Source organism: Sphaerodactylus townsendi, linkage group LG08 (assembly GCF_021028975.2).
Source record: "Sphaerodactylus townsendi isolate TG3544 linkage group LG08, MPM_Stown_v2.3, whole genome shotgun sequence".
In the NCBI taxonomy this organism is placed as follows: Eukaryota; Metazoa; Chordata; class Lepidosauria; order Squamata; family Sphaerodactylidae; genus Sphaerodactylus; species Sphaerodactylus townsendi.
The window spans coordinates 71966863-72037347 of record NC_059432.1 but is presented as its reverse complement, the minus strand read 5'-3'; the positions used below and the strand labels follow the sequence as shown (position 1 = coordinate 72037347).

Here is a 70485-nt window from a genome sequence, read left to right as displayed (position 1 = left end):
ATTTCTACATTAGCACCTTCCTCCCCTTTAACGTACCCACTGGATGTTACTTCTCTCCAGGGATTTTTAAAAAATCTCTCTCTTCCCACTTCCTGAGTGATGGTAGCAACCAAAGCTGAAGAGAAAGAAGCAACAGGGTCTTCTCCTCCGTCAGCCTTCATGGGGCTGGGCTGCTGCCTGTTGATGCAGGAGGCGACTGGGACAAAAGTAAAGAACTGCCGACCCCCTGCAACAAATGGTTCTCTTTTTTTTGGGGGGGGGGAAGGTTCAAAGTGGGGAGGGAATCCACATCCGCCAGTAGCTTCTGCTGGCAATTCATCAGATCAACCTAATAAAATGTGTAAATACTTTACGAAGTCAAAGAAAGTACTACGTGAGTGAAAAGCAACTCCGCAGTTAGTTTAGTGTTAGTGATTCAGATGAATAGTATTTGACATAGTATGTGCCACACCATATAGTCACTGTATTAACATTCTAAGTTAATAGCTCCCATTAACAAAAACTTGTTCGCCATTTTACTTTTCCAATAAATAGCTCTTGCTACATATTCTTGAAAGATAGGAGTTGTTGCATCAATGAAATATGTATGGAAGGTACTTATGAGAGGCATGTAATTATAAATTATGCTTTTCCAGTTTTCCATGTGGGTAGCAAAGGAAAGACAGTTGCTTCCCGCATATTTCATGCAATAATTCTACTGACTCCTTTCACCCAAGTGGGAGTTAATACTGACAGCTACCTTTTCTTTGAGAAGGTATTTTATTGTTCTAACCTCTACCCCGGTGGTTCTCAACCTGGGGGTCGGGACCCCTTTGGGGGTTGAACGACCCTTTCACAGGGGTCGTCTAAGACTCTCTGCATCAGTGTTCTCCATCTGTAAAATGGATAAATATTAGGGTTGAGGGTCACCACAACATGAGGAACTGTATTAAAGGGTCACGGCATTAGGAAGGTTGAGAACCACTGCTCTACCCCATGTTTCATTCCACTCCGCCACCAATGGCTTACAACAACAGAAGCATGCATCATACATTGCAGAACCAAAACATCTGAAAATCAATTTCTAAAACAGAACCCCATCTCCTGTAACTAACATCACAGCATGAAGGGAGGAACCAGAGGCTAGCATTTTCTTCACAATTAGCTACAGAGTGACAGCAAGTCCAACTATATTCCTTTAGACATAACAAGAGTAGATACCGGAATAACACACACGTATGATAGAGTTCTTTCTCATATCCCTGAAAAAAGGCAAAATCCTCTTCTCCTAACAGGTTTCTCTACCTTGGCACTGACTAATACTTTCCATCTGCGAGAAATCTATAGTTGTGCCAAAAATGACCCATGCTGCTCCTTTGCTCTGGGCAAAATTAAGAGATGACTAATTTTCTAATTGTCAAAAGTAAGACTGGCACCTTTTCGCTCTTTGCTTTCTTTCCTCCCCAATTGAGGCAGGGTGTCTCTGCCCTACTGGCAGAAATCCAACCTAACCTTTCCCTCATTGCTGCATTTCCATGCTAGGAAGAACTTATTGGTTGAATTTCTGACTATTATGTAGGTGTTTAAAGGTACAGTCTCTAAATAGACGTTAATTACATGATAGAAACTGGATGTTTAGGATGCAGGGTTCTGTAGTGTGTGCAAACTGGTCACTTTTTAAAAAAATGGACCTCATGTCTTCAGTTAAGCAGGCAAAGCTTACTCCCACTATTTACCATTGTATTCAAAGTCCCATCTACTTAATTTCTGTGAGTTAGGTTGTTGTTAAAAGGCCCAGGAGAAAGGTTGGTTGTGTGTGTGTGTGTGTGTGTGTGTGTGTGTGTGTGTGTGTGGAGAGAGAGAGAGAGAGAGAGCCTCAGCAAGTGTGCTATATCTGGGTCCAGCAGAGTCTTGCAGACTTTTAAAAATTGGCCCTGCTACTGCTCCTTTAACCTACAGAGATGGCACATGTTTCTTGACATATTCTTTTCCAGCTGGAATTTGGGAAATGTTTTCCTTGCATAATTCCTGTTTGCCAGGCTTGGCACATGAACAGGAACTTTTAACAGTGCTGGACCCTTGACACTGGAAGTGTGATGGCTGCATTCAGAATCAGTGGTGGTATCAGATTCTCTAAGGTACATTGACTAATGCAGAGCACCCTTGGTTTAAGCAGCCCATCTGATAAAGCTCCGGCCAGTTCTTCTGTGGAAGTGGACTTTTTGGAAAAGATCCATCAGCAAGAGTTGACAGGAATCTGGTATCCTCCTTGCAGTTCTTTCCTGGCAAACCATTATGGAATTACAATTTTGACATAACAGTTTCTTTATATCTTCTGCAGTGGAATAATTCCCAAACCACTGACTGGAATAACCACAGATGCAGCAGAGGGCAGGGCTTCCCTCCCTGAAGAAAGGCATAAAGATGGAGTTTTGGCAGATGCCGATTGCTGTGCTATTAAAGGCAATGGAGAGCTGCCCTCCTTGGCATCTGGTAACCCTCAGCAGGCCATGGATTGCCTTAATGAAACGGTTGCTTCATCTGGTGTTAAAGCAGTTAGGTCGAAAACCTGATAGCGCTCCTGTATTTTTGAAAGCTGTATCCAAGAGAAGTTTCCAACAGATCCGAGTCTCCCATTGCTTTAGCACTTTGCTGAGACAAGTTGCACATGGTGAAATTCTCCTTTGTCTGCAGCTCTTAGCGATATAGGTGCCTTCCCAGGGTCTGGACCTGGCAGCTGTAGAGCAAGAGGTGGAACACTCTCTGGGAACAGCATTCATGACTTCTGACTCATACAGCTTGCAGTGTCTTGCATATGCTTGCCCGTCGTGCAGGGCTGGGAAGCAACAGAAGCTTCCACAGAGAATAAACCAGGGCTGCCTGCCTGCTGCATCTCTGTGAGATCCCCAAAGAGGCCTACCTACACACATTACATTTTCCTCACGCTCTCTTCAGTCTTCCTTGAGCCGGTGCGATCAGATGTTTGTTGTAAGTTTGCAATAGGAACTCATTTCCTAGGCACACACCAGCCTGATTTTGATCTGGACTGTGGTGGGTGGGGAGATGACGCTTAAATATTTCACTTGTGTCATTTTCCAGACCAGGTTGAAGACATTCTTTGGTGCACTGGAGAAACTTGGCTATATTTCATCAGTGCGTGTGAAGCCCCCAATAAGGCAAATACTGCCCCAGGCTTGCAGTCACTAACATTTCCCTCACTGCTGTCATTTGCTTGTGTAGCTCACTGTTGTCTCCTGATACTGGTAGCAGCTAGGCAGAGAAAGATCATGTCTCACACCTATGATCCTTCAAAGGAGAAGGCTGAATGAGGGATCTTCTGCATGCAAACCCTCTACTCAGTGACAGGGCCACAGACCTTGAAATAGGGTTGCTAGTTCTGGGGCCTGGAGATCTGGTCATGGAGGCTGAGAAAGGTGACGTTTGGGAAGGGAAAGTTGTTCTGCAGGGAAGTGATGTTACAGTTTCTGCCCTCTGACACTTGCATTTGCTGCAGGGGAACTTATATCTGTAGTCTGGAGAACAGCTGTAATTCTTGAGAAGAAGAAGAAGAAGAAGTAGAAGAGTTTGGATTTATATCCCCCCTTTCTCTCCTGTAGGAGACTCAAAGGGGCTTGCAATCACCTTGCCCTTCCCCCCTCACAACAAACACCCTGTGAGGTGGGTGGGGCTGAGAGAGCTCCGAAAAGCTGTGACTAGCCCAAGGTCACCCAGCTGGCATGTGTGAGAGTGCCCAGGCTAATCTGAATTGTCCAGATAAGCCTCCACAACTCAAGCGGCAGAGCTGGGAATCAAACCCGGTTCCTTCAGATCAGAGTGCACCTGCTCTTAGCCGCTGCTCTTAGCCACTATGCCACTGCTGCTCCACTGAGCAACTCCAGAACCACGTGGAGGTAGCAAACTCTACCATGGAAAGACGCTTTCAGTTTTATTTTTAAAGCACCATATGGTTGGTGTTTTCAGAGTTATGTGGCACCATCTTCATCCTACAATACAGGTTTTTCAAAATGCCATGCTTCTTGTGTTTCTGTGCATCACTAGACATTTTTTGATAGTGTAGGATGATGGGTTAAAACCTATTATTAGTTGGAAAATCTCAGGTAGGAGGTCTTTTGCATGCCTCTAACACTGCCTTACATTACTGGGAAATTGTAGGAATTACTGAAATATTATACATGGTGCCCTTTGAATATTAAAATACGTCTGTAAATACTCATTGTCATTAGCAGCAGTCTGGCATGCAAAAATTAAGCTGGTAAAGTTTTCTTCTGATAGAGAAGAATTGATAGGAAACCTGCTTAGCTGACCTTTAAAATTTAAAAACAGCGAAAAGGGTTCTTTGCAATCAATCTGCCCCATTTTAAACTAATTTTCAGCAGGTTTGCATTGTGGTGTGATCAGACGTTGTCTGAGGATGTGGTGATCCGGTGACTGTTTTGCGGCAGAATTAAGTACATCTCATTGTACGCAGAAACCATTATATGAAATGAACTCAGACTGCTTGCAAAGATCACCCACACCTCAGCAGGTCACAGCAAATACAGTAAATGGAGCCAAATGAATGAATGTATAACTTGATTTTATATTTTGATTATTAAGTATGTGTAGTTTTATGTCCTCCTCAATCAATCAAGTTATAAATTCATTCATTTGGCTGTATTTGCTGTGACCTGCTGAGGAGTGGGTGATCTTTTCAGCCTTGTGCGAGTTGTCCTGGTCAAGGAATGCTTATGCATAGCTTTCAAAAGAAACCTACCATTATTTTTATTGCATGTGGAGCTTAATTCATTGACCACTTGTATCTGCACTGCACTGTTTAAAACAGGTTGCAGGATTAAACAGTTCCTCCTTCCAATTAGTGTGAGTGCTTTTGGTGGGAATATTTGTGTGCAATTGTGGTTTTGTGTGGAATTTAAATTCTAGGAATAATTGGGCTTAAGAAATGTTGCTCCCTATTGCAAACCCAAACTAGAAATTGCACAACTGGCAAAGAAGGACAAACACCTTCCCCTCTTGAAAAAGAAAGGTGACTGATTTCAGCGTGACTTGCCCTGCCTTCTTAAGCTTGTAGGCTTGCATGGGAATTGCTAACATGGCTTGGAGGTGGCTCATACTTGCTCGCTTTGCACATTGTCCAACCAGTTAGACCAGACAGAGCATCTCAGAAATATTCATCACTGTCTCCTGTTGGCATAGCAGAGCTAAATTGGGTTGGTGGAGCCCCTTCCCCCACCAAAGAGCCAATTCCCTAGTAAAATTTTAAGTAGTCTAATTGACTCCAGTGTATGCTGACATCAGGTTTTCTGAACTGGCAAATTGGATGACACCGTAGTGGAGTATTTGAAGACTGTCACTTTAACAGTGTAACAGTGACCCAATTTTCATATGCCTTGGGATACTTCTGAGCCTCTTTAGATGCATGGATATCAGGTTTTTGAACTGATAGATGGCCATGAGGGCAGATGGATGTACAATCCCATTTCAAACTCCCTGTTGGACCTGAGAACAGATGCATTTCTGTGTGCAACTTGCATTAGTCAGCCACCTACCTTTTTCCATAGAGTTGTACATATTTGTGAATAGCCTTTTAAACAAAACATTTCAACCTTTTCTCCCTAAGCAGAAATATGTTTGGTTACTATTTGGTTCCTCATCCAGTTCTTCCTCCTTTTCTGTGGGCATTTGCCAATAAACAATAAATAGATCTCAATTACAACACAATATTTTGGCAAACTTGACTGTTTCAAAGTTGTAATTAATATTTATTAAAGATAGTTAACACTAGGAATTATGTGAGACTGTAGATGTATGTTTTATTGACTGAGGGGGACATAAAACTTCACATACTTAATAATCAAAATATAAAATCAAGTTATAAATTCCTTCGTTTGGCTGGCTGTATTATGACTTACTCCTGTTTTAATAATTTTTCTCATACACCAAGCCTCAGTATCTCTGTTGAGACTCATAACTTGTTATGATGATTCCATTGCCACTAATTATGAGGGATCCCTTATTTTCTATAAAAGGTCAAAATATATAGCACTCAAGAGGCTTTTTGAAGTACAACTTAAAATAGTTTTACTTGTCTCTTTGGAGGAATTTAAAAGTCAGGTTAGCAAATCTTCATTAACAGGAATGTTGTATGTAACACAATAAAAGATCTGAGGAACTTGAGATGGTTATGTTTAAGAGATATATGGTCGTTCCAAATATCAAGATAGTTCACATATTTTCTGTGGAGAGTGATTTCTCTTGGCAATTACTGGTTTGTTTCTTAAGCTTGGAATCACTCCTTTCACCAGAGCTATATCCTGTTAATCTCATCAGGGATCCCTCTATCAACCTTAGAGATATTTCCTTAGATAACTGGTTATCAGTCCCATTCAGAATAGAGGGCGAGGCCAGAGGGTGAGGCCCAGGGAGCCTCCCTCCTGGTCTTTGCCAGTGTTATGCCAGCGGACTGTAGTCCACATTTAAATCAACCTTTCGGCTGGTACAAGGCCATTGCAGCCCATTTAAGCTTTTTGGTGGTAGGGAGGTTTTCTGACTTCCCTGCTGCTGGGGCACCTCTTTGGGGGAGACTGCCAGGTGCAGCTACAGTGCTACAGTCAGGCACCCGGCTCGTGGATGGGGCTGCCTGTATCCTTCCTGATCCAAAACCCAAATGTGTTCCTTTTCAATCCAGAGGAGAATCCTCCACCAGATAGCTTGAAGCTCACATTGCTGTCTCCAAGCTTTGTTTAACTCAACTCTCAGTCAACTGTCAGCTCTCAACTGTCAGAACTCTCCAATGGCCATTCTCAGAATTCTATTTGAACTCCTTGTTCCCAGAAACGATTCAGCAACGAACGATTCCCCACTGAGGCAGATTGAACATGCAATCCGCTCAGGGGTTATCCTGATTGGCTGCTGTGTTGTGTTGGGGTGGGAATTTTTTAAATTTTTAACCTTGTGGATCTACATCTGTGCGAGCATGCACAGAACGACTCTACGCGGAGATGAAGAAACTGGTGATTAAAGCAAAGCCTTGTTTCTGTGCACCTCCATTTAGTTGGATCCATGTGAATACGACATGTAGACTGCTTTGTATTGCCTGCTACTCAGTCATTCAGTCAAAACTGGCCCCATGTTGCTTCGTATCCACGTGGATTTCTGGTCCGCAAAATGATATTTTTAAAAAAGGCTGTGAGCAATGTGTTCTCATTGGATGGGAGGCTCCACGTCACTACCAGCGGCGGGAAAAACGAATCCAGATTCACCCCCACAACTTCCCCACCGCTCCAGATTGCCCACACATTTTTTTGAAAAGATCCACTTTATTCCAGCTTCTAAAATAATACGTGCTGGGGGAGGGGCACCAGAAACATATGTGATGAAAAGCATGTTCAGAGAGCTGAGATTAGCAGGTGGGGAGTTCTTCTTGCTGGGAAACCCTGGATATTTTATTAGCCAGACGGCAGCTCACGCATCTAATCCTCAGTGGGGAATTGACCACAGTTTCAGAGCCTGCAAGATGGAGCTGCATAGTACCGGGCCTGCAAGATGGAGCTGTTCCACTAGGTGTATGGTTGAGGCAGCTACAGTGTTGCCATCAAGACCTCCCCCTCCTGCTTTCCATTCCTTTCTCTTTTTTCTATCATTTCCCTTCCCTTCCCTTCCCTTCCCTTCCCTTCCCTTCCCTTCCCTTCCTTTTCTTTTCTTTTCTTTTCTTTTTCCTTTGCCTTCCTTATTCCCTTTCGTTTTCCTACAGTCTTCAGGTAGTTACTTCCAGTAGTGAGATTCAGTAGGTTCACACCACTTCAACAGAACCGGTTGTTAAAATTATTTGCTTGTAAACAACCAGTTGTTAACTTATTTGAATCCCACCACTGGTGGGGTGAGAGTTTTAGCATCATCTATAGAGGAGGGAGGGCGGTATATAAGCTTAATAATAATAAAAAAAATCTGTGAGGTTTTAATTATAAATTATTGATTATTGAATTTTAATTGTATTTGTATTTTAAATTATTACATGGTGACTGTATTGGAAAGGTTGGAAACCGCCCTGAGTCTATACAGGGAGAGGCTTTATATAAATTTAATAAATCTAATTTAATCAATTGAGGAGCAAAAGGTGGATAGTAGAAGTTGTCCTTCTTCAATGAGGAATTTGAAACAGCAGATATTCTCTCTGGATAGCAGTTTGCCAGCTCAAAAGCTTTCCCACCATAGTTTATTATTCCACTGAAATTACTCCGTTGACCTTCATGTTAGGAAACACAGGGATGTGCAACAGATCCTTCATAGAGATTTTTCCTTTTGCCTTTATAGGATTCAGGGTAGATCCTTCAGTTAAAATCTCAATCAGACCTGCTTCACATGTTGCAAAATGATTACATGGAAAATATGGCATATGTTTTGGCAATGTGCAGATGGTGTTCCAACACATGTGTGAATGGTTGCATGCTGAAACACACAAATGTAATGGTCTGCCCATGTTGCAGAGGAAAACATTAATTTCTGCTCAGGAATTTTGTGACATGTGAAGCAGCCCTCAGGAGCATTTAGGTAAAAGCAGCAATGCAATGAATGTGGAGAAATGGGGAGGAGCAGGCCTGTGGTGGCTCTCTTGCCTGTTTCTCAAGGTCGAGGTGGTGGGAAAGAACGAGTCAGGGCGCCTTTTAAAACATTTTTTTAATGCTTTTAAAACATTTTTTTAAAAGAGCTTTTTTGAATTCTGGGAAGAGAAAAAATAGCCACAGTTATTCCAAGTATGTCAGGATAATAAGAGCCTGTTTACTGTTTATATGCAAGGAATGTCAGGCAGGCAGTACAGTTCAGGCAAGAGGGAGGGGGAATTTGGCAGGCTTGTTCAGACACACAAAATCTTCTGCTTATTCAGGCAAATGGAGAGGATTGGAGGAGCCTGGAATTGTTCTATCTGGAACACACCTCAGCGCTACATTCCCTTTGGGAGGGTTCTCCACCTAGGCCCTGACTCACACATCCACCAGATTCAGTAGGAAGGGCTACCTGAAAGCAAGAGCTGTCAAATTCGACTCAGAACAGAGTCCCACAAGCCTCTTTATAGGGCTCTGGGAGGACATGATCCTGTCTTCCTTTTAGGATTGCCAGCCCCAAGGTGATGACTGGAGATTGCCCACTGTTGCAGCTAATCTCCAGGGGGCAGGGACCTGAAGAAAATGACCACTTTGAAAAGTAAATTCTGTGGCTTTATACTCCAACGAAGTTCCTCCTCTTTCCAAATCCCATCCTCCTCAGGTTCCATCCCCAAAATCTCCAGATATTTCCCAGCCTGGAGTTGGCAACCCTAATTTCATTGTCAGCACCACAATCTATTGCTAGCCTGTGACATCTCATGTCCCCGAGGAGCCCCTCGGGGACAGGGCAGTATAAAAATCGAAATAATAAATAAATAAAATAAATAAATTTTCCTCTGTAGTTGCAAACAGTTTTCCCTTTACCGTTTCCTCTTGAGCCATCACATTACAATGGCCAAAGTATTTTTCTCACATTTCCTCATACCTCAGGTGTCTTTTTTTTTTTTGCCAATTGTCACTATGAGTGTGCTGACATTAAAAGGAAATATCCACGGCCAGGGGTGGGGCAAGGGGAAGGGAGGCTGAAACGGGAAGCACGGACATGTAGTCCACAACCATCACTTTCAATCTAAATGCACTGCCTTCTACTTCTGTCTCCACTACTATTGCCAGGCTTTGTATTCTGGTACCCTCATCTGAGTTCCCTTGAACATGTGCAGAGTGCATTTCTGCATGAAGGTAACTAGCATTTGATTATTTTCAGTGGAACTAAGTAAGTTATACCTCTGAATGTGTGCGGAATACCTCCCTGTTTTGGCAGTAGGTTCTTCTTTTTTCTTTTAAAAAAAAAATAAAGATCAGTTATAGCCATGATGGCGAACCTTTGGCACTCCAGATGTTATGGACTACAATTCCCATCAGCCCCTGCCAGCATGGTCAATTGGCCATGCTGGCAGAGGCTGATGGGAATTGTAGTCCATAGCATCTGGAGTGCCAAAGGTTTGCCACCACTGAGTTATAGCCTCTGAGCATAAATAAAACCTGCTTTTTAATGCTCTCCATTTTTCTGACCAGGCATTTGGACAGAATAAAATTTGGGCCAGGTAAAAAAGAAAAGAAAAATCCTGGCCATCCAAAAGCCCTGTTCCTCTCACTCCCATCCACACTGCAAATGGCAAAGTCTGGATGTTTAGCATAGATGGCACAACTGACATAACAAATAGCTGTGCTTTCTGTCTGTAAAAAATGCTATCATTTCAAATGTAACTACTGCCTTTAGCCCACATACCTAAGATTTGGTGATGATTAGTGTAGAAGACTGAATTTTGACAGACAAGATTTGTCATGCAGGAGAGAGAAAATTTGATACCACAATTTTACTTAGGTCTTTGTGTGGAACAGGGTATATCTGAGATGCCATGCCCTGTTGTTCTTTGCATCTAGTCACTTTACATTTCCTACATTTTTCAGTCAGTAATTTAGTACCTGGCCGAGACTGTGGGAAGCTGCCACTGGGATACACACCCTAAGGCAACCACCATATGTTTGGGTCAGAGGCCAGACTACACTTCGACTTGAAGTCTCTCCACCTGTGTGGATGGCTGAAACTCAGATCTCATCCTGTTAGAAATCAGGGCACATCCCAATGACACTTTCCAATGCTCCCAGGGCGGGTGCTACAGGACCCAGCTGGGAATTCAGGAAGTGTCCCAAGAAAGGCAGAAAGTTTTCCTCTGAAGATGAGTCAAAGCTATGAGCAAAGCCACCTTAGTTTTCCTAAGATAATTATCTTTTCAGGTCAGAAGAGTACCTTGCTAAAGTATATGCAGCAATATAAATCCATGACTCAATTGATATGGGAAACATAGATGTGTACCCAAAATGTACCCTGTAATAAATACATTTTGTAGCCCAAGAATGGCCAGCAAACACATGATGCTGCTTCAGTGTTAAAACTAAGCTGGCCTCAGGCAAGATGATGTGACCATCATTAACTGCTGCAGAGTAGGAGCAGACAGATCAGTCCCAGCAGTAAGTTATTCTATACAAACTCATCTGCAGTAAGGGGTGCAATGCAGCTCAGTAGTTTGTTTGTTTTTTGCATAGTTAACCTTCGCTTGCGTGGAAAAATTTCCTGTGAATCATTTCTCATGTAAATGATGGGGTGCCCCTGCAAGAAAGAACATGGATGGAATAAGCATAATACATAAAATGATAAACAAAGCTAATAACCTGTAACTCTTGTTCTTAGAGTACAGGATTTGTTCTTCTCAGGCTTGAATTCAAGATGAGATGGTAGAAAATAGCTCTGTTTACTTGGGAAAGGGTTTTGTTTGGATTGAAACAAGAGCAGCCAACTCAGCATCTATACCCTGTTATGAGCAATATGGTGGACTGGTGGACTGGATGGAACACTGGTCTGATCCTGCAGTGATACATGGAGGGATAAGCAGTTGGGTCCAGCCCATTATGTACGCTCCTGAATTTAAAGATAATACTTTTATTTATATAGAGAGAGCTAAAACATATCGCGACAGTTTTCACAAAGCAGTGTACAATCAAACCAAGTCCCAGAAGTTTAAAAAATAACAATCATAACCACAGTAAAATATTTACAAAATATATAAAATAACACGAGCTGCTATAGAACAATTTAAAAATACAAACAATCAAAATATTAAAAGCATTAATTGAGAGGCCACAGTGCATGAGAATATTTTCATATTTTTTTGACATCTTTGGATAGAAATAACTAGGTTGATATCCTAGGAAAAAAGTATTCCAAAAATATGGGGACAATACTAAAAAGGCCCTTCCACTGCCCATTGCATCATGGGATCTAAAATTAGGCTTCACTTGCTGATCTCAAAGCAGTGCAGGATGGGAAGGCGGAATTTTCATAAAGGAGTGGTTACTGTTTAAGTTACCCCATATGCCACTGTAAAAGTTTTTAAGGCTAGCACCTTAAACCCTTGAACGTGGCACCTTGGAACTGTTCAACATTAAGGAGGCCTTCAGAGCCTTACTCACAACTTTAAATCACTAATGGTTAATAAAGGAAGAATTAATCAAACTCAAAGAAGTAACATGATAACTAGATAAAACTATCTGTCCAAAAGATGGATGGTAAATGTTTAGAGGGGGTGGGGGAATAGGCAGGAGAAGGAGCAATAGAAGGCAGGGCAGAGAGACTCAGGAAGATGTTGCAGTTATTATTAATATTATGGCTCTTGTAAATTATTAATGTATTTTATGCTGCGATATGCCCTGAACCCTGCTCTGGCAGGAGAAGGGCAGAATATAAATGAAATTATTATTAGTATTTATGAAATCACAGCTGCCAGATCTTCAGCTGGTGTTGGCCTTCAGACACATTGGGTTCTTCCCAAGAACCTAAGATGGTGTAATGTATCAGTATTGTTATAGTATATGAATGGATCTAAGTAGTGTGGCATTTTGTAACTGATAGATGAAAATTATATCAATACGTAGATGGTGCAAGTGCCGTCCAAGGTTTTTGGTATGGCACCTAGTGTGCTGATAATCATGGGGACCACAACTGCTGGTTTGTGCCATAATCTCAACTTCCATTTTCAGATCTTGTTTTTTTGTCATCTTTTCCAGTTCTTTTTCTTTGACCCTTCTGTCACCATACATTGCTATGTCAATTGTCGACATTTCTTTCTTTTCAACCACTGTGATGTCTGGTATGTACCACTGGGACGACCTCAGCTGGTTTGTGCCATAGACGCTGAGGCTCGATTTTCAAATCATGGTATTTAGTTACCTTCTCATGTTCTTTTTCAATGACTCTACTATTACTATCATTAATAGTAGTAGTCGTAGTAGTAGTAGCTTCCCATTTTTGTTTCTTCATCCCAGTATTCCAGAGACACTATCTCACACCATTACCTGTACCCTGTGACCACACTTAAGCACCCTACCGGCACCCTACAGGATGCAGACACACAGCCTGAATGATGTTCTTTTCTCTCCTTTTTTGTTTTCAATCTGATGAATAATCCTGGAGAACTGGAAACCTTGCACATTTTTCACTGTTTTTTGTCATTTGGGTTGGTCTTGTATTGCATGGCCTTTGTTTCAAGAAGAAAGAGACATGTTTTCTTTCCAGTCAGTTCTTTGTTTTACAGACCTATAAAATAACCAGAAGTGGGTTTTTTTTAATACTACGCAGTTGTGTCATGACTCCTTGATGGCAGCCAGCATTTTACAGCACATGAAAAAAGAAATGACCCAGAAGTCTGGCAGAGCTGTCTCTTACATTTCATAAGGACTGGAGCAACAGGGAAGCAGATAAAACATGTCCTCACAGAGAGTCTAGCTGGTGGCTTAGATAGAGATGGGGGGGGGGGGGAGATAGTGATTGGGGGTGTAGAAGCCAAGATCAAAAGAAGTAACAGTTTCTCCATAATTTGTCTCCTTCCATTAGCACATCCTCCCTAATGTATGGGGAAATTTAATGGGCTGTTGTGTAAATCTCTTCTGCATTCTGTTCATACCACTGGCTCCCGACCATTTGGGAGTTCAAACAATCAGTCTGTACAAGAGGCTGAACATTCCAAACCTTATATAAGAGATAATGAACCCCCATCTGTAACACAGCAAGGCTCTAATTGAAACAGGGATTGTGGGGTCACTGTCTTACTGCTTGGGCTCTTCTATATTTCTCCTCTCATGTGCAACACTTGATTACAGAATCAGAGGACTAAAGGGTCTCAGATTTTTAAGTCAGGTTACCCTGCCCTAGGGAAAGCTTCTCCAGTCCTGAAAAATGTGGATGGCTAATATTCTTGCTTTTGGGTGTCCACTGATGTCTGGCATGAAAACTTCAGGAAAAAGATTATTGTGTGAGTCAATAAGGGTCAGACCTTCAAAATGGTTTTGCAAGGCAACTGGCACTTAGATTCTCATGCATGTGTCCAAGATGTTCTGAAGGTACCCATAGCTACCTGAGAGTAAATCCCATTCCAAGTAAACAGGCATCGAATCAGACTGCACACTGGATATAGACTCTTGAAATCCTCAACCACTGGAAATCCAGATCTCATCTTGTTTTAGAACTCTTGAGACACATTGCCATTGGATTTCTAAGACTTTGCATTAAGGAAAAGGGAAATGATGATTATATGTGAAATCTTAGCTGTGTTACACCTGATGACCATGTGTGACTTCTAGTACATGGAGAGTGCATAAGGAAAAAGTGGATCCAACTCTGTAGCAACCAGACTACCACATGCACATGCTTGCCAAACAACTTACTAATGTCTTGCCTTTCCTTCATTAAGGAATCCAAGATCAAAGGAATCCAAGAGCATTATGGAATCCAAGACCCAAGAATCCAAGACCAAAGTGTCCAAAGGGTTCCCAGGAGGCCTTCCATCCAGACAGCGGCCAGTCCCAGACCTACTTAGGTTCAACAAGGTAAGAGCATAATTTGCACATCAGGCACACCCTGCACAATGGAATGGCTTTCCGCATTTCAGAATTTCCTGGGGGGCAATATCTCTAGCACTACCTTTAGTTGTAATACTAATGACTCGCTGCCTACAGTATGACTGGCTTCTTCCGTGCAGCTGCAGTCCTTAGAAAAGAAGCTCTGCTCCACCCTATAATACACCCTTGGCCTTAGAAAGCCATCATTTTGGGCCTCAGTTATGCTTGGAATTCAGTTTAGTCAATGAAGTGAGTGTGCTAGCAAGAATTTCCAAACAATCTGATACAGTGAAATGAATAGAGTCTAGTACAGGACCTCGGCAAGGACCTCAGATCTCAATGTCTTGGTATCAAAGGCATCTTCTGCTGAAAAGTTACCCAAGGCCTCTTGCTCAAGAAAGCTGATTTCCAAACAACTTGGCAGAGCATTTGCTCTGTATCTATTGATGTGTGTTTGCATGTGGGTGTGGGAGGCAGTTGGTGTGTCCTCTTAGGAAGCAGGGAAGTTTTCTGAATCACCTTTTCTTTCTCCTTCCAGCATACTCTTGGAGGGATTCAGGCATTCAGCAAAACCCACACTGAACTCACCGCCCTTTGCTAGAGAGGACGCTCTCCAGAGCCACTTTTGTGTTCAACGATGAGAAGAAATAGATCTGAGGAATGAGGAGAAGAATGCAGTGTGTGAAATAAACAGCCCTCTGGTCTCTGAGCATGGGGCATAGAAAGACAAATTCCTGTCAGCCTTGGAAGCATGCTGGGTCATGCAGGCCGGCACTCCAGACTGAATGTCACAAAGATGACTGTTTTTTTCCTGGTTGATGTGGTAAGAGCTGTGCTACTCTGACAGCCATAAAACAGCACTGTTTAAGTTGAGGGCTGTCATTGGTCACTGTCTGCCCTAGTGTCCAAGTGCCCTAGTATCCCTACTGAGCTCACAAAGGACACAGACATCCTGTACCTCATGATATCTTCCATGCACAATCCAAGCAGCACCCCAGTGACTGCTTTTGGATGGAGAATTTCCCCCATTTCAGTCAGCCAACTCCTGTGTGGGGGTTTTGTTTTCTTTCAACATGATGTCCTGCCTTCATGCTCCAGCTGCAGGCAGCCCATTTTTTTTCCTCTAAAAGGAACACTTGAGGAAAAATCTGGTGAGGGCAGGGTGAAAATTTTTCCCTGCATGGCATTGCTGGGGCATTTTTATAATGTGTCTGGAATGGAAAGCATTTCTTTGGTCTCAATGAAAAATAATGCCTCCTCCCCCCTTTGTCCACCTATTCATTATTTTTTTTAACTTAAAAGAATCTCCCTCGGCTTCATTGTTGAGTCACAACCACAGGGGAAGGGGTGGCTGCGTTTAGGCTTTTCTAAATATGCTTTCTTAAAAAGTAATGTGGAGCAATGCAATGGCCCTGTATCTGTTACATGGTATGGATTTTGGTGTTAAGAATAAAGAGGGGTGGGGAATTGCAATGAAAGGTACACCTTTAGTTTCAATGTAAAAGGAGCACCGTCCTTCATCTTTCTATCCAATAGATTTTTTAAAATCTATTTTTTATATCTGTAAATCCCCTGATCTGGATAGCCCAGACTAACCTGATTTCATCCGATCTCAGAAACTAAGCAGAGTTGACCATGGCAAGTAATTGGATGCGAGACCTCCAAGGAATACCAGGGTCGTGACTTGGAGGCAGGCAATGGCAAAACACTTCTAAATGACTCTTGCCTTGAAAACCCCACGGGGGTCATCATAAGCCAAATGTGATTTGATGGGGGGGGAAAAGTCATTACTCAGCTACAGAAATTCAAAATAATAGTTTTTGTGTGTTTCCCAGGGATGTACTTAACTCAGAAAGGCACAGAAATGTATCACGTTTGGGAGAGGTGAACTTGTTCATAAGGGGATGTGGAAGAGTTGTGCTTTAAATAGGTAGGCAAATACAAGGGGATGAAGGCTTCAAGTTTTCCATAATTTCTGAACAGTGCTATGTAAATATGGGAAGACTGTTGTAAAAGGCTTGTGTTAATGAGCAATTCCTCTTCAGTGTTACATATGCATCTGAAAATATCAAAGAGAGAAAAGAGTGTGAGCAAGAACCCCCGATGGAGGTGTTTTATAATAGTTAATTGATTTGTGTAGACAATTTTAAAAAAATCTTCCAGTAAACAATGAATACAATCTTAAACAAAGTCTATGGCGATTGAAATGAATATACTTAGAAGGGGGTAGTTTTATTTAGAGTGGCATTGTTTGTCTGGGAAATTATCAGGGTGGTATAAAGATAGGGATGGTAGGAAAAGGGTAAAGGGACCCTCTGTATGTTTTCCCTTTGCCGTCTCATTGGGAAACTTCCTGGACATGGGGCCAACATCCTATAAGTGAGTGGACCAACTCACCAAGCCTAAAATCAAGGGTGGCCACCAGAAACTTACTTCGGCCCTCCTTTCCCTGGTGGAAAGAAGGGCTGAATCCATCATTGACGACATTACCATCAGACTGTCTTGCTTTCAAGACTGAGTCAACGTGGTGGTAAGATTAAAAACACAGAAACAAAGCCTTCGACAATACACAGAAACTTGAGTTTAGATCTTCACTGAAATTGACCTTGGACCAAGCAGTCTTTCAACCTGACCTACCTCACTTAATTGTTCTGAGGATACCATGTATCAAGGGTCCCCAACATGATGCCCGTGGGTGCCTTGGTGCCTGTGGACACCCTTTTGTGGTGCCCACCAAGTGTTTTTAGAGCATGGGAAGGCCCAGGTTGGAATCCTGCCCAGCAGCGCTTCTGATTGGCCACTGTGCGCTTCTGATTGGCTGTGCAGAACAAATAACATTTTTGCAACAGCTGCCATCACAGTGTTGGTTTTACTCTCTCTCTCTGATGTCTTTCACTCATTCCTCTTTCCCAATGTACCCTGCATTTGGGAGGGAAGGCAGCATGATATAGCCTGATCTCGTCAGATCTCAGAAGGTTAGCAGAGCCAGCATGTAGCTGGGAGACCACCTAAGAAGACACTGCAGAGGAAGGGGTTGCCATCAGTCTGTTTCAACTTGATGGCACTTATGTATGTGTGTATGCTGCCTTTGGCCTCCCTCTCTGTGTTTGTGTGGCTCTACTTCCCATGGTGGCTGTTTTACACCCACTGCCCTGTTTCAACATTGCAAAGGGGCCCATGGACTCAAAATATTTGGGGACCCTTGCCATATATGCTGCTCTGTTGTCTTTGGAAGAAGGATTGACAATGAAATCATAAAAACACAGCTAGAGGAAATCAGGATTGCAGAAAAGACTGACAGAAAACATGCAAACAGTTGCCCCAGATTTTAGTCAGCCTTGTCAGCGTCTTTATTTTCTCACGTCTTTGTGATTTATCTTGTCTGATCGGCACCCATCAGATTTATAACAGGAGGCAGAATGTAGCAAAGAGTAGCAGAGCCTGTTGGGGTAGGCAAGAGAGCAGCGACTGGGACTAAAAGTAAATACGCTGCCACTCTGCAAGATGTCAGCTATCCCTGGAATGCAATAAAGCCTTTTCTGGCAACTGTCTTGGAGTTTACAACAAGGAGTGCACAATGTGCGGTTCATTTCTAGGAATGTGCAAGGCTTTGTGTGCACATATGGCCTACTTACAGCGCTCTGTTGCTGTGTCTTCACAATATTTACTATAGTTCTCACCACTGGCCTGGATCAAGCCCCTGAAGATTCATAGTTTTCTTTTTTATAAACCCCAGTTTAGTGAAGAGCCTCTTAGTTCTTAGAATTCTGCATTTCCCTTTGGGGATGGGCTGCTGACATGCAGTATATTCAAGGACAAGATTAGGCTGGGTTCTCCTGATTAGAGTTGCCAACTTCCAGGCGGTGACTGGAGACCTCCTCTGTTTGCAACTGATCTCCAGGTGACAGAACACCTGGAGACAGTGGCCAATTTAGAGGGTGGACATTACAGCATTATACTCCATTGATATTCCTCTCCTCCCCAAATCTTGCACTCCTCAGGCTCCACCCCCCCAAATCTTTCAGTATTTCCCAACCCAGAGCTGGCAACACTGCTCCTGATACTTGCCATGGAACATAAGAAGTAACAGGAAAGAAAAAAGAGTTTCTGATCTCGTGCAGAGAGGGCACTTGCTTCAGAGTCTGACCTTGCTAGCCTGGGATCGGGGATAAGGGCTTTCAAGAAAGAAGGTGAAGTTTTCAGACTGACCTGAACTCCAGACATCTACCACTGTCTGGATCCGTGCACAGTCATCTCTGTGTCTGGCTGTGGTTCCTCTTCCTTTCCAAGACTGTGTGATAATCTTTCCATCATGGGTGGATTCCCTTCCTTGGCTGAGACATTTCTTAATGTCTGTGGGGTTATTTTTAACAGGGGAGGTTATGCATGGAAGTCAGGAGTGCTTTTTAGAGAAAATGGCCATGGATCTCAGGGCACATCTGCCTCGTTCTGGAAACAGGGCAAATTTCTTGACTCTCTGAAGCATGATGATTAGTGCTTTAAATACATGTCTCGTTACTATAACTGAGTTCACTAGCACGTACATACAGAGCCTGCTTTCTATTTTCTACAGGATCTTCTACACTCCTTGACTCAGGCCTGTTTATGACCCCACCTTATAGGGACATGGAATTGCACATATCTTATGGAGGGAGAGCTGAAGCCAAGGGGGAAAAGAATGAACAAGTACCATGAAGGAATTAATTGGCAGAGAGCTTGACCCTTTCCCTTTCCTCCCTGAGCCTTTTTTGTGATAGAGAATGGTTTTTTCCTACTGTAGGATATCTAATTGCTTAGTTTCCCCCCGCCCCTAGTTCCCCTCTCCCCAGTTCTTTCATGACCACTTTTATCTCAGTCTTTTTCTGGAAGCCAATCTTGAGTCTCCTCCTTCCTTATACAGAATGTCTATGTCATTTTTCTTTGTCTCACCCACTTCTACCCATCTCCATCCTCCTCATGATTAAGCTATTATCACATCACTTTTATTCCTCCCCACCCCCCCGCGCCCTAAAGGTGAGAGGTTTTGTTTTCAATTGTTTTTTTTGAAAATACAACCAGTATATTGATCCAAGCATGCAAAGAAAAAAAAATTGATCAGGTTCTCTGAATTCCCAGGTTTTTTTTAAAAAGGTAATGGGTTAGAGACTTACTTTTTAAATGAAAGCTGGGGATTCAGAGAACATGCTAAACCTATCATTGCAATGGTATATCAGCACAATTATTTATTTATTTATTTATTTATTTATTTATTTATTTATTTATTTATTTGAATTTGTATACCACCCTCCCCCTGAGGGCTCAGGGCGGTGGCCAACAGTCAAATACAGACATTTAAAATCCATTAAAAGCAATCAACCCCACTGAAAAATAAGGAACCATAAAACATAATTAATATAATTTCAGATGGCATTAAACCCCCCCCCCCTTCCTTGCGCTCATGGGAGGCCAGATGTTCATTATAGCAGATTTTCAATGTTATCCCAGCTGGCCAAATGCCTGGCAGAACAGGTCCGTTTTACAGGCCCTGCGGAAACTCTGTATGTTCGTCAGGGCCCTGATCTCACCTGGAAGCCTGTTCCACCAGGTAGGGGCCAGGGCTGTAAAAGCCCTGGCCCTTGTAGAGGCCAGCTGGATTGCTTTGGGGCCAGGGATCACCAGGAGGTCAGCCTGTGATGAGTGGAGGGGCCTAGTGGGGTGATATGGAGAGAAACGGTCTCGTAGATATGCTGTAGATTTTAATGCCATTTTTTTTAATGCAAAAGCTGGATGTTGCGGGGGAAGAGTGGGGGGAGAGAATGGTCACTTCTGATGTCAGAAAAAAGCATCACAGTTTGAAAGGGACACAGCACTTCACACATGGTTCACAAAAAGATGGGTGGCAGAGCTTTAGGCTTCCTTGTGCAAAGACAGACAAACAGGCAGGCAGGCTGGGGTGGGGGTGGGGCACTGACCTCTCCAATAGCCAGCTGCAGCCCCTGTCCCAGGGATGCTCACCTTCCCCTCCCAGCAACCCTGCATGTGTCAGTGGACCCTCCCCCCCCCCACTGTGGGGCCTGGGAATGTTGGGTTTGAAGGCAGGAGAGACCTCATCAAAGATTGCCAAGTCTCCCCTAGTCCCTGTCAAGGGATGGGGGGATGGGGTTACCAGATCCAGGTTGGGAAACTCCTGGAGATTTGGGGATGGAACCTGGGGGTGACAGGGACCTCAGTGGGGTACCATATCACAGAGTCATCCCTTCAAATCATCCATTTTCTCCAGGAGAACGGTAGTCTGGAGATGAGCTGTAGTTCCAGGGGACCCCAGTTCCACCTGGAGGCTGGCATCCTTAATGCAATGCTGTGGGGTCCCCCCTCCAAAGCAGCCATTCTAAAGAACTCTGTATTCTGGAGAATGGCTGTAATGGCAGTAGACCTCCAGGCCCTGCCTGGAGTGTGGCAACCCCAGCAGGACTGATATGTGGAAGAATTTTGCCCAAACTGCTAAGGAAATCAGGAGTATGTTGGGAGTGTGGGAAAGACCTGATATAACTTTTCTCCTGCCCCACTCAGTTGCTGATGCTGGACCAGGTTAGGAACAGGGTTGGAATGACTGCAGCTGGGCTGCCTAGTCAGGCAGATCTCCAATCTACAGAGATCAGTTAGTTACCCTGAAGAAAAGGGCTCTTTGGAGGGTGGAATCTGTTGCATGATATCCTGCTGAGGTCCCTCCTTCCCAAAGCCCTGCCCTCCCTCTACGGTTGCCGCCTCCAGATGGGAAACACCTGGAGATGGGGGAAGGTGGATTTTGAGGAGAACAGGGTTTGGAGAGGGGAGGGACTTCTGTGGGGTATAATGCCATAGAGTCCACCTTCCAAAGAAGCAATTTTCTCTGACTGAACGGATCTCTGTCACCTGGAGATCTGTTGTAATAGATATGTTCCGCACAACACAAATAAAACGTCTTCAGGCTGTAAATAAAAGTGTTTTGGGGAGGAGTTCTGCACAGCTTCCCCCCCCCCCCCAATGTTTTCAATTGGTCTTTTTCAGCCCAAAACAGTTTTATTTGAAAGTGCTAAACTAGCAGTCTTTTTTTCTGAAACATTTTCAAAACATTTCCTGCTTGCTGTGCGAAGATCAAGAAGCCTTTTATTTCTTCCACCCAATTTTTAAAGCTCTCACTTTCGTTTCTCCGCCAGTTACCGCCTGCCATTTTCTGCTTCTTCGGTTTGATTCCCCATGCTGTCTGCCATTTGGTGAAGTGTCCTATGGATGTTTTGTCAGCTAGTATCTCACCTGCCTGCCATTCCCGTCATTGCTGTGCACGGTACACCAATGCACTCAGTATTACCTGCTGATTATGCGAATGTGTCATTTATTCTTTTTGTTTTCTTTAAGAAATCTTCGAAGCTGCAGAGACATGATATAAGAATCAGCAACAGGCACAGATTTCAAGTCTCCATATCTTTGAAGATACCTCCCAGAAAATTAAAAAACTAGAAAGAACCCTTGTTGCTGGGAACATTTTATTTTCTTTTACTATGGGGACAAAAAAGCTCAAAGGGTTCCATGTAAAACGTTTGCAAAACGTTTTAAATGTTTTGTGCTGAAAAAAAGTCATGATGGGAAATCTCTAGCCACCATGTGGAAATTGGCAACCACAATCTCCAGCACTTTCCCAATTTGGAGTTGACAGCCCCAACTTATACCCTTTTTCCTGCTCTTGCTCCGTGCCTCTGAAGGTTTGTTTGAGGTTACAAAATTTGCATTCAAAACTAAGTTTTGGAAACAGCCATCACTAAGATAATGCTGATAAGAATTGGTATTCAGATAAGAAAGTGAGGAAGGCATGAATGTACGTCCTGAGTCACCCAGTCAGTATGGGTGGCGCAGAAGAGCTACTAAGCCTGGCCTGGGGAGCCCTTGGGTTTAATTCTGCTCAGACTTTTAAATCGGGGTGGGTGGGTGTTTTTCATCAATGCAGGTCTCAGCCTCTTCCTGTTTAGCTGTCTGCCCACGACACAGGCGATGAGGGCAAAGATGTAGAAAGAAAGTATAAGAAAGAAAGAATGACTACAGGAGCTTGTAAAAGTGTGGTTGCAGTGCAATCTGTATATACAATTAAGGTCACGTCGCGACCTACTTATGGCAACACCAGCAAGGCATTGCCTTCTTCCGCAGAGTCTTCTTGGTGGTCTCCCATCCAAATACCGACTTTGCCTAGCTTCTGGCATCTGACAAAATTAGGGCTACACCGTACCATTCTAAATCTCTATTGTCTTTAACCACAATGAAATGACTGCTTTGTCATTCATTGATGCTACTCAAGAAGGAGGAAATTCTTTTGCGCACTAGTAAAAATGATGCCAAGTTTTGCACCAAGAAAAACAGCATATAATACAGTCTCCAGCATCACTGACATCTCACTGCCTATTTACCTTTTTAGGGGTACTGCTGTATTCCTTGTTGGATCCAGTTCTAGTTGTCCATGAAAATATATATTTATGTGTACCCAGTTGGACCACAATATGGGGGGAAATGTATGACCAATTTTGTATGACCAACACTGTTGGGAATAAAAAGCATGTCTCATTTTCATGTCTAAAAGCCTGTTGAATATCATTTAGGAAAATGGTTAAAATCTTTCCAAACTAGGTGGATTTTGTAAACTACGATTAATTCAGTTGGGAACGTTTAGGATTTATTGTTGGGTATGATCTGGTTGTCTGTTACTACCACTACATTAGGACACATAAATGAAGCTGTTTTATACTGAATCAGACCAGGACAGCTCAATCCAGATTGGGGAGGCGGGTGGGGGAGAGGCTGAATGCTCACAGGAGTGGTGGAGGGCTGTGCTGACACATTTGCCCCCTCCACTGGCACAAGGGGCACTCCCACAAGAGGATAGGGCAAATGCACCGGTGCCCAACTTTTCCTCAGCTCCATGGCAGCAAAACCCAGAAGTCTGGGCCACTGATGAACAACGTGGGGAGAGGCAGGCTGGGGCATTCCCAGGGATTTAGTTAACTTCCACCCAGGATTTAGGACAGCAATGTCTGGGGCTTAGAGTTACACTATCCTGTGGAGAGCTTCTGGGCAGCAGGGCTTTCCCCCCTGTCTAGCTGCCTCCCCACACCACCTGGAAGCCTTCTGGTGGCAGTACAGCACCATTCCCAGCCACCCCCAGGGAACCAGATTGGACTGTAGGTTTCTCAAGGCTAGTATTATCTACTCAGACTGGCAGTGACTTTCCAGGATTTTAGGCAGAGTCTTTCAGTTCACCTATACTCTGGTCATACTCTGGTCATTCTTAACTGGAGATACCAGAGATTGAACCTGGGACCTTTGGCGTTCAAAGCATAAACTCTTCCACTGAGCCACAGCCACTCCACCTGAATTTTCCCTAATGTGCTGCTCTTTGTATAGAAGATTCCCACCACCAACATGTCCGCACTGTGGCATCCTTCCAACATAAGGAGCGATAAAACCTGAAGTGTCTGGCTAACAAAAAACTTAATAGTGCACTTTGAAGACTGACTGATCAGCTTCTGTTTTAGTTATTTGACTGAATGCAGTGGAATACTACAAACATGTATTGTTACCTGCTCTGAGCCTTTGGTGTTGGGTGGTCTGTCTATATGACTAAAACAATACTTGGAGTTAAAGCATATGCCTGACTTGAAGGACAGTGGACTGAAGCTAAGCAGTATCTATATCTTCTCAGTGGATAGGTGTGGATTTAACCTTTCACCCCTCACAGGGAATGTAAATATGGGGATGAGAAGTAGGAACATTCCTGGATTACATAGGAGAAACGCAGAGAGGTCCACAAGGTTCTTATTAATCTCCTGGCAATGTTATTAATTAAAGATCTGAAGGAGTGCCCTGACTTGCCTGAGGTGTTTCTATGACCAGGCCGGCAGTGCTGTCCTACTGTCTATCTGAAATGGAAAATATTCTTCCTTGCTTTAATTACACTGATATTCAAAGGCAGACAGGATGATACTTTAGAAGATGGATGGGCACCTTCTGTAGTCTATGAGGACACTCAGTTCTCCAGTGAGGGAGCCAGGAGCTGGAAGCTCTACAGGGCAGCCCGCTCAGGGGTAGCTGGGTTCTGTAATCATGTCAGCAGCACCTAGCCATGAGGCATGAGCACATGCACTTGGGTGATGTGAGGTCATGGGTTGGGAGGGTGAGCTAAGTAACAAATGTACTACCCAAAACATTCTCCCAAGAGGCATATTGGCAATGGTCCTGGAATGTGTGTACGATAGCAATACAAACATATGTGAAATTCTCTGGGTGATTCATTGAAGAAAAAGAAGTAAGATTAAATTATGATATTCCTGTGTCCTTCGTATTTTTGCAAAAAAAAAACATTATAGGAAAAAAGCAGGGAATTTTTTGTTATCCCTTGATTAAAACTGTGTAGGGACACCAATTAACTTTATGGAGGAGAAGTCGATTTATGGCTACCAATCTTGATCCTCTTTGATCTGAGATTGCAAATGCCTTAACAGACCAGGTGATCGGGAGCAACAGCCGCAGAAGGCCATTGCGTTCACATCCTACATGTGAGCTCCCAAAGGCACCTGGTGGGCCACTGCGAGTAGCAGAGAGCTGGACTAGATGGACTTTGGTCTGAACCAGCTGGCTTGTTCTTATGTTCTTATGTTCTTATCCGTTTATTAACTTTAGTAGGGTCGCTAATTAGTCACCTCTGCTTCATCTTCTTAAGTGGTTGAGGAACACACACTGGTAGCATCCAACCCAGGTTCTTTGGTCAAGTGTTTACACTCTACCTGTTTATTAGCAGCAAAGATGAGTCAGGGCTCAAGAGATAGTAATAGGATGCCTGCTTCTTTTCATTCATAGGACTTAGGTTCTGTCTTTGGCACTCCCAGCTAAAGGTTCAGTGTTGGCAAAGTGAGTGAGGATCCCTGTCTGGGACCCCTGATAGCCACTGACAATTGGAGTAAACAAAACTGGGCTAGACTGATCAACGGTCTGACTTTGTATCTTCATATCCACTTTCAATAGTACTTCTTTCCAGATAAGTGTGCATGGCATATTTCTCAGACAGCAATAACCTATTTCTAGGCATGTTCACTGCAGTGTCTCTTTTTCATCTAACTTTGGCTAGAATTGTATCACACATCTCACTGAACTCTCTGTAGGACTAGCTTCTCAAGCATGAAGTGTACATGATGGCAGCAGCCCCATCTGTTTAAACTTTGGTGTCCCCCCTCCATCCTGCAAGTTTGCCAACTCTGAGTTGGAAAATTCCTAGGGATTTGGAAATGGAACCTGGTGAGGTGGGATTTGGGAAGGGGAGGTACCTAACCAGGGTATAATAATGCAAAAGACTCCACCCTTCAAGGCAGTTATTTTCTCCAGGAGTAAGTGATCTCTATAGCCTGGAGAACAGCTGTAATTCTGAGAGGTCTCCAGGCTCTACCTGGAGGTTGGCAAGCCCCGTTTCTCCAAGGGTGGAGGTAATTTTAAGAGCAAATGGGGTGTATGGGTAAGGAGAGCCAGCATTGTGTAGTGGTTAGGAGCAGGTGGACTCTAATCTGGAGAACTGGGCTTGATTCCCAACTCTTCCACGTGAGCGGCAAACTCTTATCTGGTGAACCAGATTTGTTTCCCCACTCCTACACATGAAGCCTGCTGGGTGACCTTGGACTAGTTAATTTGTGTTGTGGCAAACACTTCTCCAAATATTGTGTCAGGGACTAGAGCCCTAAAAGCAGGGGACAACTTAATTAACATGTAATCTACCTATAGCAAGTGCCATGAAAAGACAAACACCTGCTTCCAGAAATGTTCAGAACTCTCTCAGTCCCACCTACCTCACAAGGTGTCTGTAGTGGGAAGAGGAAGAGAAAGAAGCTTGTAAGCTACCTTGAGTCTCCTTACTGGAAAGAAAGGTGGGGTATAAATCCTCCTCCTCCTCCTCCTCTTCTCCTTCTCCTTCTCCTTCTTCTTCACAATCCTCAGCCCAGACAATTTAGCTTCCTTCCTTCAGAAGCAACCCCTCTGCATGCTTTTGTCCCTGCCAGTTATCTGCCAATTGAGTCTCAGTTTGTAGCTCAGTGTGAAATATCTTGCCATCAAGTATTTGGCTGTACTTGGTGCTTATTTATTCTGCTAATTTGCTTGGGGGCTATGAGAGAAATCCGCGATATCGTTGTTGATCTGTGTTCACTTGAGGAAAGATAGGCTAATTGTATCAAAATCACTTTGCTCGTGTCTTAAAATAGCATATTTATTTCATTGTAAAAAGCTGGGCATCCTGTCTGTCATTGTTCATTTCTGAGAAGAAAAGCACAGAAAGGTTGTTTGAAGCATTGCTCTCCTCGCTGTAATAACCTTGGCTCCTAACTCAGATTCTTCAGGTTTAATTACAGCACATACCAGGACCAAATGCACTGTTAATAGTTACAGATTAACCATCAAGGTCAGTGTTCATAGCATACAAGCCGGGTTGTGGTAAAGCTGAAAATGTGAATGGACCTGAACAATTGGACCTTTTGGAATTAGGACATTCACTAAAGTGGAATGTAACTGAAATCTGCGCATGTGTGTATCTTGCTCTGAGCACAAAGGTTGCTATCTCTCCCTGTTCAGTGGAATCTACCTCACCCTAATTTAGAGCTGCCACGTGCACACCAAAGGTTTCCTAATTTCATTTATTGTGTTAGCACTTGGGAGCCCCATCAGAAATCAGGCCCTCTGGGCACAACAGAGCAAAGCGGGCTGTATCCTAATTAGCTTACAGTCAAAAGACCAGCTGAGTTCACGGCACAATGAGATTTTTGAAGGACAGAAGAGCAGACAAAGATTGGAGCCTGCCAGCTGCTCAGCTAACCCTTGCAGCATTGAGACATTCTGTCTTTTAGAATAGACTTGCTTGGAATCACTTCTCACATCCCCCCCTTCTTTGTTTTTACACCACAAAAGGGGGGGGGGCGTTGCCTCAGTTTCACTGTAGTGCAGTGGCTTGTGCGCATACGCATGCCTTTCTGACACAAGTTGTCTAATCCACTTTCCATCTGTGCATTTTCAGTCCCACACCCCCCCCCCCCTTTTCCAAATCACCTTTTATGCCTTCCATGGAATATTGCTTAACTTCCCAGACTATTCCTGTATATGGCATGGCATTGCAAACCTGAGTTCTTTTTGCAGATCTCATCATCTAGTAAAGAATTAGTGGTGTGAAGAGGCTGCTTTGCCTCTGCAGGCTAAGCTGGGACTTTTGCAGTTAATTCCTTTAAAGGGCTAACTCCCTCTTTCCCTCTGTTTTAAAAAAAACTATGTGCCTTTCCACTTGCATTCAGAGAAAGAAGCAGCAGCAAGGAGAAATTCAGGGTAGGGTAATGTAGTAGCATGAAAGTGTCCTGTAAACGTCCTTAAACACCTTGCTCTGGCAGTTCTCTGTTGCTGTGTTTGGCCAGCAAGAGGATATTACTATGCCAGTGAAAATCATTTGCTGCTGGTGGGGTGGGGGAGGGGCAGAGGCATTGTGCATTGTGGGTAAGATCAAACTAAATAAACTGAGTTCTCACAACCCATGGCTACCCTGTTTCCCCAAAAACAAGACCTATCCCCAAAATAAGCCCTAGCATAATTTTTTGGGATTTTTGGAGGATGCTTGAAATATAAGCCCTAGGGCCTACTCCAAAAATTAGCCCTACTTGCAGATTCCCCGGCGCAGCTGATCTTGTCACGTGGTGGGCGCAAAATCATGGGAAAAAATAAGACATCCCCTGAAATTGAGCCCTAACGCATCTTTTGGAGCAAAAATTAATATAAGACCTTGTCTTATTTTCGGGGAAACACAGTAATATCCCATCCTTTCTCCAAGGTGCTCAGGGAAGTGTATATGAATCTTCCCTCCTTCCCTGCTTAATCATCTCAACAGCCTTGTGAAGTAGGTTAGGTTGAAAGAGACTAATTGTCTAGGAGTCACCCAATGAGCTGTAGTGTATGACAAAAGGAGAATTTGAACCCAGGCCTCCCCAATTTTAATTTGACTTTCCAACCATTAGACCATACTGATTCTGAAATCAAAACAAAAGAAACCCTTTTCAGCACATTCTTCAGTCACCTTAAACAAGCCACTATCTCTCAGCTTCGTATCCTACAGTATGAGGTTCCTAAAAGGAATGGTGAAAAAAAGTATGAAAAGCTTCGACTGCTTCCGAAAAATATTATGCAAACACTGTTGTTTTCCAAGCTCCTTATAAGAAGTGATGAGTAAGCAAGAGACAAATCCAGATTGCTTGTGGCAAAGGTGTCGGTTGGCCATTGCCCTGCCTTCCTGGAAGTAATGGGAGTGAGGTGGGCAGCCTGCAGATTGGAAAGGAAGGCTTTGAACTGTGGGTTGCACAGATGTAGCACCAGTAGTGCAAAGGAGTTCTCTTGCATTGCCAAGTTTATAGTGTACCCCATCAGTCATTGCTGGGTCTCTAGCTCCATACTGGACCTCCTATTACTGGTAGCAGGACCGGCCCCATTATGCAGACAGATCAGGCACAGATTAATTGGCTACCCAAACCAAATGAGAAATGGTGGTACCTTCTCAGCATTCATCCAGTTGGGCTGGTGCTGGCTCTTGACGCTTGGTCAGGAAGCTGCCACAAGAGCAGGAAACAAACCATCTCCTATACTGCCTACAAGGCCATCATGGTTGGGGAAATTGGGGGCTGGGTAGGTCTGGGAAAAGTGTCCTCCCTGCTTCCACCCCAACGTCCTATTCTTCATCCCCACACAGGCAATGGCTCCCACACACACACACACCCCGACATGGGGCCCATTTGGCCACCTCCATATGCCTCAGCTGTCCTCTTTCCTACCTTGTTCGTCTGAGTCACAGTCCACTGGGAACAGAGGCAGCATGCACACTGGTACAGGGAGAGGATCAGCACCCTTCAATTCTTGGACAGCACCTGCATGGACTAGTTCTCCCTGGACAGGGCTGCCATACAGGGGACTTATGGGGAGCTCAGGGCCCATTTCCAGGGCCAGGTGTCAGCCTTCCCAAGCCATTCCTCTGTTGCCAAGGCTCCTCCTGTCTCTATGTTTTCTTTCAGCAGGAACATTGCAAGGGATTGTGACTGAGGTCCTGGAGGTCTTCCAGTCCTTTGCCTGCTGCTGCCTCCAGGAGTTTCTGAATGTGATGCTGGCCTACTTCCACTACTATGTGCACTTCCCAACAGAGGAGGCAGACTTTCAGAAGCGGAGCAAAGGGAAACTGCGCCTGCAGCACACGCATGCCCTGTGCCCCTGTCGTGGCACCGCCTGCCACCCCATGCCCCGGAATGCCCCCGATGGCCTGGCCACGGCTCCGCAGCTGCTCCACCTGGGGTGTCGCGCCCTCCCCTCCCCATGGGCACTACACCACTGCAGACATTGCCCCAATATGCGCTGGATTTGAGGTCATCAGTAGTCATCAATAACTCTAAAGATTCCTCTGATGACAGGTTTATTGGAACCACCACCATTTCTACAGCATTAATGTCCAAACTTCCTGTAACCACCATGGCATCTTTGCAGACATTTTGGCCAAATTTTCCAGGAGTGTCCACGATGCCTAGATCTTTGCTACCTCTGGCCTCAAACAGCTCCTGAAGCAGTGGGTGGAAGGCAAAGGGTTGCTGCAGGTGAATAGTGGAATGTAGTGGAGCCTACATTCCACTATTCACCTGCAGCAACCCTTTGCCTAAGGTGACCAGGGCCTTTGTAATTTAGTGTCTCACACACACACTCTCCAGCAACCCTCAGGTGGCATCTCCGCAGACACCATTGGCAGGAATGGTTAATATTCTGTGCAAATATATATTTCAAGATATGTTGCACCAGCTTAGCACAAATCTTATTGCCTAGTGCATTTTTTCATACTTAATGGTTTCTTCTACCTACCAGGAGGGAAGGGGAGGAGCTGTGCAGGACACTCAATTTCTTCTTCCTTTGACATCCTTTAATTAATCACCTTTCAGCCTTTGAGGTGTCACTAGAGTACCCACATATTGCTATTATTATAGCATTACTACTGCTATGAGGACAACAGATGCTATGACTAGAATGGGGAAAGGGGCATGCAATTAAGGAGATGGGCAATAGATTCGTGATAGACAAAAATAAACACTTCTTTAATCAACTGGTAATAAATTGTAGAATGTATGCCAATACATGTAATATTTATTTAGAGCATGGTTATCCCACTCGCCCTTCAAGGAGCTCAGAGCAACAACCATTGGTCTCCCCTCTCTCCTTCACATCAATTCTTTGAGGTAAGTTACACTGAGGGAAAATAACCAATCCCCCAGAAATGCCTGGGGGTTGGTGGAACTGCTCCTGCATGGGCGGGGTAAGGCAGAAAGAAGTGGGAAAGCCGAAGGAAGCAGAATGCAAGCAGGGAAAACACTGAACTTTGCCTGCTCTCAGAAACCATGTGACTTCTCTGGTCTTTGGTGTGCTGAGTTCTGAAGAGGGGGAATAAGTGCGCAACTGAGAATCTGACCTGAAGGTAATGTCTGCTTGAGCTGCACAGCCCAAACATATGCAAATGTCCAGTGTGATCAGAAGCATGTCCCACTGAGTTCAATGTCATTTACTGCAGTAATTTTGTGAGGCATTCCAGCCACATTCTTAGTCTTCTTCCAAATGTGTCAGGTAAGAACAGATAGACCAGGTAACTATTTCACCTATTTTCAGTGAAGAAGTTGCTGTTGCTGAGGCAGTGACATAGCATGTTGTATCATCCTTGGAATCAGTTCAAATCCTGTTTCAATTGCATTTCTTTCCTCTAAATAATGCAGAACAGCTGAAATAATGCACCAGCTGTAATCATCACCCACTTCATTAACCCGGTTTTCAGTAGTGCACAATTACCTAAAATGATAAAGAAAATGCTATGCATGATGCTTTACCATCCAGTCTAAATTCAGACTTAAGATGAACACACATGGAACTGCCTTATACTGAATCACCATCAGTCCATTTAGGTCTCTGCCCCATCTCACAGTGGCTCTTCAGGGCAGTGGTGTAGTGCCCAGGGGGCAGCGTCTTACACCAGGCACATGCCAGTGAGGAGTGCGGCAAGAGCATTCTGCAGACAGGGGCGTGGCAGGGGTCCAGGGCACACACGTACCCTGGGCGCAGTTCCCCCTTGCTTCAGCTCTGCTTCAAAGGTAAAGATCTTTCACATCACTTATTACTTAATCCTTTTAACTGTAGATGCCGGGAATTGAATTGGGTCCTTCTGCACACAAAGCAGATGCTCTACCACTGAGCCACAGCCCTTCTCCAAAGACCTTGACCAAGAATTCATACTGAATGAATCTTGAGATTCAATTTATGAGAAGTTCTTCTCCTTCGGTCTCCAAAATATTTCCTGAAACTTATTAACTCAAGCCTGCTCTAAATAAACAAATGGAGCCATAAACAACAACACTGCAAGAAGCTCCTCAAGGCAAGCACACTTATTGGCAAATCTCCAAGGGAAAGGAAGTTCTGCACGGTCCATCACAGTTTCCTTCACGCTTTGTATGAGTAGTATTATTAAGGTTAGTCTCTCAGACAGCATGATGGAGAAACAGTCCGCACTTTCTTGAGTAAAGTGGGACTGCAAAGCCATTTATGAGGCAAACTACTGATGATGCTTGGACTACAACAGGGAACTCAATGCAAGAGCTCCAGCTGTGGCAAAAGTTGAGCTTATTTTCCCATTTTATGATTTGCCAGATATTTTTTTCTGGCAGGGCTCTTATGCGTTTAAGATGAAAACTTAAATTTGGCCCAGAACACTTTTCCTGGTATAAACATGAAGCAGCCTTCCGTTTACCACACAACATTTAAGGCACAGGAAATACCCATTCCTTACAACCTGTGTGGGGGTTTGGTCTCCCTAACACCACAAGTCATTGGCATGTAATATAATAGAAGAACACATTAGGCTTGTTAGACAATATTTATTTTTTTATTAAAATATTGTTATACCAAGTGGAATGCTACAGCAATCTCGGTATAAGGCGGCATAATAAAACAGCCAGGTTTACATTTAAATACTTAAGATAACTTAAAACGCACCAAAAAACACCCCTCATTGTCTTTGGCAGAAAAAAAAAGTTCACAGCACAAAAATAGTTTAAAAGGAATACCAATATTAATACGAAATATATTAAGATGCGCTTCTTTCTCTCTTTCATAACTTTTTTGCTTTGTTTTTCACTTTGTAAACAATGCACAACTGAACACCTTTTTTTTTTACAGATCTGTGGAGGACTTTTTTTTTTAAAAAATGCAGTTGTCCAGCAAATGCAGATGCTTAACAGAGACAGGGAGTGAGAGGGGGAGGGGGAGTAGAAAAAAGTGTGAAAGCAGAAGCACCCGGATTTGGTGTAAAGAGAAATGCATTCACATCCAAGTTGGCTACTGTCAGAAGCCGGCTGCCAGTAGACAGGAGTGTAGAAGGCTCTGGTATGATCAAGACTTGTACATTCTGGAGAAGATCCAGAGAAAGAAAAAGAGGTGTTTGTGTGCAATCAATACTTTTCCAGAAATAAAAAAGACAACAGTTGGGGGTAGTCGTTTTTTGCATTTTCGTATTCACTCACATCATTCCCATAAATGCCCTTTATTTATTTACCAAAATACGAGCTGCAGACCACATACCCTACTTAACAAACATCTCAACTCAACACAAACCCCCGCACACATACTGCGCCATTCTTCTCCCACTCACTTGGAGCAAGTTTCGAGTCAAAAGCACTGCTTCTCTGAATAATTGCTATTCCCATCTGTAAGAGGCCCAACCATGACCCTGCCTTGGACCAGATGGTATTTTCTGCTGAAGGAACTTCCTCAGGTTTATGCCAGCTGGGGATCAGAGCCACGCATCCCAATACAACTGTGCTGAACTAAGCCACATAGGGAGATATTCCACTTAAAGAACTCAGCTTGGAAACGGCAATGCACCAAACAGAAACACTTGGCTTGTGGCTGCTATTCAAACAAAGAGCAGGGAAATTCCAGTCTGAAGCATCATGGGAAACTGCTTCAAAGGAAATGGAATCTGAAGGACTCTGAAGGCGGATATTTAACTCTGGATAAACAGGATATGAAATGGAGGAGAAGAAAAAAAAGAAATACTAAAAGAAATATAAAAACAGGACAATGGAGAAAAGAGCTTGGTGGGAAGCAAAGAGAGAAACGAGGCAGGCCGCACTGCAAACGACAGGAAGAAACAAGGAAAGTCAAAACGAAGAGACTGTGGCAGAATGAAATGTTGATTACTGTTGGGCTTGTTGTGACAGAAGAAAAGATATTTACAAAAAAAAGGACTCATCACTGATCCTCTACCTCAGTACCTATGAGAGGTCAGGTGCTGCCCTCCAGCCAAAAGTAGCCACTTGCTCGCAGTCCCCTGTATCCACAGCAGGTGAGAGGTGGACCGGGGTGAGAACAGGGTGCAGGGAATATATTCTAGGTACACCAGCACCAGACAAATACTCTTTGCTTAAGACAGCCTACACTTCAGGTCCAGGTACCTGCCAGGAGCCCAGTGAATCAGGCATACTGCCTCTTTTGGTGCCAAACCCCAGCTTGCAATCCTCTACGGGGCTACACCCAGGCAGCACAAGAGCCCTGCTCAGCTTCCCACTTCTCCTTCCCAGACCTTGGGAAAGCCAATGGCAAAGAAAACGTGGAACAGCGGTTTCTGTGCAAGCACCAGCTCCAAAAAACTGAACGCCTGCTGTAGCTCAGTCCACTGGAAGAAGAGAGAAACCTTTCTGGATGACTCAAAACACATATGGAAGCCTTCTGCTGTTGTCGCTCTGCAGCCCAAAATGCAACAGTCCATCTGATTGGTATTCTCTTCCAGCTCCCCTTGCAAAGTCTTTGTCTATCCACTCCAGGCCATCTTAATCGCCAAAGGGCTCTCTAGCCTGCTTTCCATCAGTCACTGTCCTTGGACAAGGCAGAAAGGAGTGGCCAGGTCTGCTCATGTGTGCGGAGGAGTCTTCCATTCCTCAGATGAGAATCTCCACCATGTCAGACAGGTCCAGGGTTTTAGAAGCTGGCAAAGTCTCTGCAGAGAAAACAGTTGATGGTTACTGTAAATGTTCAAAGAATGAGTTCTAAGCTACCTCTTGGCACAAGGATGGCACAAATGATCAGTGATCCCCGTGGTCTTTGCAGCAGAACATTTATCTTAATATTAAGCACTAAAATTAAACCAGGAAGGAATCTTCCAGCCACGTATTAGAAAATATCTTTTCAATTAACCAGAACGTAAGTCCACCTTTACCATTACATCTGTACAAAATAAGTGGGGCCAGCATAAACTCCAAGTTGACCTGTCTTTGTAGGCTTGTTCAAATAATTCTGTATGTGCAGTGAGTCCTTCTGTGCTTTAGGGTTTGGGTAGAGACTATGGTTGCCAACAGTCCTGGAGGAAAAAAATGTTCTATCCATTTTAATGGAGGTGCAATATAATGTTAAGTATCAGGCAGTGCTGTTTGCCTCTATGGCATGAAAAAAAACCACTGTCCATTTCAATACAATCAGCCTCCTTTAAAAGGAAAGGATATTTTCCTCCAGGTTTGTTGGCAACCTTGTAGAGCCCCCACAGAACAGTATGAAGCAAATGCTATCATCTGAGAGGATTGGGGAAACAGAAGGCAGTGCCTTACAAACCTTCTGGACCCGAATCACCCTTCAGAACTTCAGTTCTTCTCTGAGATATTGAGTCTTGAAACGTGGGGAACATCTAGAGTTTATTGTGAAATGAGGTAACTATGGCCCCTTCCGCACACACAAAATAATGCATTTTCAAACCACTTTCACAACTGTTTGCAAGTGGATTTTGCCATTCCGCACAGCTTCAAAGAGCACTGAAAGCAGTTTGAAAGTGCATTATTCTGCATGTGCGGAATGAGCCTGTGAAAACCTGACCACTATGAAATTTGTGGAGCTTCAAGGTATGTAGCCCTTTCACACAAGCCATTGAGTAATATCTCTGTGTGTCTTCCTTCCCCCCTTCCCCTGTCAGTGCTCTTCTTCCTCAGTCCACCTGCTCCTCGGGGATAAGTCTGCTCTGCATCACACGAAACCCATGATTAGTCACTATGGCAGGAATCTCAGCCCTGGCATTTAGCCTGCAAAAGGCAGCTCAATGTTCAACCTCTGAGTTATGTGAACCTTGTCAGGCATCCCTGGTAGGAGATGCCAGTTCACTGGTTGGAGCTCTTAGCCAAGTCTGCAAGAGAAGGTCAGGGGCTGGGCCTGTTCCACAGCCACTCTCTGTGGGTTAGTCCAACAGGTGTCTCTTACCTAACGAATCTGCCGTACCACTGTTGCTTTCAAGGTGGGGCTCAAGTTCTTCACCCTGAGGAGTCTTGGACGAGCCTTCTGTCTGTGTACTCCCATCTCTGCTGCAATGTTTGGTGTGGGAAGGAAGAGGGCCACAAGATGCTGGGCTGGCAGCTTCTGATGAGGCCTTGGAGGCTGAAGGAAGGGGAAAGGGAACCCAGTGAGATCAGCAAGTTCAGAGAACTCAAGATAGGCTTGCGGGGCTGGATGGGGGAAAATATTTACAACTGTGTGCTAACGCCCTTGTCTGCATTTCTTCCCGACCCTGAGCGCTGGCAAGAAAAGAAGTCAGAGTATCACAGTCCGCTCCCTAAACAGATATTTAGCCAGTCTGTAATTATAGCCCTTGTAGGATGAAATTCCATAGATGGGCTGTGGAGTTTTGGGTTTAATTCAGCAGGAGGGCCAACACAGATAGTAAATATCCCACCCTGGGTCCTAAGTCTATTTTTCAGTTCATTATGAAGCTCAATCTCTCCTCCCTCCCCATCCTTTCATAGATGGGGAACTCAAATTTGTTGTAAAATTCAAGTCAGGTAACTGTGGTTTATAGCAAGTTTAGCGCCTCTTCAAACCATAATTTGCAGGCAATCCTCTAGTAACACTGCCTTTCCAAATGTGGACATTGTGTCTATTATCCTTGCCTTTCCTCCAAGTCACTCAGTGTACATTGTGCTCCTTCCCCATTTTACACTCACAGGAACTCTCAGAGGTAGGTTAGACTGTATGGCTCAGCCAAGGTCACCCAGCCAATCTCATGGCTAAGTGAGGAAATGAACATGGATCTCCTAGATCCTAGTCTATCAGTCTAACAATTACACAACACTGGCTGACATAGCAACCCATGGTTCCTCACAGCACACTATGATTATCCCAAACTATGGAAGGAAAGGAGAAATCATGCATACGAAGGGTAGAGTGAGGGAGCAAAGATATATGAAATACAGCCACAGTCAAATGGAAGCTTAAGTGGAAAGGCACTGTACACGTTCCAGCTACAGAATCCTCCCAGTACATGTCCACCAAGCAAAGCTTCTCTTACCTGCACTACCTCGGGAACCACTTTCACTGCTAGTCATGCCTGGCCACAGCGGAGTCCCAGAGGCTGCAAATATAGATGGCACAGATTTGGCAGGTCGCAGAGAGCCCTGAAGAGCTTTGCTAGGTTCCTTGCGAGAGCGCTGCTGCAAGACTTTGATGACTGCGTCCTTCTCCAGTATTTGGGCATGCAGTGTTTTTAACCTGGGAAATAAAGAAGGCAAGCTTGTGATAAGAAGCTGGCATCAGCACCTGAACGTTGCAGAATTGGATTCTTTCCTTCATGCTGGGGTCAGGCCATTGGACAAGAAACAAACCTGTTCTCCATCTCCTGGTGCTTGTGATTGGCCAGCAAGAGGTCCTCGTCAAAACTGCTGTTGGGGGAATGGCGTGGGGAGTGGTTGATGATGGTGGTGTCGCGCTGTGCAGCAGCAGTGGCGGCAGCATCCATGGCAAACTGCCGCATGGTGCACTCTTCTAGATATTTCTGTTCCCACTTCGTCATATCGGCCTCTAAAGCTAGGATCTTCTCTTCCTTTTCTCTCAGCTGTTCATTCAGTAAATGGGCATTCTGCTCAGAAGAGCCTCCACTCGGCGCTCCCATCTGTCTCTGGATTGGCAGAAACAAAACCCCATTATCATAGAGTATTATCATAGAGCACGTCTGAAACAGCCTATATGATTGTTAAGCACAGGGGACCTGGGGATCTCCTGGACCAACCTACTGATGAATTTGAGCAATTCTGTTAGGATAGAGCATGTATCCATTAAGCATACTTTTTTTTTGCAATTAGCTTTTAAAGCAGGATATTGTTTAACTCATATTTGCCATCCTCAGAGAAGGAAATTCAGCCTGCCTACCTATCGGATCATCATTGGATGTTGGCACATCTCAGCTTAGGAAGAAGATACCCCAGGACAGTACCCCCGCACCTCTTCCAGGAGGCTGTTCCACAAGTATGGGGCAGCCACTGAAAAGCTGGAGCCCAGGCCATTGTACAGCATGCCTTAGACCAAGGTCCCCAAACTTTTTGAGCCTGTACATTTGGAATTCTGACATGACATGGTGAGCACAACAACAAAATGGCTTCTGCAGGAGGCACAGCCTGCCACAAAATGACTGCTACAGCTTAATTTCAGTAGCACACTGTAGATCCTTGTGCTGTGGTGGCAGCTGCTGCCAAAGCAACATTTTTTTAAAATCTGCACAGCTAATCTACAATAGTCAAGCAGAAGCCACGCTAGGCAGAAACCCTACCTGGCCCCTCTCGCTTCCTGAAAACACTTGACAAGTGTCAGAAAAGATGGCAGTGGGTGCTACGGTGTCCACAGACGTCACTTTTGGGGGCCTGTGCCTTAGACAGCAATATAATGCTGGTTTCTAATTGCCCCCAATAGGACAACAAATTGATTGTTCAATATCTGGTAGACAGATGCTTTACTAATAGCCATGCATACTATCTCACATGCTTAATTACTGGACTAATTGCACAGATGCACAAAATGATAAGACCATAGGAAAAGCCCTGCTAGATCAAGTCAAAGATTCATCTAGCTCATAATCCACAGATGCCCCCAGGAAGCCTACAAGCAAGGCCTGGGGGAAGTATATCTAATAGCCAACAACCATGGACATATCTGTACTCTATGAAAGTATGTAATCCCCTTAAAAGTCATTCAACTAATGCCAGCATCACATTCTGTGTCACAAAGTTCCCTAAATTAATCATGAATTGGGCAAAGAAACACTTTTGCTTGTCTTGAACTACTGCAGTCCAGTATCATTTGAGCTGCTGGACAGAATGAATTCTGATGTTCCAAAAACAGGCTTGGATCCAGGGGAGCAGAAGGATTTCCACCTGTAAAGCACAGCTTTCTCACTTTACCCATCCCACTCTGCAGTGCAATCCGGGGAAAGCCCTCTGGGGCTGCAGCAAGAGAGGCAAAGAAAGTTGTGGCCTCAGCCAAAACTCCTTTGGCCCATCAAAACACCCCATTGAATCCAAGCAGTATCCTGGGTACGAGTTGCCAGTTTAATGTTTTACAGTGATATCTCCCTTTCAATTCAAGCAATGGGAGATTGCTGAGCCACACACAAAGATATGGGACCATAGTTCATCTAAAATTAGCTGATCCAGATACCCCCCCAGGTTTTCAAGCACACGATTGTCTGTCCCTCTCCCTTGGCAATTGCCTGGCCTTCCTCTCACCTGCTGAGCTCGCAGCATCTTCAACTCTTGCTCCAGGCGAGTACGCAGACGCAGTTCCAGCTGCTCCCGCTTCTCACAGGCTGCCTGGAGCTGCCCCAGTGCCTGCTGTAGCCTCTCCACTTTCTCCACATAGGCCCGCTTCTTCCGCAGCTCATCCTCCATTTTGGCAGCTCGGGTCTGGGCATTGCTCAAAGCCTGTTCCAACAGCTCTGCCCGCCGGCGTTGGTCTTCATTGGCGCTACGCAGGATTGCAACCTCCTGTTCCTTTTCTTGCTGGTATTCTGCAGGGAATTCCAAGAGAAGAGGTCATTAATACAACTGGGAAAGCTTCACATGCAATCACCCTCCCCTGCTAGTCAGGAGACGAAAGCTTTCCCCTTGGTATCTCCAGAAAGACCTTTTGACTGCTTCCGCTACAAACTAAATCAGCCATTCCCCAAGTCAGCAGAACAGAAATGGTTGTCTGCATTCTTCACAGTGATTGAGCGTTTTCTCATTTAATTACTCCATGGTGGGGTAATACAGAGTTGAATGAAAACTATAAGAAACAAAAAATACGGATTTGTGCCGAAGTACTTTGTTCTTATGACCTTAGCTACTGATACCCAGATTCAAGCACCTAGGATAGGATCACAAAGGTGGCAACATGCGGGCTCAGTTCAATAAGAGTAAGGAAGCACTCATGACAGCTCAGTTGAATGGCCAATGTCTTTCAGCCTATCGCAAATGGCTGTACACTACTTCCTGCTTGCTATTTCCAAAACTAGAAGGACAGCATTGCACTGACAGAGCTCTGGAAGTTTCACCCACAGTTCAGGGGAAACTCCCAAATCATTTAACCTGTTTCCATGAACATTCCAGTAGAAAGGAACAGGAATGGGCTAGAGAAATAATTCTTTCCTTCAACACCTGCTCCCTGGTCTTTTTGCCCAAACTGATCTTATGAAAAAGATGTTTGTAAAGCAAAGGATTTGGCGGGTGGGGGAGGGGGATCTAATCCATTTGATGCAATTCTGTCATAATTTCCTTCAAGTGGCTCTGAGAATCGGTCTATAACAATGATGTTGTGACAGAACCGTACCTTTTCATACTAAACTGCCGTATTGACAAGACCAGGAAGAAAAATATTCTTTGGGGAGGGTGTAGGAGTGATCTCTGTGGAAGAGTAAAGGCAGTTTTTTGCTTTGGACACTGAAAGATAACCACTATGGCCTTCCCTCCCTGTTTCTGCCATCTCCCAGGCCAACTCTCATCCCTTGGCAACCATTTCTCCTTTTTCAAAATTCCAGAACAATAGCAAGGCAGAGACAACATCTTGGGCTTATGACTGAAACAGAGGGAGTGCAGCCTCTGTGCTGGAACAGCTGGAACAGCCACTGGAATGCAAAGAATCCAGGTCACACTGATGGCTCTGGTGATTAATGGCTCTACTTTAAGTGCCAAGAACAGCTTAGTGCTCTCTGGGGAATGCTAAAAAGCTTCCAAGAGAGGATCCACCTCCTCTTCCATCTTAAAGGGACCTTCAGCTTCCTCCAGGCCCAGCCCGGCAGCAAAAAGTGTCTGGGAAGAGAACTAACTACATTTGACAGCACAGTCCAGTTGAAATATAGTTCTACAATGGCAGAAGCATTTAGAGAACACTTACTTTGGGCAAGAAGTTTTGCCATAGCCCCCTGGTTCGCTTCTTGGCTTTCCTGGGTCCTACTGGCCAGCTGCTTGTTTGCAGATTCCAAGCGCTCTATGGCAAATGGAAAGAAAATGATTAGTCTGTAAGTTCATACAAACACACCTGAATTACTAGGAAGCAGCAGATATTGAGTTTCACTTGCTGGAGATGGCTGTGATAACATTACACAGAGTCAGGAAAGGAGGTCTACTAGCAAAGATTGCTAGATGGGAAGGAAACACCTTTGTTTTAGGTCTATTTAAGGGAGAAAACCAAGCATCACACTCTCTCATTTTGTTTTGCTATTAAATTTTTTCTCACTAATATGCCCAGGTCTAGAAACTGAGTTTTTTTTAGTAAACAAGGGGCATGGCTTTTGGATTCCTGCCAAACTGATGGTGCAGAGTTACACCCTTCTCAGTTCTTCACAGTCAATTCCTGCCAGGATAGATCATGTGAAAAAGCCATCCTGATGAAGCAAAGGATTGGGGGTGGGTGGGGGCTGACCTCATCCATTTGATGTAATTCTTTCATAATTTCATAATACTGTGTTTATGATTGCACAGCAAGTAGCTCTATTCAAATGATCCTCTAAACATGGTTGAATAAAATAAGTTACGGGGCTTATACACCCCCCCCCTTCCCTCCTCTGTTATCTGTTTAGCATTAACCCATTTGACCTGACGTTGGAAGCAGCAAACAATGGTTAGCACTTGCCTTCCAAATCAGAAACCCACCTCAATAGGAGATGAAAGCTATGTATGAGCAGGGAGGAAAGAGTATGCAAGTCTGTGGCAATTGATCATTTAACTGAGCCACTTGCTGCGGAAGTAGGCAGAGATACTATCTGATTGCACCACTAGGCAGATACATACTTGGCACTGGAAAAAGGCATACCATATTAGTGGCAACTAGAGCATTTGAAAGAGATTACCATTTCCTCTATGTTGACATAAGGACTAACTATTCAAGCCCAGCCACACTGCGTTACCTTTCAAATCCCGATTGAAATCCTGCAGCCTCCGTATTTCCCCATCCTTCTTGTTTCTCATGGCCTTCTCCAATGTCTCTCGCTTAGAAGATGCCTTCATTAGGTTTTCATAATCCTCGGAAATTCGTTGGATCTCAGTTTCCAACTTAAAAAGATAAAACCAAGGGACTTCAGTATCAGAAGATACCTGAACAACTTTAGCAGATTGCTTAAATGTGACTAGTAATATAATTTGCCTGCTTCAAGCTGCTCACATGGAAAACTGACCTGGGGTCTGATAGCACCACTCTTTTAATGCAGTTAGATTTTTGGGAGGTGGGGTCATATCTATTAACAATGTACTTAATGTATGATGACCTTTTAAACAGGACATTTAGGGATTTTGCTTTAAAAGGTTGTTCAGAGGAACAACCTGTTTAGAATTCTGATTTCCAGGTCCAGGGAGAAAACATCAGTTAAATTGATTTAACACATTTATAAGTAGATGTTATCTTATTCTCTGTCTTGAGCATCTAGAGATTCTTTTAAAATGCCCCCAATTTTCCTTTTCAGATAAGTACAGCTAAACCCTAGCCAAATTCCATTCTGATTTCCCACCAGATTGTCTCCAATTTCTGCCAGCTCATGGAACTATCCAACCCCCTGCTGAGAATGCAAGACACAGCCTACATAACACAGGGCTTAGCATTTGTTTGAAAGAAAGCAGTAAAGATCACATCAAACTAGCAAAGGGAGTGGCTGGCTGCAGCGCTTCCCTCTACCTGCGTTTTCTGGCATTGGGAGGTGAGAGTTGACAACTCTGTGAACCCCCAACTTTTGGCAAAAACAAACAACCCCCCCAAAAAAACTTAAGCAAGGCTCACAACACCCAGGAAACAGATTTAAAAGCAAATGACATTGAAAAAAAAACAATTACATAATTTATGTGTATCTCTGTATTAGAAAACATGACAATTGCTTCAAAATTCTGCAATCTTTCCTGCCTCCTTGGCTCTTCTCTCCCTCTCCCATTCAGTCCCTGCAGACAGGGTCCTGACATCCAATTACATATTCCATTTTTGCCCCTTTCCTTTGCAAGCTTGGCACGTTCTCTTTGTGTCCCCACCTCCGCAGCCCTGGCACCTCTGCAGCCCTGGCACGTGTCCCCCTACAATCCCCAAATAACTCATTGGTTCAGGGTGAGCAGTCTTGCCCTTGGCTGAAGCTGGGCTAGAACAGGCCTCTCCTTGTGTGCCTCTACACAAAAGGCTTTCTGTGACTGGCCTAGTGTAAACCCCAAGAGGGAGGGCGCAATAGCGCGAGGGCACAACTGTTAACAGAGATGGTGAATAGACTCTTTTCTGTCCCCTCAACAACTGCTTCAGCTTAAGACCTGTTGTGTGCTGAGCGCTTGTGTTCCACAGCTGTTTAACTGGGGGGGGGGAGATATTAAAAAATTTGCAGAGATTCATTTTCATGACAGCTGTTTCTGCGAGACACAAGACAAAAGCTGGAGAATTTCATGAAATATTGCTAAAAAGACTGGGGCCATGAGGGTTTTTGCTATACTCCCTTAGGATGATAATGACTACTCTCAGCAGCAATCGCTGCTTCACAATGGTCTTGACAAGCATTCTTCGCAGCAAGGGATTGTTGCATCCCATAGGAATCGCTACCCTCCTATCCAAAGACTGAAAACATAGGAAGATGTACTTGTTCAGTAGCAACGTATTGCCCAGGCGTGGTTAGGCCACCCTTAGCTTCCCATCTCTCCTGCTGGAACGAACAGTTCCAGTTGCAGGAAATCCTTACATCACTCACTCTGGAAGACAACTGCATCCCTTGGCGTATTCCAAGACCTTTTGGTCAAATATCAACACTATCCCAATTCTCCTCATTAAAGATTTATACCTCAGTGACCTCAGGAATGTGCAATTGGGGTGGTGCCAACCTACAACCAAGCCCCACAGCTCTTCAAACTCATCAGACAGCCATCTTGTGCAGAGTTATTCAAGCACGTCAGAGCATCTCAGCATTTAGCTTAGGCCGGAGTAACTACATAGGACTGCATAGTAAGAGGGCTCTGGGATCTCTGACCATAGAGAGGGGTCCCACTTCAACAACAGCACGGTCACTTCCCAGCTCATCCATCACTGCAGCTATTAATGGCCAAGAAGGATAATTCTGTCCCTGTTTTGGAGCCCAAGAAGCCAGTTCCTTGCAACCTCATCTCTCTTTACACTGCCCAAGTTCGTGAGTGCTGATCAGGCACAATTAGCATTTTTATCACTTTGAGGAGTTCAATGAGCACTCAGGCAACGGCTGTAAGCAAGGAAGTTCCCTGCAGTCACAATCTACAAAACGTACTTGTCATCTCCCTCTGCCATTTTCCCTTAAGCTTATGGCAGGGCTCGCTCGCCTTCTCAAGCCTCAGAGCCCCTTTAGAATTCTGACACTCCCGTTAACTTTTAAAAGGAACACACACCATAACACTGTGAAGATCTCAGTCACATGTCCAGTGGCCAATCAGAAGCCCTATTGGGCAAGAGCCCCTTCCTGGCCCCTCCTATTTTCCAAAAACACTTGACAGGTGCCAGGCACCAATGGCCACCACGTTGGGGACTTATCTTACAAGAAACCACAGATTGGCTCTTGTAGCATATTGCAGGACAGAGAGACTTGAAAAGGGTCAAAGAGGAAATTTCAAATTAAAAACATGACTAGGCATGCAAAGAAAGCCTAATCTCTCAACCTCTCCCCTCAACAGAGCAGTTAAAAGCACTTCCAAGTCTTGCAGTCAGCCATTAATGAAGAGAGAACAAGCCAGTCAGTATCTTTAAAGTATCCATCCATTTCTGACATTAAACACGAATTTAAACTCTCTGGCTGTTTCCGCACGGTGGCGGAAACCCACCTCCACCAACATAAATTATGCTGGTGGAGGCTCGGGGACTGCTCGCACGGTAGCGTGCGAGCAGCCCCGAAGATCCGCCAAACCGGAGAAGCCTCCGGTTCGGCCCCTCTACTGACCTTCCCATCCAGCACTGCTCTGGAGGGCTGGAGGGACACGCCTACACTGCCCTCCGACCTCCAGGAGTGGAAACAATCATAATTATTCTCCAGAGCAGGGCTGGACGGGAAGGTTAGTGGAGGGGACGGGAAAAGCAGTGTCTTCCCGCTGGTGCTGTTCACACCGCGCCGGCGGGAAGACGCACTTTTCATAAGCCTTTGCGCCGCTCGGAGGTGGCCAGGACTGCACTGCTGCGTGAACAGCACCCCAGAGATGGTGTTTTCACCGTCCCCTGGGGCGCTGTTATTTGCCCATGTGGAAACAGCCTTTGGGTCTGGGAAGGAGTGATTGACGGGCATGCAATTCCTGGGATGTGGCAGAATCAGACGACATGTGGATGTCGCATCTGTGACTCACACTTGGGCTCCTGAGAAAAGTCCAGCTTTCCCTGCTCCTTTACCTTCTGGATTCGGTTGGCTTTTTCCCCGTAGTTTTCCAGTTCCCTCCGCAGGAGCTCATGTTCCCTCTGAAGCTTCTCATTGTCTCTCAGCAGCTTCTCATTCTCTGTCAGCACAGCTTCCATTTGAGACAAGTGACTACTGGTGGAAGCTGCCTGGGCTGTCATCAGGGCCTCCACCCCAGCTGAAGTGAGGGATCCCAGAGGACTCTGGCACAGCGTGGCCTGCTGGGGAAGAAACGCTTGGGCCATCTGAGCCTGCATCACCCTGCAGAAAGGAGAGTGGAAAGAATTAAAGACGGGCATTTTGTAGCAAGAAAGCCTCAGCGCTGTACTTCAGGTGTGCTCATGTGTGACTCAATTCAAGGGCTGGATGCAATCAAGGATTTTACACCTATAATTTCTGCCTTCTAGCACTTAGTTGACTTCTCATACTATACACTTTTAGAAACCTTTCTGTAAACCAAGACGATCTGAAACAATTATAATTATTCACCAGAATAATGATATTTAACAGTTATACATTATTTTAGTGCCCAAAGCACTTGGCATATATAATCTTGTTGCTGTGTGGTAAAATAAAACAGAAGCCTAATGGCACCTTAAAGACTAATAATGTTCAGCACGAGCTGCTGCGAAACACGGCTCACTTCTTCAGATGCTAGAAGAGGAAAAAAATTTCTACATATTTATAAAGCAAATTAAAGAAGGGGAGGGGCAAAGAAAGGAGTTGGGGGGCACAGAATGGCTTGGTGTGAATCCTGTCATAAATCTTTCAGGATGATCTGTGAAGAAACTGGAACAGCTTCTAGCTTCTCTCTCATGGGGTGAGCCAGAATTATCACCTCCATACTGCAGATATTGGAGGTAGGGAAGAGAGGCTGTTGAATCATAGCCAAGGGGTGATTTTAACTAGACTAATTGTCTCAGCTACTATGCTATGCCAGCTCTGAATAATCCTGGATATACTTATATATACTTATAAGTACTTAAAGGTTAAAAAATTCTTAATATCTTTTGTGAATTTTTGAGACAGATGAAAGTTCTGTTTTGTACACAAGAACTCTGTGGCAACAATTAGTATCTATCATCTACTTGTCCAAAAATCATTCCTCCTGCACCTAATCTTACTCACAAAGCACGTGACTGTTTCAACAAGCCTTTCCAAGTTATCAGCAACAGAACAGAGGTGACAAGAACAACTTATGCAAATCCAGGGCATGCTATTTTTGTATATTTTGTGTTCTTGCAATCCCTTTCTTCTCAAAGCCCTCATGTTTAAAGAACAGCTACGATGCCAGTCTCCAGGTATGACCTGGGGATCTCTTGGAATTATAGTTAATCTCCAGCCTACAGAGATCAGTTCTCCTGGATAAAACAACTGCTTTGGAGGGTGGACTGAAGGTCATTGTACCCCACTGAGGGCCCTGTCCCCCTCACGCTCCCCTCCGGAGGCCAGGGGGGACCTGGCAACCCTAAAATTCATTATATCACTCAATACTTTGCACATATTTAAAACACAGAGGAGCATAAATGGGACCAAAAGAGTCACCATAATACATCACTTTGCCCAATGTTAAGCAAATTGGCCATTCGGTTCACAAATAAATTGATCATAAAGTAGATGCCCACCTTTGAAGCATACGGTATTTGTATACATTCATTCATTATTTAGCAGGCTCCTTTTAAAAACTCCTGACTTGTAACCTTGAGATCCTGCTATTTTGTGCCACGCTGTTAAAATACACTGTTGGGTTGTAACCTTGATCCTATCTACTTGAGACCATGTCTGTTGATATCAATGGAATTCACTTCCAAGTATATGTAACAAACTTGGGACTGGATCCAGCCAGCTTTTCAGCTGAAAAAGGAATAACCATTAAAGAAATGCTACACAGGTGATCAGACAACCTACATGGACAAAATTCAAGTGGGAAGGAGGCTGTGTTGATGAGAGAAACTGAAAAGAACTGAGTGAAGAAGCTGGCTGGATACAACCTTTACAGTACATTCCTAAACCAAGTTATACCATTCTTAGTCCACTGAACAGGTTTAGAACACGGTGTGACTCTTTTGGGTTTACACTGACAGAATGCCAAGTTCAAATGGACAAAGCAATTTTTTTAAAAAAGGGGGATTTCATAAGAGGCATTAATTTGAATAGGTATTCACACACTTGAAATATGACTGATATGTGATAAAGGCAATTTAGTAAACAATAATCTATTGTATGCAGAGCTCTTATTTGCTCAGTAATCATTGTTAAAATGATTGCTAATAGCTCACAAACTTCATCCTTAATGAGAGTTGGAAATTCCTAGAATTCAACATGGCTCCCAGCATGGAGCCCTGAATGGGAAGGAACTTCCTGAAAAGACATGGCTTCATCTGATTGAGGTTCGTCTGTTAGAAACTTATTCAGACATTCTTGCGAAGTGATCTGGTGGCAAAGATCAAATACACATTCCTGTCAGCATACAGTCCCACCCCTCCTTTTTCCTCACAAAAGAGTTTATTTCCTGTCTCCGACACTATCTCTTCCTGTCAGCATTCACCCAGTTTGCCTCACATCAAGATATCACAGTTCAGTCCCATGCTCCCTCTTCCTTCTCTAAATCTGTTGCTTGCCAGCAAATTGCAGCACACAAAGGCAGGCCAAACTGCTGAGCCACCTGTCAAGCTTTATCTGTCCTAAGCAAACAGCAAAGCCCTTTACATGATTTCAAAACACTCAGATGAACAGGAATATCAAGCACCTGACATTGTCCAAGCTCAGTCCTTTGCGAACCCATCCATTGTTAGCTGTACAGCTCAAGACACAGGAAAGCACGGGCATGCTAAGGGGTTAAAATATTAATTGGGGGAGGGAGTATTCTAAGTGCTCAGGTTGGTCACCTGAGTGCTTTCTCCTAAGCTCTCATTGTCTACCTTTCTCTATTCAGAAAAAAAAGACCTTTTGTATGTAACCGCATGCAACATCTGCTGAGCACAGCGCTGCTGCTGCTGCTGCTCTTCCCCTCTCCTGTGCTTTTGTCTCACATTTAACCTCACTGTTGCTATTTTCCTTTGTTCCTGAAGAGGCCACAATAAGAAGCAGGCTCAGAGTCCTCTCTCTGCTCTTGGGTCTGTCTTGGATGAAAAATGGTGTCCTGACCCACATCTTCCAAGGAATCATTCAGGGATTCCGTTCTTCTTCATTAGTTCTGCTCAAAGATGTGTCCATGGGGCAACCACACCATTCCTCACAGGTGGTTTGATTACTTCCAGCATTTCCATACCATCTGATCCTGCATTTTTTGCTTTCTGGCTTACCTGGGACCAGAGTGTGCCTTCCCAGCCAAGATCCCCCTTCAGTACACATCAAGCACCCCCTTTCCAAAGTGAAGTAAACCTGACATTCAAATAGTCCCTCAAATACAGAGTTCATTTCCATAAGTAAAAGCAACTTGGAGAGGGTTTGAGCCACTCTTCATTGAGAATAATCAGTACACAGTATTTTCATTCATGGCATTCAGATTCTACATTCATTCATTACCAAAATCCACTTCTCATTTCTGAAAAGGAGGAAGGCGATTTCTGATCAGAGAAATGGAACAATTTGATTGAAGCAAAAGCTTAAACCAGCAGCTGGATCAAGTTTTGGGATCCTCAAAATCCTTGATAATTCCAATCAATAATTAAATTTCCAATTAGAAGCCTATCCACGGGATAAGTAAATGGCTTGCTTGAACAGTTCACCACCCAAGCCCTCCAGCAGCCATCCTTTTGATTCAATCCTGGCAAATATACTTTGCAACCACAACTGAACACTGCTAGAGACATAACAACAAAGTGCTGAATCAATACAAACGCTCACCTGATTTCAGGATGTTGAAATCCTGGACCTTCTCTGTAGTGGTGCCTGGTATCTGGCAGGTAACTGCCTACAATCTCTTGAGAGGGGATTATATAGGGGTATTCTGGAGGGGGAGCATGGGGCACCAGTTCCTCAGGGAGCTGGCCTCTGGAGACACAGAGCTGGTAGTGCCTGGAGAGCTGTGGATAGCTGTGAGAGGAGCTCATGTGACTCTGAGTCTTGGCGCCATTCCTCTCAAGAGACATCTGCAGGAGCCGCTCACTGAGTGACCGCACGTGCCCATGTTTCAGCTCTTTCAGCGATTCATCCTGATGCTTGCTGCTGCTGCTGGCATCCGAGGCACAGGCTCTACGTTGGCCTCCCTCAGCACGAGCCCCAGAGCCTGTGCTGACTTGTTGCCCTCGTTGCGAGGCATAATACTGGGAATGAGCTTTTGCCTCCTCATAGGTGGGAAGCTCCTCTCCCTTGTGCTGAGGTTGGTAGAGTTGATACATGTTATTTTCCAGGTAGAGGTGGTCGCAGTGGTGCTCCTGGCCCTGGGGCTCCTGGCGTGTGGATTGGTGAACCATCTGGCTCTCTTCCTGGGTGAGACTCTCTAGGGAGGACTGTGGGGTGCCACCGCTTCCCCCTCCACGCAGCGCCTGCTGTTGTATTGCAAGCAGAGTTCGGTTCTCTGTGAGATTGCCATATCTCAGTTGCTCCTGAATGAGGCGGTGAAGCACAGTCCCTGAAGAATCCTCTGCTGTCCGCATTCTCAATTAGTAGGTTGCCAACAAGGATTTTCCAAAGACACAGAAGACACTATCCCGGGGACCTAGCAGCCACTGTGCAGCCAAGGGAACCTGAAAGAGAAGAGATCAGAAATCATTCAGCTTGGCTGGTAGAGTCGGCAAGCAGCCTTCCATTTTTTTCTTGGGTATGCAGCAGCAGAACTATCATTCAGGACATTTGGACTCTATTTAGAAGCCACAGTTCTCCCAGGGAGGTCACCTAAACTACATCATAGGGCCATTATAGCAATATAAGAGGTCACTGCATGTACTTCCATGCTGACCTCTTTGGAAGAAACAGGAGATATAGTTGTGATAAATAACATCTAAGTTATTGTTTACTGATATCTGCAAGCAATTCAAGAGTTCTTGGAGTTGGGTAGGAATGTAATAAAGAAATCCGCTGATGAGATTATCAGGGACCTTTATTCCAAGTAGATTTGCTCAAGATTGCAATTTTACAGCATATTTTACTCCACCACTCAGTGGAATTTACTGTGCTTAGTCACTAGGCAAAGGATTGCAACTCACCATGAGCACTACAAGGGATACATACTTTTTAAAAAATCAGATTTATTCTCACAACAGTCGTGGCAAAGTAGGTCACACATTTTTTAAAAATCAGGACTGGTCAGTGTCAGCCAATGAATTAGGGAAGGTATTTAAACGTACCTTCCCCAGGTCCAAATTCAACACATTGCCCGCTGAACCACACTAGGGGTGAGAAAGAATCTGTGGTCTAAAATGAAACTGTCTGATGGTCCAGAAGATGCACATTCATCCTCTCCCAATATTTTTTATTTACTTATGTTTTATCTTGCTGGTCCTCCACAGAGTGGGTTTTGGTTCTGCAAGAGATACTATCTCCTTTAGTCCTCAGGATGAGAAGAATGGTCAGATTTAAATGTTATGGTCATTTGGACAATATGCTGTTGACCACAGATCAATCATAGCTCCAGTGACCTTCTGGTGAGGCTTGAGCACTAATCCAGCTGCTGGAAGGCCCTCCTCTCTTCACCTCCATTCATGGGAGCTCCTTTCACTACAAAATCGTTCACCACAAGGGAAACAGAATTCCATCACCCCAAAGTCATACATTTGACACTACTCCAGAATGAAAACAGCACACAATACAAAGATGGTAAATTCTAGCTGAAAGGTACATTTCCCGTTTTAAAAAAGAAAGCAAATTTCATTCAGAGGGCAGGCCAAACAGTCAGCAGCTCATTTCTGTAACTTTGGCTGTAGCTCACTAGTAAAGCACGCGCAAGGTCCCAAATATACCACCCAATTATCTTCAGTTAAAAGATCATAAACAGAAAATGTTGAGGAAAAACTGAGTTTTCTTTGCTTGTGGTTTTGGAGATGCCCTGCCAGGCACGGGAAACAAAACTGAGCTTACCTAATGGTCTGGCTCTGCATAATACAGTTTCACATATGCTAACTTTGGGAGAGACGGGCATCCTGCCATACCACCATAATACCACAGAACTAGAATCTTATGCTGTAAAAGGTTTGGAGGCTAACAGAATGCAGTAGCTACACACTTGTCAATATATTTTGCAGATGTATTACTCCTTGTTTTTGTAAAAATCAGCAGTTCCTTATCTTTGAATGATTCCATACAATTTTGACACCCCCAAAATGCTTCTAAGTTTTAATTTGGATCCTTTTTAAAGCCATGTGGTTCGTTTCAAGGGAGAGGTCTCACCCAAGCCCTCCCCATTGAATGGCAATGATAAAACAGCTCACCCTCACCAACACCATCAAGGGCACTGCTAGACAGACCTGGGCAGAGTGGTCCCTGCAGAGCTACTACAGCTTGGATCTACTCGCTTTTGGCACCACGCAGCCATCTATGGCAGCAGCCCACTGAGTTAAATGGCCAGACTGCCCCTAATTTGCACTGCACTTTGCAACGTGCGAAGTTTGTTGCTCCTTCTTATCTCAACGACAAAAGGGTCTTGTGTCGTTTTGAAGATTATGGAAGTTATTGTGGCACAGGCACACGTCGGTTGTTCATTTGGCTGGCACCAAATAACACCGCGATAAATCAGTTTCCAGAAGATCTCCCCGAGCAGGGGAGAGAGCTGGCACCCAGGACAAGACCCCCGCCCGCCCGCCCGCCCGCCCGCCCGACACACACACACACACACACACACACACACACACCGGTCCTTGTAGAGAAGGCTCGCCTACAGCGCACTCAGCAGATTGCCATCTGCGCAGTATTTCGAGTCCCCCAGCCTGGCTGCCCGCTCTTTGTTTTCCAAATAGTTCCGCACTGACATCATCGGGGTTTGGATTGCAATTAACATTCCTTCGAAGTGAGAACGAGCGAGCTCACGGCTCCGGAAAACACGGGCCAGCGGGCAGGACAAAGCCCAGGCTGCAGCTCCCGCGGGGAGACCCCCAGCACCTGCAATCCCCCCAGCTAATCGGAGAGCGCTCCCCTTCGCAAAGCGGCAGGAGGACCCGAGAATCCCCTTCTGCTGTCCCCGAGACCTGCAAACTTCCCGTGCTTTGCACGCACCGGAGAAACTATAAGCGGGGAAGGGAAGGCGATTCAAACGGGGAAAGAGGATGACACCGACAGGAATTCGGGGGTCGCGTCCGCCGGCCTCAATCCAGGCCGCGGGGGAGGCAAAAATATTTAACTCCTGGTCTGGGGTCCGCAAAGCAAGCCCGCCGGCAAAAGAAGCAAAGGCTTTGCGCGCCCCACCGTTTAGATTAGTCCAACGTCGGACTAGAAGCCACGGTGACAGGCGCAAGAAAGAAGCGGCACACTTCCAACCCAGTCCAACATATGGCACAGGCCTGGCCGGTTTCTCCACAGTCGCAAGTGGCGAGAAACTTACCCGATCATAGTCCCCCAAATGACCCCGCGGTGGCTGAAACCCCCCGCTAGCCCCACGCGGGCTTTGGGACGCGCTGCAACCCGAGCTGGCAACCCCAGCAAAGCCCGCGGAGCTCCTGGCTCGGGCGGCTGGGTGCGCGTAGCCTTCGCCTAGCTGAGCGCTCGCCTCTGCCCCTGTTGGAAGGAAGGCACGACTGAGCGCAGCGCCTGCCTCCTCCGGCAGTAATGAGAGCCAGGGAGGCCGGGCTGCGTAAGAGCTCGCTGCTATGCCAGGAATGCAAGAGTTTCAGGTTCCCCCCCTCCTCCCTGGATCAAAGCCGCTCACTACAAATAACTTGGCGGCTCCTCCTCCTCCTTCTCCTCTTGCAGAGGCGACGAGTCCGGGGTGCCGGGAGGGGGCGCCTGGCTGCGATGAATCGGCCAACCCGCTCGGCAGAGCGAAGGCCCCGCTTACCTCGATGCGCCAAAGCGCTCCCGGGGGCGACTGCAGTGAGAAGACAACAGCGGAGCAAGGCCCAGGGGTGAGGGAGGCAGATGGGGACACTTGACCGAGGATACGGTGCCAAGTCTGGGTTGCAAGCCCGTTCCTAGGATATATCGCCCTGTTTGGGACATTTCAGAAATAAAATAGCTCCCCCGCCCCGCAAAAGGCTCATGTCAGGAATCTATTGCTATACCTAGAAGTAAAGTGTCAGCCAGTCCCCTGTTAAGATCAGGAAAACCGGAAAACCGGGCCACCCGCAGCCAAAGTAAGGAATTCTGTGCACGTGGGGAACTCCCCAGTTACCTGGGGGGAAAGTCTTGGCAAATTAAATGCGTGGTTACCTTGAACCACAGGGAAAGTGGTATTAAAATATCTTAAATGAATAAACCCCAATGGCCTGATAAGGAGGACTGGAAATTATCCATTAGGCACAGAACACTGAGAGCAACCAACTGGTAAAGGGAAGAAGAGAAAACTAGTCTGTTATAAGGTTTCTAGATTCCCAGAGGGAAATATTAGGCACTGGGGACAGGATTTTCAAATAGTCCTGCTTTCCTGTGGTTGTTTATGTTCCCCGCACCTCCGCTTGCCTCTCCGCTTGCCTCCCCTCCTCTGATATGGAGGCAGGTTTTTGAGTGTCCCAAAGAGGAGGCCTATAGTGGTCTTCTCCCCCTCATGTTCCTCTCCCCACCCCCAAAGACAGGTTGCACTGTCTCTTAAATTATCCTTAAGCCTTCCTCCGTTCCTACTGATCACCACAATGCCTGAAAGCTGCGAGGAAAAGATGTACAGATTGCACTGTTGAATATCCATGAATTTCCATCTCTCTGGGTCCACTAGTGATTGGAATTGTTTCTTCCTGTTCTATCAGCTGTGTGGGTTCTGGCTGTTATTTGGCTATAAGAGGATGGTCCATAGAAGGGGTTGATACTTAAGATGCAGGGAGTTCAGTCAAAGGGTGCTTCCGCATTGTCGTGCTCGACCTGAGATCGACTAGAGTCCGACCCGAGTCCTCCGCACAGACGTAGCGTCGGACTCGTGTCTGACTCGACTCACCTCCCTCTCGCCATTGAATTTCTCGACTCTACTGGGGAGTTGAGTCGACTGGCGGACTCGGGTTGCACTCGAGCCGAAGCCGACGGAGTGCGGAATCTCCGTCACTCGACTCTGCCATGTAGCCAATCACAACTAAGTATTTCGCCCATGCGCAGAAGGGGAGACTCGTGGCGGCGCGAAAAGCTTTGGGCATGCGCAGAACGGGGGACACAGCAACCAATCGGAACGCAGCACAGGGAGGTGGTCCCGCCCTCTGAGCTCGGCTCCGGAGACACGAGTCGGCTGCTGTGCGGAGGAACGGGAGGACTCGAGTCAAGGTAAGACTCCGCCGACACGAGTCAAACCTGAGTCGACTCGTGTGTCCGGAAGGGCTCAAAGAGTCAGACATGGGGAATTATCAAATGCACTGGAAGCTCTGGCTAGAGCCACTTGAATGTTAGGCAGCTTACTCCCAGGTCAGCATGCACAGGATTACATTCTTAGCTGGTGGATCAGCATGTACTAAATGAGAAATGTGCTTCTCATATTTGTGTGGGGATGTCATTACATGGGGGTGGGGGGGGGGGAGCTGTGGAGACCTGGTGCACTTTATCCAAAATCATCAGTTCCTCAGTGATTCCCCCACTTTGTTCACCATGATTCCACCTTCTGCAGATTTGGTGGTGGTGGTTTGGCTTCTTTATTCAGTCAGTTTTTCCATCTCCCTGTCCTCTCCAAATCAAAGAAGCACCCGAAATCCCAGTTTGCTTCCCCTATAGATGGTTTAACACTTCAAGGAGATGCCTCATGGCAATAAGTTGTCAAATCGGGACAGAGACTTACACAACAGTTGCCCTCCTGGACTATGTGGCTCATGATGAATTTCTTTAGTCCCTGTCTATCCTGGATCAGCTCAGCTTCCCCTGTGGCTCATGGGTATTATGCATGCTGAATCAGCACATTTAGAACAGTGGTCCACAACCTTTATAGTATGGTGACCCACAAATCCAAATTTATTTAGTATGGTGACTTATTAACCCCCCTATTCACAAATCAATGAAACTGCAAAAGCCTGGGACTTATTTGGGGGATCACGACCCACAGGGTGAGAAGTGCTGACTTAGAAAATGTCACACAACATAGAGAAGCTTCTCAGTGCACTACCCTTCAGTCATTTCAATGATGTAGAGAAAGAAGGTGGCAGATAAACACAGCATCCAGCAGAGGGCAACTAGCACAGCCTACTTTGCTAGTCTTGCCCTGACACTAACATTTACCCTTATCTTTCCTACCTGAGTTTTAACTTTTAACTTTCCCTTTCAGGGCTAACAGCAGCAGCTGCTGTTGTTATTAAAAGTGGTGTGGGGAAAGGGTTAAACCTTACCACTGTCCATAGTGCCAATCCAAACCAAGGACCCCACACAGCTATTTTTTTCTTGAAGCATTAATGAATATGTGGTGATAGCCACAGTGCCATCCTTAAGCCATCAATAGCTCAGAAGGGTGTGGCTGTTTACGGTGGCACAGTCCATTAAGGATCTCCCAGGGTCCAATCTGTAGTTGTAGTTTGACTCTAACAAGCCTGTCCATAGATTACACCACTTCACACTTCAAAGAGGATTTAGGAGAATGGTTGCATCTCCATACAAAAAGAAATCTCCTCACTCAGAAAACTAACATGTCAGGGAGAAGGCTTCTCTTAAGAACTTAAGAAAAGTCTTGCTGGATCATCTAATCCAGCATCCTGCTTCCCACTGGAGTCAGCCAGATGCCCTGGAAGGGGCACAATCAGGAGTTCCCATTGTTGGTTCCCGGACTGAAAATGATATACTGCCTCTGCACAGGGAGGTTCCAGATAGCCATCATGGCTAATAGCTATTGATGAAGTGAACCTCTATGACAAAAGATATAATTCTTCTCATTTTTATATTGAAATATTTATCTGCACACAGTAAACCAACATGTTCCTAGGTTTCTCCCTGCTATTTTTGTATGTGTAAGGATTTTATTTTAAATATGTAAGATCCGTTCGGTATGTGAGTCTCTGCTGCGGTATAAAACGATACAGCGAGGGTAGCCAACCTCCAGGTGGTATGAGATACTGCTCTACACCAACTTAGTTTTAGGTCAAAGCAGACTATTAAACGCCAATCTTTCCTCCTCTCCTTTAAATCCCCAAGTGATGCAGGAGATGCTGTTGTACAGGAAGGATCTATTTTTGTGTGTTTGCTTATGAGAAATTGTCCAATTGTTGGCTCCGGCGGTGGGGAGGAAGGTGCAGGGAAATCATTCTTGGGAATGGTGTGCTTATATCTCTGTGTGTGAAGAGAGTAAAGGCAGCTTGTTGTCAGAGGGAGGGGTATTTGCTAACGGGATAAACGCTCTGCCTGCCAACTGCCTGTGGAAATAAATCTTGTTTTATCAAAGCTATGAGGAGATCTGTTGTCTTGAATGCCAAACAAGGATGATAAAAAGAAAGGGGGAGGGAGAAACTTGGCTTCACCATCTGCTCTTCCCTCCACATATCCCACAGTAGAACTTCCCTACCCCCTCCCAGTCTGCCCCCACTTGACAGGTGATGGCTGCTTGTAACTAAGGCACAACATCTGACTTGCATAAACATTCCAGGGGGTGGTTTGGCTTGAGAATCCTGCCTTCTTAGATTTTCCTTCTCAGGGCAACCTTCCAAAGGATACCATGCTTATCTCAGCAAAGGGAGGAGAAGATACCTTAGGTTTTGTGACCGGTAATTAGATTGAAGACTGAAGGCAACATTCAATTCTATACGTTTCAGAAGAGTCTGCTGGACTGGCATAAAGAATAATTGTTCATTGAAATATCTGGGCCTACAGAGTGTCTGACAAACTGCATAAATTCCTGTTTTTTAAACTTGGGTTGCTCAACACTCATTACATCATAACCTTTTCTTCTGACAGGTGCTGGTACCATTCACACAATTGCATTTCACATAGCAAGTATGATAGCAGTGAGAATTATACTGACCTAGGTGTAAACCATTGCACAGCTGAGTGCTTGGCAAAGGAGAAATAAAAAATGCAGGCCAGAGAAACACAATACTGAGGGAAGTGACCCGGACCAGAATACCCCAAATGAAAAGTGCTTGTTTTGCATAATGAACATAGCCAAGCCCACAGACTCAAAAGATAAATCTTCATAGTATGTACAGCAAAACAAACAACAACTATAACCCTGTGCCTACTCCTCATGTACAATCTTATGCATAGTTACTTGAGTATATGCCCACTAAAATCAATGGAGTTAGACTTGAGTATGTTTGTAGGTTGCGCTGGTAGTCAATAGAAACGTACTTATTTTAGAATATAATGTGGAAAATGCTTTTCCTACATCCTTACCCTTGTTAATTGATGTACTGACAGCACTATCAAGAGGGCCTAAATGTCTGCCTAGAAGTAAATATCATTAGTCCTTACTTGCATGTTGATGCATTTAGGATCGCAAAATAGGAGAGAAGTTTATCAGCGGTGGCATCAGGCAACTGTTGTAGCTTCTGTGACTACAACACCAATCCTAACCTGCTGTTTAACTATGGGAAATCTAATTTTGCCCCCAAACAAACAGGAAGAACATGGGAGGTAGGATTAGTGGAGAAATGGAGCAAGGTAGGATCTGCAGTAGCTGCTTAATGCATATAAAGGCAGAGGCATAATGCCCTGGTAAGGATCTGGTAACCTTAAGTACATATGCCAATTTTTTTTTTCACGTGCACCAATTAGACACAGTACTGAAGATCTATCATGTACTGCTGAGGATATGGTCAAAAGATTAACTGGGAAAAGATCACACGCAAGAATGAAAGAGGTATTTTCTAGACAGCCTCTTTGACCTTCATGTGCCAGTCACTCCGGCTTTGAAATTATGTCAGCAGCACATTGGAAAAAAACAGAACTGGCTCATCATGGGCCATTTGTGGTTCATGTTATTAACATACCAGAGAACTGTGAAAAAGCAAAGAATGTGGTGGCACCACCTGAAAGATTAACCTAGTTTACTGGGGCATGAGTGTTAAAGAATCATTTTATTGTGGCATGAATGTCATCAGAGAAATGAAATGAACGAAGGAAGACAATTATATTTATTTATTTATTTTTATTATACATCTACGCTACCCTTCCCCTCATGGGCTTAAGGCAGTTTCTGACGTTTCAACCATCAAAATCCATAAAAGCATAGTAAAAACAAATCTCAGATGGTGTCTAGTCCTCATATACGTGAACTGGAATCAAAGGGTGTTTCAACAGGCAGAAAAACATTTGTAGATTTCACATGCTGTTGAGATAATGTCACAGACATCTGCATAGTAATATGGATGTTCACATTGTAATGTTTCTTTTTTATTACAGATTTTATTTGATAAAAATATAAACAGAACAGAAAAAAAGAAAAATACAAACAATATGCTACAATTACATCAAAAGGAAAAGAATAAACATATAATAAACAATAAATAACAAAAATAAAAAATAAATTATGGTAGCCAAAAAAACCTTCCCTGCTGCTGGAAAGCCCCAACTGGGCTTAATGGGTAAGTCCAAAGCACTGGATGCCAGCACTGTTGAGGCAACCGCCAGGTGGAAGCCAACTAGTATATCAACTCCTCCCCTGGCTATAACTCCAGACCGGCCCTGCTGTGCTGGCAGCAGTAGTGGGGGTGGAGGAATGTTGGTGTTATGCTCTGCGCTGTATTCAACTACCTGCTGTTTCTCATTGTATTGCTCTTTGATCTGGATTTTTAATCCAGTCCACATTCCAAACCAGGCCAGCTGCTTGATAATGTAATTTGATATTAGGGCCTGCCTCTTTTTTGTCACTTGTAATACTTTAACAGTGAGGGGAGGGGCTCAGGAGGTGGTGTGACCCCTGGAACTGGCACAGATCCCACTTGTGATGGGCGGCATAAGGGACATTTACACTGGTGCAGAGACATCTGTAGGAGCTGGCAAGCTTACAACAACCCTGTAAGGTAATCTTGGCTGAGAGACAGTGATTGGCCCAACGTCACCCAGCAATAGGATTGCCAACCTCCAGGTGGTGTTTGGAGATCTTCTGCTATTAGAACTGATCTCCAGGCAACAGAGATCAGTTCACCTGGAGAAAATGACCTCTTTGGAAGGTGGACTGTATGGCATTATACCTCACTCCCTTCCCCAAACCTTACCCTCTGAGGTTCCACCCCCCAACTCTCCCGGTATTGCATCCAGAGTTAGCAACCCTATGGTTCATACATATCTGTTCAGTTTGCAATTTGTGCCAGTTCATTTTGTAGGGGCCACTATCCTATGTGGGCCAGGTTATTTGATTTATTTGTATCACATCATCTCTCTAATGGCCCAGTCCTATGCCGGGGAGGGTGGGGGGTAGAATTGCATCGTGGAGGCAGTAGATCTGCCCTCCTGGTACACTTACTCCAGCAAAGAAGCAAATACATGGGGGTGGGGGGGGCAGATACCATGGTCCTCCAAGATACCTAGACATGGTGCTGGGATCCATGTCAGCACTCCTGCACCATTGCCAGCCCCATTGGTGCAGTGAGAGCATAACAGAAATGTGTCTGGGCATGGAGCTGACGTTAGTCGGCTTCAACCCAAGGTTTATGGCCAGTTACGGCATAGCCCATTAAGCTATATGGAGTGCTTTCCGGCAGGGGGGTGGTTTTGACATTTTTTCTATCTGCACCACCAGAAAGCACTCTGGAGATGGGGCGGCGGTGTGGTAAGGGCACCATCCCTGGACACCCATGGCTGAGGGTTGGGTTGTCCAGAGAAGAGAATGGCTTGTATAATTTTTCTTTGCCTCTTAATTAACTGTCATAACAGTCTTTTCAGATAGCTTACGATAGATTGAGAATTAGCACCATTTGAACTCCTAAGTGATCTTCATATCTAAGCAGTGGTTTGAACTTGTCTCTCTGGTGCAATATTATGTCCACTTCAGCATGCTGGTTTTCTAAAGTGTCCTGGTCTTGTAAGCTTAGGGCAGCACTTAAACATTAAAACTACATACTGGAGCCCTTATATGAAAGTTGGGGCACTGTTTTCAGTCTATCCCACTGTAAATTTGTATCCAGTTCATCAAGTTAGTGAGTTTAATCGACGTTAGCCAGTGTGTTCCACTCTACTGCACATATTAAAGACAAGAAGATTGAGTGCTTTTATTATATAAGGCAAATAAGTTGGGTCATTTAGAATGTATTTTGAAGACCATCTATTAGCTTTTAAGATATCTGGGCTCTTTTCCTGTTTATGGGAAAAGACCAGGGGTGGTATTAAAATTATTTAACAACTGGTTGTTCACAAGCACCATTTTAACAACCGGTTCTGCAGAAGTGGTGCAAACCTGCTGAATCCCACCACTGGAGAAAAAAGACTCTTTAGCAGTGATTGGGTTAAGCATCTTTCCCTGGGGAGGCATGGTCAGTTTTCACAGGAATTCTCCTTCCAATGATATTGGTAACATCAGCGGGCAATGCAAAATGTCAGTTGCCAATAAACAGAAGAGTCTGTTTCCTGTCCCGCTGGACGGCTGATCAGTGCTTGGGGAGTCATTAAAAAATCTTTTAGGATTTAAAAAAATTCCTTAGGAATATTTTTAAAATTCCTGCTGAGACTCAAGCAGCTATCTTCCCTTTGATATGTCTGGCATTTGAACAGAAGTATTGTGATAATAATCATTCACTCACATTCATACAACTTGTCCCATTGGGCACGGATATAGCACAAGACCCACTTAAAGGCAATGAAATTTTGGGGGATTTTGGTGTGGAATAATTCTCAGATGGCTGCATGAGGGTTGAACAATGCACTAAAAAACTTCACTACACTGAAAGACTGTAACTGCCTTGCAATTTGCTTGTTTTGCACTGATTTTTGACCCGTGTGCATAAACGTTATGAAAGCCACCTTGAAAACTGAAAAATAGTTTCTAAAAGCAGGATATGACAAAACTGAAAGCAGGGTGCATCCCAGACTGTGGAGAGTGTGGCAGCTTTTACTTTGACCTGTGTGTTACAGAACGAGCTCCCACCTCTCTCCATCTGCTTGGCCTTCAAGCCCAGAGGCAGCTGCAGATGTGTGGAAGACAATGTGAAATGCTGATTTATAGGTGGCAGCATGTTCTCTTATGTACTCCTTCCTAAGCACAATGATCTTTGCACAGTGAGAAGCCCCCTTCCCCTTCCAGCTTTTCATTGTTCTGTATGGAAATGAGCAGGATCACTGAACAGATGTCATCTGAGGAATTCAACAGAGAGGTCATAGTTGAAGGATTTTGGAATACCCTGATAGCCATCAACCTCTGAGTAGTCCAAGCTGTTGTGATTTTATTGGCGTTCACACTGATATGCTTTTTCTTACTAAGCAATTTAACAAGAAAAGACTACACACTGTAGCCAACTATGCTGTTACTTATACCTGTGCTGTTTCCTTATGCAGTTTTCTTGCTGTCAGAAGAGTGAGTACAACATGGTTCCATAACCTTTAATAGGCAGGGACTGACCTATCATGTTGATTGGTTCTGGTGGGTTTTCCGGGCTGTGCGGCCGTGGTCTGGTGGATCTTGTTCCTAATGTTTCGCCTGCATCTGTGGCTGGCATTTTCAGACGTGTATTATAGAGGGAAGTCTGTTACAACAGAACCAGTTGAATACGGCCGTGAAAGCCTTTGACAATACATATCATGTTGATGTTTATCCAAAATACAGTACTAGCTGAGGGGGCTGACCTGATCACTAAGACCTTATTGGAACTGAGAAGATGCCGCCCTGTTTTCTAAGTCTCCATCCCTGAGCCTCTTAGAGATGCTTTTAAGGATTTCCAAGCTGTTAATTCTTGAGTACTTTATCTTAATTCAGGCTGCTAGGATTTCCCGATCTTTGTGAGCAGCGATAGCCAGGGGGCTGTCCAAGAATATCTTGTTTGTCACACCTAGAGCTGCTCACGTGCTTGATCTGCATTCTTCCATTACCTTGACCAATACAATTAGTGTGGAGGATCTCTTTCTCTCCTCCCCCCTCCCCACACAATGCACAGCCTCTTCTTAATAATTCAACATCAAAAAATAACAAGAGGGTTGTACCACTGATTTCTTTAGGTTTCCAGTGCTCTCAAGGTAAAATCCCCCTTTTCATGCTTTAGGAGGGACTCTGAGAAGGGAGACAGGCATGCTTTTATATAGAATAACACACACACACACACACACACACACACACACACACACACACACACACACACACACACACACACACACACACACACACACACCAGTCTTCCTCCTCTCCCTTCTTCTGTTTACATTGACATGGTAATGTCTGGAATGCAGCTATTTCCTCTTCTGTTCCCAATACAATGCAAGGGGACAAAAGGCACCAATTTGCTCACCTCAGGTCAAAGACTAACTCCCAAGCTTTTCCTTGAACACCATGAATATCTGCTGGATATTCCTTCTCACTAGCCTATTATCTCAGCAGGGGGGTCGAAAGAGCCATTCCTTTCCACCAGGAGGCCTGCTCCAACATCAATCCCAATCCCATAGGAACAGAAAAGGGCTCACACATCTTCTCTCGAAGACTCGTGCTACATCCTCTACACATTTCTCAGAGCAAATCTGGATCACATATTTTTTCCCCTCAGATGAAGGCTCACTGTTGATTCTACCTTCCATAGATTTTGGTGAAAAGTTAAAATGCAAACATCCTCAATATATCCTTCCAGATTCATATTGAAAAACCCATATTGAAAAACTCTGAAGATTCATGAAAATCTGCTGAAAGACAATAATGTATCTACTTGGTGTAGGGTTTCAGTTGTTCCTCAACATTAAAAACTCTCATGTTTAACACTCCCCCACCCCGCCTTGGGCAATTCCCCACAGGCAATTTATTGTGTGATACTCACGCGAAAAATCACGGTTTAAGCAAGGACTCCCCATGGCTTAAGTGCTGAACACGTCTTCATCCCGATTCTGGCAAGTGTTCCCCCTCTTATCATGTGTTTTTTCTGAACCTGTATTGAAGTGCACCTTTTCTTTGAATCACGCACTGGAGCCGGTTCGGTGGGGAGAAACAGGAACAGACGTGGCGGCTTATTGTTCCGGCCCTTTGAACCTTCCAGCCAATCAGAGTGCAGTGGGCTGTGCACAGAGCATGCACAGTCTTTTTTTTTTGTGCTGTGCTAAGCATGGCTGCGAAGAAACATAAATAGGAAGGTACGGTACACTGATTTTGATAAAATTGTTTCTGCGTGGCTACATTTGAACGTTAAAATGAGAATAAGAAGAACATGAATTTTCAATTGGGGTGGAGTAGTGTTCCCGCTCCAATACAATAGCCAATCAGAAGAAACCTGCTGAAATGAAGACTCTGCCTATGCATCTACATTGCAACGTAGCTGCGTGCAAATTTTTTTTAAAAAAAAGTTTCCACCCCAACACAACACAACAGCCAATCAGGACGAGGAAGAACAGACCCACTGAGCAGATCGCATGTTTGTGGGGAGTGTTTACATTGCTTGAAACTGCGATAGACATCGAGGTCTCATTAGACACACCCTGCTGTGGACGAGGGAGAAACCGTGATGAAAAAGGTGCTGTTTCTTTTGTAACCGTGATGTGTCCGGCTTAATTCTTCAGTGGGGATTCGACCCTTGATTAACTGTATGTCTTTGTCAACTTCTAACTTGCAGGGGAGATGTTTAACATGTAATTATCCATTTTTTGTCCCAGCCAAGGAAAACAAAATTGTAGCCACATGAAAGCCTTCTAGCTACTGTCTCTAAAAAACCTGTAAGTTAATTTTAGGACACAGACTTTGGTAGTGTTCGCCTCCTAATAAGATCACTGTAGGATTTTTAACTATTGTTTTAAAATCATAATCTCTTTAGTTTAACACTCTCAAACAGCTCTTCCTCTCCTCCCCTCCTCTCCTTCTTGGTTGCCTAGTTTCTTAGGACCAAAACACATGCTATGTTCAGAGAGTTACTGGCATAAAATGGCACCTGGGTGTTTCTCATGCCCTGGCTGTATGGGGACAAGGCCTTGTTTTTGTGCCTCCCCTGCCTCTGCGCCCCCGGCCTCCAACAGAGGTGAGGGGGGTGCCCAATGCCGGCTGCTGTTGCTCTCCACCTCTATCGGAGGCCAAGGGGAGGCGGTAGCAGCCAGCCTGGGCCATGAACCTGCTGGGCGTTCCCGGCCTGGTCTGGCCCAGCCCCGGCTGCTGCTGGACTGGGCCTCCCCCCATCAGAGGCCGTGAGCAGGTATAGCCTCCGGTGCGGGCAGCTCCCGCCAGGCTCAGCAAGAGCTTCCCTACCTCCACGGCTCTACATTCCTCCGGCAGTAACCTTCTGAAAATCTTTCCTTATTTTAACCACTTGGAAGCCTAAAGATCAAATGACAAAAATATTTTCAGCCTAATTGTAGATAGTTTAAATTACTGATATTTGGATTATAGTAGGGCGTTAATGATTAGATTGCAATTTTATTGGTTGTATTTCATATTGCATGATGTTTTTGTTGTTTGTTACCCTGAGCCTGGCTTGCCGGGGTAGGACATCCTATAAATTTTTAAAAAGTAAAGTCTGGGCACACAGAATTTCAGCCAGCCACCCTTCCCTAGTGGTAGGCATTCCTCTTCAACCACTATCTTCCAGACAGCAGCCCTTTTTGTGGCCCCTGAAGCAAAATCCAAGAGCAGAACAATTGGAATTCACTTCAGCCACCGGTGGTGTTGAATTCTCCCAGAGTTGGATGTTGGAGCTGAATCCCTTTCTTGCAGTGTCCCAAATTTAGGACCCACTGTGGGTTTGAATCCTGACGATTTCCATTCGTCACTGAGTGTGAATGTAAGCGATCCTGTTTGCTCATCTGCATGGTGATCATTTCTAGGATGCAGAGCAATTTCCAGGAGCAGCAGAACAGAACTATCTGAAGCAGTGGGTTGTGTACAAGCAACTGGCTCTTTTGCAACCATCTTAGAAGGTCAAAGGAACTTTGTAACCTTAATTTGAATGTGTGATCTTGGTTTCTGAATTTCTTCTGATCATACTTGTCTTCACTTTCACATGCTTGCTTCCAGTTCCAATTAGCTTGTACATAAGCTCACGCCCTGCTTTCTGCCAGATAAAGAGCAGCAGACTTCTTCTGTGAAATGCTCTAGGGCTGTGGTTAGAACTAATGCAAAAAGACCAGGGAGAAACAAGCTGGAAGATAGTGGTGATTTATATTTACACACAACAGAAATAAAACATCTTGGGGATGTTTTAAAAACACTTTTGGGGAAGAAGTTCACACAAGCGTTCTCCCACCCCAACCCAGGTTGAAGAGATTTCCTGCCTGCTGAGTGAACAAAAGCAGGCAGGACATGCTTTATTTCTCCAACCCAAACTTCTTACTTTCACTTTGTCATTTGCACCTGCTATTTTGTGTGCTGCAGCAGAGATTCTCTGTGAAGGCTCCCCAAGGAGGTTTCCTCTGCTTGCAGCTCATCTACACATGACTTCCATGTAAAAAGTAGATGAATAAAGTTTGTTTTGCCCAGCGATCCTATACACGTGTTGTTTTTCCTTTTTTGTTTTGTTTTGGGGGGTATGTCTTTGAAGCTACAATGTCTTAATTAGAGAAGCTACAATATGCACATTTCTTGTATCGTTGTAGCTTCACAGACATATCCCTCAAAACAACAAAAAAGGAAACACAACGCATGTATGGGATTGCTGGGCAAAAGTGTTAGGATAAAATGGAGGATGAGAGAATAATATTGTAAGCTGCTTTAGATCCCCCACTGAGAAGAAAAGTGGGGTATAAAGGAATATACTTTTAAACAAATTAAAAGTTTTGAGAAAAACAGTCCTGGGAAAGAACATACCAAGCACTCCCTAACCAAAAACTCCAATTTAGTAGCTGAAGCAGAGAAACACCTTTGGATGGAAGCAGTCAGAGAAAAAGAGAGTGAGTTATGATACATGAGAGACCAAAATAAACAAAAAAAATGGTTTATGTAGAAGTCCTGCTTGTGTGAGCAATGGAATAATAGAATGGCAAACTCAAGCAAGATTGCCTTCTTCCTTCCATGAACTGGAAGACTGCTCGTTAATGCTCTTTTTAAGGCTAAGGTAGGGAGGTCTAAAATGGCAGACTCAGAACATGTACCTCAGTTCTTGGATGTCTGTAGAGGGGGAAAAATGCTGGAATTAGCTGCTGAGCAAATGCTGAAAATTACCAGTTACCTGTAATCCAAAAGAAACTACAGCATAAAGAGTATTTCATTGCTTAAGCCTATAAGGAAACCCCAATACTGAGTGTATTATTTAGCAGTAATCCTCATCAATTTCCATTACTCCCCCATATATATATTCTGGATCAGGGTTTTAGAAAGCTGTCTCCTTATGCCTAAGCACGGGCAAAATCAGCTACTCCTACAACTAACAAAAGCTCCTGTATTTTGTGAATAGCCTCCTGCCAAACAAAAGATGCCAAGAGACTGCTCAGATTACTTCTCATGGCATGAAAAACCTCTGGGCATGGAAGAATGTAGTTGGCACTCAACCCTCCTGCTGTTTTCAAGGGCACAGACAAATGAATTTTGAAATAAGCCCCTTCTTGTCTTCGGACTGCTCTCCCCGAGAGACAACTGTGCGCAGAACTGCCCAGACGTATAGCTGCTGCTGTCTGTATGGACTTTGAGACAGCAGATGGTCAGAGGATGACAGTATGAGGCAGAGAGAAAGAGAGACAGGCAGGTGCAGGCAAAATTGCTAATTAGATATGGAATATTAAGCTTTCATTCTCTAAAACTGGTATTCATCACCTTTAGAAAAAACAACAACAAACCACCACCACCACCACCACCCCAAAGGCCTTGGGATTTACTGGCAACTTCTCAATTAACCACGTTCTCTGGAAGAAACTGTTCCCAAAGTGGAAAGTGGATCCTACTTCTCGGAAGGAGAAGGGTTTTTTTCCTACCACTGAAAAGGGAACTTTATAAACTTGCTCTCTCTTTTGAGCTACAGACAAAGGAATTAAGCAGAAAGCAGCAAATGAATCATGAAGACTTGGGTGCAAATCAAAAGCATATTGCCTAAAAATGAAAGGAATTCTCAAAATATAACTTGAATTTGAATAGACCATTCTCATTTTTTTTAAAATAGCAAGCTCCTCTGCCAATTATTTATTGTGCTATTGCAACAGAAATTTCTTGTGGCATGTTTCTGTACCTTGAGGACAGAGAAAAATAAAATAAAATTTAAAATATGTTGATGTTAATCAGACTGGGAAATGTGAATAAACGTTACTGCAAGCATTCCAAATGCAAGTACAGTCATCAATCTAGTTGCTTTTAGTGGAAAGGAGCTCTCAGCTCCGTTATAGCAATTTCAACCATGCCATCAGAAGACTGGGAAGAAAATCCTGACAACAAATCACCATATTCCTGTTCCAAACACAACAAATCCTATGAAATAATTTTATGCTAATGATTGGTAAGGAGCTTCTAGTCACTAGGGCTTATTTTCTGCAGAAAGGAAAAAGATTGAAGTTTTGTATTTGGTTCAGGTGATGGTGCCACAAGTGGGACAAAGTGATAGATTTTTTTATTCAGTCCAGGTCCAAGCTGAGCTCTTGCAGCATTGGCAGAGCAGCTGAACTGGGATTCAGCTGGGGGCACGGGAAAAAGCAATACGTATACTTTGCTTGGGGTGATAAAATCTTTTAAATGAGCCCTGAGTCCTCCCAAGATGTCTGCTCTGAAGTGATTCTATGGGCAACCAGATGTGGATGTGGTATGACAAAATTACATTGATGGACATTTTGGGTTGAACCTACAAACAGGAGTGGCCATGAATCTAGCATACTGCTCATAGAACTGCCTCAGGAAAAGTGACACAAACAGCACATTCCAAAATAAACTTGGCACACATATGGAAAACAACCTAGTCCTGATGACATGATGCAGTCTGTGATAGACATTTAAACCATCATGAACCAGCTAGCCTGTCAGATGCCACAGATGTAAATGACTACTTGCTAGTCTTTTGGAATCTCTTGCTTGTCCTTGTTGTAAATCTATTTAACACACCTCCGCATTCCATACAACAAAGTACAATTGTTCAGTGACTCTGCCAATGCTAGCTTTGGTCAGTTCCAAGTGTCCTTGTGCCTTTTGAGGTGTTATTGGTATTTGCCTGTGAAATCCTCTGGCACAGGGAACAAGGATAGGAAAAATGTTTTATCTTCTTCCTCCCTCCCCCCACTTCTGCCTTTCAACATCCAAGCAAGCAAATGGTGAGAAAATTAGCAGCTTGAGATCACAGGAGACCTTTCATGCCAATACTCCCCCCCTCCCCACTTTCTTATCCCTCTGTGTGAAAGCAGCGTGTTGGTTCTGAAAGCCACCACCTGCCCTTTCCCAGCCTGGCTTACATCCCTGCACCTCAACAATCAGGCTGACGTTTGCCTTTTTTAGAATGAGCGAAAGACTTTTGTAAATGTGGTGGTTTTCAATTTGTGGGACATTATTCATGCATAAACACCTGCATCTGTGTTTTTCTTGTTCAACTGCCATTCTACTGAACAGAGCCCCATATTCTTCTTACCAAAGTGAAGAGACTTTTCTGCTTTTTAATTAAACTGCTGCAAATGTCAGAGCTGAAGCAAAATTTGTTTTCTGCAATAAAAGTGAATCTGAAGTGACATACTAGACAAAACGTTGGAGATCTGTTGGCTCTGCAGGTTTTTTTTGGGGGGGACACCCCTCTTGCTCCTCACTCAGGAACCAGAGCAGCTAAGACTTTCCCCTACACTTTCCCCAGGTGTTTTAAAAGACAGTATGGTGAGCTACACATGTTCAGCAAAGCAGGAGAATTCCACAAAACATTCCCCCCCGCCCCCACACACACTTTCTTTGCTTCGTCTCCCTTATGGTCACCATCCTCCCTCCACTGGTAGGCTTCTAAAAATAAAAAAAAGGAAATTGCCAGATCCCTGTAGTATTACATCAATTGCTATGATCTACTAGTTCAAAGATGTGATTTAAGAAAAAGGCCCTTTTGGCTCTTGAGCTATAAGAGGAAATGCGAGTCTTTCCCTTTCCCTTCATATTAGCACAATAAAAATGACAGGAGACTTACATTTTTAAAAGAAGAAAGCTTGGAATTAGTGGCAATAGGTCTTTCTAACATTATAATACTGCAGTGGTCTGTCAATTACTGATTAAAAAACCACCAAATGTCTAATGCGGGAGTGGGAAATAGTAAACATTTAGGCAAAAGCAAGGACAATTGCACAGATGCAAGTAGGAACTACAATGGTTTGCATTTTGCTGTCAACTGGGCTTCCAAAAGTACTTACGTAAATTGGGCTTCCAAAAGTGATTTTGCAAATAGATTTACCAAACCAAGTTTAGGAGAGACTTTAGTGAAGTGGTGGGGAACATAGAATAAAAGACAACACCTTGTGAATGCTTTTGAAAATAGCATGCCTGTATAAAATTCCCATGTGTGGCTTGCTACTGTGACTTTAAGGATGTCTGCGGAAAGTGGAGCCAAGGAACTTTAGATACTTCTGACTGGGCTGGAGAGAGGCAATAACAGGTGAAGCAGGGAGAGGAAGCAGCAGGAGGGATGTGGGGGTCCTCTGCCGTTAAACTCGCTCAGTGACTTTGGGTCATATACTCTCTTTCCCACCCTCTGTTACCTCACAGGGCTTTTGTGAACATTAACTGGTGCTGGAGCTGGGTAAACCATCTTGCCAAAACTTCCTGGAGGAATGGTTGGATAAAACAACAACAAAAATGCATGAGAAAGGTTAGATTAAAATTGGTCCTAAGAGTGGCTACGACTAAAAAAAAAGAAAAGAAATATCTGTTGCTAGGGTTGCCAGCTCCAGGTGGAGAATTACCTTGAGATTTTGGGGGTGGGGCCTGTGGAGGATGGGATTTGGAGAGGAGAGGAGAGAAGAGGGGAGAGGAGGGGAGGGACTTCAGAGGGGTCTAATACCACAGCTTCCACCTTCCAAAGTGGCCATTTTCTCCAGGTGAACTGATCTCTGTTGCCTAGAAATCAGTTGTAATAGTAGGAGATCCACAACCACAACCTGCTATTGTGGGGTTAAAAAAAAAAGATTTCTAACATTGTAAAGTAGCCATATGTTAAACAATTTAAGGGATTTGTAGGTCAGAACTGAAACCAAAGCAGATTTCAGAGACTGGCAGTCATAAGGTGCTGCCATGACACATTACTTGACCATTCCAAC

At 44.4% G+C, this 70485-nt stretch overlaps 1 protein-coding gene across 1 annotated transcript; it reads right to left on the bottom strand.

Annotated features, from left to right (window-relative positions):
- Positions 1-32436: 32436 nt before the first annotated feature.
- AMOTL2 (angiomotin like 2) lies at positions 32437-52922 on the bottom strand. The gene is made up of 10 exons (XM_048506121.1): positions 52691-52922; positions 49063-49904; positions 45210-45474; positions 41761-41905; positions 40749-40841; positions 39104-39384; positions 37211-37503; positions 36898-37097; positions 35817-35990; positions 32437-34572 (listed from the first exon to the last, which is right to left on the bottom strand). Exons 2-10 carry the CDS (start codon positions 49812-49814, stop codon positions 34514-34516), a joined length of 2262 nt encoding a protein of 753 aa, XP_048362078.1. The 5' UTR covers positions 49815-49904; positions 52691-52922; the 3' UTR covers positions 32437-34513.
- Between the last annotated feature and the right edge of the window lie 17563 nt (positions 52923-70485).

Bases quoted from the DNA above. Each gene is read 5' to 3' on its own strand.
- AMOTL2 (XM_048506121.1), bottom strand. From the start codon at position 49,814: ATGCGGACAGCAGAGGATTCTTCAGGGACTGTGCTTCACCGCCTCATT. The intron at 37,504-39,103 runs GTGAGAGGAAGG...CTGCCAATCCAG, and splicing joins AGATGCTGCGAGCTCAGCAG to AGACAGATGGGAGCGCCGAG. The intron at 34,573-35,816 runs GTAAGAGACACC...TTTTCTCTGCAG, and splicing joins TGGTACGGCAGATTCGTTAG to AGACTTTGCCAGCTTCTAAA.